This window comes from Mytilus galloprovincialis, chromosome 4 (assembly GCF_965363235.1).
Source record: "Mytilus galloprovincialis chromosome 4, xbMytGall1.hap1.1, whole genome shotgun sequence".
Classification (NCBI taxonomy): Eukaryota; Metazoa; Mollusca; class Bivalvia; order Mytilida; family Mytilidae; genus Mytilus; species Mytilus galloprovincialis.
This window is the reverse complement of record NC_134841.1, coordinates 76,546,146-76,618,234: the sequence shown is the minus strand read 5'-3', so window position 1 is coordinate 76,618,234 and position 72,089 is coordinate 76,546,146. Positions and strand designations below refer to the sequence as shown.

Genomic DNA, 72,089 nt, shown 5'->3' with positions numbered 1-72,089 from the left:
ATTGGTGAAAGGTCAGAAAATTAAAATTTGAACGAAATTGTGTTTTTTCCAGTATTTTGCTTTGTTTGAGACGTTAAAACATGCAGCTATAACATAACGCCAACGTACAAAATATCAATTGCCTTTAACTTGTTATGAGAATTCAATGTTACAATTCTACGTGTTTATTGATCTGATGTAAATTTTGACTGAAGATGGTTAGCAGTTTATTATAAAATCCGTTAATCGGTGACATTGTCTAATGTCTAAAAAGACAAAAGAGTTGAAAACTATATTGCTGTCAATTACAAAATATATAAAGTTTTAAAATAACTAATTCACGAAATATATATCTATTAAAGTTGATGGTCAGTGGGGTTCCTGGTCAACTGGACCATGTTCTGTCACATGTGGTCAAGGTTTTATAAATAGAAATAGAAGTTGTGACAGCCCATCACCTTTTAACAATGGAACAGATTGTATTGGATCCAGCACGGACTCATTAAGCTGTACCTTAGCAGGATGTCCAGGTACTTGATATATATGATAAGAAATGCTTTTCAAGATTGATTAGATTTAAAAATCGATTAACACATCTTTGGTTAAAAATATACATATATATGTATGTTCAAAGTAAATTTGGACTATAATCAATAACACACACTTTACGGCATGAAATTGTCATGATTCTTATATGAATTGTAATGGCAGGCTTTTAGCCGCCTTTTGAAAGAATCGGTTCGTTAATCTTCTTTGTATAACGTCTGAAAGGATAAAAGATTTGAAAACAAAATTGAAGTCAGTTTCCAAACTTGTATATAAACTTTAATCAGAAATTATTCAAGAAATTAATGTCTATTACAGTTGATGGTCAGTGGGGTTCCTGGTCAACTGGACCATGTTCTGTCACATGTGATCAAGGTTTAATAAATAGAAATAGAACTTGTGACAGCCCACCAGCTTCTAACAACGGAACAGCATGTATTGGATCTAGCACGGAGTCATTAAGCTGTACCTTAGCAGGATGTCCAGGTATATATAATTAATATATATGATAAGAAATGGTATCTATGATTGATGAGATTTAAATATCGATTAACATATCTTTGGCTCAAAATATTTGTTTATATCGCTGTATATAAACGTAACCACTTTTATAGCTTGATTGAACATATTAGTGTTTTGAATGTTGGTGATGAAGACTGTGCGATACATATGTCACAAATAAATTAGGACCGCAATCAATGACATACACTTTACAAAATGAAATTTGGCATGATTCTTATACAGTATTAAATTTGACGGGAAGTGTTTCACAGTTTAGCCGTTATTTGAAACACGCAGTTCGTAATCGAGCTTGTCTAATGTCTGTAAGGACATAAAATTTGAAAACAATATTGCTGTCAATAACCAAATATATATATATATAAACTTTCAAAAACTAATTCAAGTCATATATGTCCATTTAAGTTGATGGTCAGTGGGGTTCCTGGTCTATTGGACCATGTTCTGTCACATGTGGTCAAGGTTTGATAAATAGAAATAGAACTTGTGACAGCCCACCTGCTTCTAACAACGGAACAGAATGTATTGGATCTAGCACAGACTCTTTAAGCTGTACCTTAGCAGGATGTCCAGGTTATTCATATATATGATGAGAAATGCTTTTTATGATTAATGAAATTTAAATATCGATCAATATATCTTTTGCTCAAAATATTTGTTATATCGCTGGGTTTTGAATGTTGATGATGAAGACAGCGCGATACATATGTCACGAATAAATTAGGACCGCAATCAATGGCATGCACTTTACGGAATGTAGTTTGGCATGATTCTTATATTAATTTTGACGGGAGGTGTTTAACAGTTTAGCCGTTATTTGAAACACGCAGTTCGTTAATCGATTTTGTCTAATGTCTGAAAGGACATAAAATGTGAAAACAATATTTCTGTCAATAACCAAATATATATATATATATAAACTTTCAAAAACTAATTCAAGTCATATATGTCCATTTAAGTTGATGGTCAGTGGGGTTCCTGGTCTACTGGACACTGTTCTGTCACATGTGGTCATGGTATAAGATATAGAAATAGAAGTTGTGACAGCCCACCAGCTTCTAACAATGGAACAGATTGTATTGGATGTAGCATAGACTCTTTAAGCTGTACCTTAGCAGGATGTCCAAGTAAATGATATATATGATTAGAAATGCTTTTCATGATTGATGAGATTTAAAAATGGATATGTTTGGCTCAAAATATTAACTTTATCGCTGTGTATAAACCATTAGCCACTTTTGTAGCTTGTTTGAACATTCAAGTGTTTTGAATGTTCATCATAAAGACAGCGCGATACATACATGTATATCTAGGTACATTATTATATATCATGAGAAAGGCTTTTTATTAATTTTGAGATTGAATTATCCATTAACTTAAGTTTGGCTCAAATTTTTTTACAGTGGCATGATTAAAAATGCTGTAATACAATTTTGACTGCAGGTAATGAGTAAATTGTTGCCATTCAACGAAAAAAATAGTTCGGTTCTTGAGAATTGTCAATCTATTTTCCATCTATTTTTATTTAACAATATTTAAGAATAAGTAAATTGGTTATATTAACTTTTTCATGTAAAATAACCAGTATCTTTGTAGAAATTAAATGATATTTCTTTTTTCAGAACAACCAATTATTAATCCAATATTACTAAAAAGGACAATGGCGATTTTCTAGTAGTTTGGAGGGAAGGGGAGATGGGGGATACAATTAAATTACTTCTTTGACATCTAAAAGATTTTACTAGAGAGTTGTCTCTTTAATAGTTAAGATAGTTAAAATATAATCTGTTCCATTCTAACCCTCTGGTTAGTTTTAGTGGAAGTACAGGTTTTATTGAATGTTTGCGCACGTAAAACTGTTTAAGTCCATTCCATTTGGAGTATTGGTACTGGATAGCGATCTGCATCATGTTGTGCCGTTCGAACTTATATATCTTCACTAAGTAAAATAAAAAGACTTATACTGCATTCCTTCTATTTGAGCAGTCAAAATGTGTTGACTGTATATTTTCTTGTCATATACAGTCATTGACCCTATATAACATTTTCTCTTTTTTAAATAGAAGAGCCGGAACTATTTTTAAATATTCATGACGACCCGCTTGAAACTGTAGCTTAAAAGGACTCAAACTTATTTCTTTTACAATAGTTGGAAAACATATTTCACTTGTTAATAAAAACATTTAAAACCTATGAATCATTATGTTTTATGCAAATTGCTGACATTTTAGTCCATACTCAAACGATTTCACCATTGATTGATTTCAACAGGTTAATATACATTTCATTGTGTGGTATATTTCTCCGCTAGATGTGATGCCTTTTTAAAGGGGGATTTTCCCAAATATTCAAATCAAATGAATAACAATAACACTTTAACTAACAATTCAAAATGTTTCTTTTTCAAGGTTGCAGTATAAAAAAAAATAATAGTGTATCGACTTGACATATCGACGATATAAGGATTCGACACGAAGCGGTGAAAAAACTCGGCACAGCCTCGCATTTCCCCGTTTCTAATCCTCATCCTTATATCAATAATTTGTCAAGTCAGTACACTATTACTGTCCATAAATAACTGTCTACAATAGTTAATTTGTATCATGTAACTTTTTTATACTTATTAATGATTATATTGCTCATCACTGGCTTCAATTTTTATTATTGTATTTACAGAATCATATAGAAAATATGGAAGAGAAGCAGGTAAATTATAATTGATTTTTATAGGATTTATGGGTTAACGCATTCGCATCTTACCTTTTTTTCGTTAACCAAGCGCTATATCTTTATGCTCAGACTACGATTCTATGAGAACACTTTTTTATATCCGTTTTTGTTTTTTCATTCACCGATCGAATTGTTTTGCCATTGTCTACCATGAGGTTAAAATCTAATTGACCAAGGCATTTTTAGGAATATACATGTAGTCATTAAACCTTTAAATGATGAGTATGCTGTGAAATATTTTAAATCTCCGCTCTTTGATATTTTTCGCTGACACTTGTTTGTGTTTTTTTACCATGATTTGATTTCTCAACCGATATATGAAATTTGAAAATTGTTTTCTAATTTTGGTAAATAAATTGACATACTAGATTAGGTGAATACATTTGGATCATTAAAATGTGATATTCTCATGTTCTGATATATAAAGATACATAAACGCCCATTTTACTACATACATGTTTTACGAAGTATGTGAACGTGTTGGTTTGTGCGACTTTCATATTTCATTTACGCAACACAGTATTAAAGGGGCACTAGCTACGAGATATATAAAAAATCTTAAGTATGATTTGTTTTTCAATCATTAATTAAAGTGAAATAGTAAAATAATAATTTGCTTTTATCAGCTAAAATGGTTCAATTTTGTCAAATTAAGCTAATAAACATTGATAATGAATTATTCACTTGAAAGTGAATTATTCGACCTCATTAAATCCGTATTCATGTGAACTCCTGTTTAACCCTGTAGAAAGAGATATAATAACGCATGCATTGTCCGTGTATGGTTGTTTAAAGGAAAACAATGTCAACATTGTAAGTGAAACAAGGTAAATAATTTGATTGACTGATTCGATCCACAAAAAAACATTCTTATAAAAGTAAAAACGACGATAAACATAAATTTTTAATCTATAATACAAAATTTAACAGACCTATAAAAATTCAATTGCACGAGTTGCTTAATCTATTTATATATCTATGTATGTTTATGTTTACATCGCTTATATGGTCATAGAAAGTCAACTCGATAGTTAATTAGATGGTGTCTTTGCTAAAATTCACACGAAACGAAGCTACATCTTATTGAGACCATGTCCTGTAAATTGTTTATTTTGTACTTTTGATGGTTTGCAAAAATGTTTTACATTGTTATGAATAAAATATGAGAATTTTGAGTCAAATCGGTGAACATGAATTTAACAGCTAGTGCCCCTTTAAATAAAAGTAAGTCTGACAATGGGATTTACATGTTTTTACTTTACCATTCTCTTATGATTCTTGCAAACCCTGTTAAAAATAATTAAATCAAATATAAACAAACCATATTCAAGTTGAAATTCTTATACAACTATTAAATTGTTCAATATCACAATTATGTAAATGAACTTAAACTCTATATGATCCATGTATTCAATGAATAGGCCAGGAATTGGCGACCTGTATGCTGTAGAACTGATAGCGCAGCAGTTTTCTTATTATGAATAACGGAATACATCTTCTTAAACTGGCATAGGATTTCACGTATATTTATCACTCACTTAAATAAATATTAAAAAAGAAATGAACCTGTTTTTCAACTGCTCTAACCAGTTTGAACATGTAAATAGTATAAGCATTACACAGAGGAATTCAATATCCTAACGAAAAGAAAGATAACAATTTTGATGTTTCAAGAACTTATTTTACATAGTTCTATTTTGAACTGATTGATCTAACATTTCTTTTTACCTAATGATTGTTTGTTATAATATTTAAAATCCAAAGTGACATATAGTGACTTACAAAATATGTGGAAGTTACGTTTCTAATTATCTTATTTTATCGTGTAGGGTCATGGATTAGGAAAACAAGAAAATGGAAATGGATTACTAGTAGATACTACTGAATAAAAGAAGCACTGATACACAGAACAACTAATGTGTACTACAAGTTTGTCATGTAACTGAGGGAAGATGCAAGACAATGAAATTATTATTTCTTAAATAAACTAAGAGGGATTTAATCAATTATCTAATTAGGTTTCGTTTCTTGTTGTAAATTATGTGTTGTGGCTCATCTTTACTTTCTTCATTTCATCTTTATTTTTTGGTGTAGATCCACATCATACTGATTATTAATCGGCATACCATACACTGCTGTTCGAAATATGATTTAAATCTAAAGGTCTCGTGACTTCTCGTGAGATGTCGCTTACCATACACTACAGATCAAGAATTGACTATATAAGTCCTGAACCAAAATGTATGCTAATGTATTTTGGAAACATATCTATACTATTTTATGTGGTGTTTATTTGTTAATAAATATGGAGTTTATATTATTGTATTATTTATTTCATATATGGTCCAACATATCTTTGGCTTTGGTAAACATTCGAAAGGGTTTATACTGAATCGAACTCAAATGCATACGATTTCTATAGTGTTAGTTAGATTTTTCGAGCACCATGTCGGTATTTCCGTAGAATATCATCGGCTCAGTAATCGTAATTTATAACATACATCTCTTTAATTTATCCTTTGATTAGGCCACACCAATTTGATTCCCGCTTTTTTTTTTTTTTAGAAAAAAATCACTTTCGACATAAATTAAAAACTACGGTACCCACTTTCGAAAATTTGAGGTCCGATTTAATGTTCCTTGAAATCACTTTCCACTGCAATCAAACGCATATGTTATACATTGATACGTAATAAAAAGTAAAATTGGGTTGTCAAACATTCAGTTTATAATTGAATTCGGCTTGTAATAAATTAAGTATTCAGCCGAGAACAAGTTTAATTCACGAGTAGACATTTTTGAACACACGCTCAGATCAAAAAAGTTATAAAACCAAATAAGTACAAAGTTGAAAAGCATTGAGGACTAAAAATTCCAAAAAGTTATGCCGAATACGGCTAAGGTAGTATATGCCGGGGATAAGAAAAACCTTAGTATTTCGAAAAATGTCTAATTTTGTAAACAGAAAATGTACAAAAATGACCATATAATTGATATTTATGTCAACACAGAAGTACTGACTACTAGGCTAGTAATACCCTCGAAGACGAAACTTCCACAAGCAATGTCATCGACTCAAAGGTACTTTTGTTAGATTTCGTTAATATTTGCTAAGAACAATCGTCTTTATCGATCCTTGTTAGAATAGGTAATGTGTTTCTCTTGGTTGAAAGAAATTATTATCTCCCCGTAACTTATTAGTAAATGAGTATTTGATTTGGTGAACCATTATATCACCTGTTAGTCTTTTGGCATATTATCTGAAGTCTTTTGTTGGCGGGGAATTCACAGAGTACAAACGAGACGAAGGGATTGGTATTGTGATTGGTATGCTGTTTTACTGTTATGTATAGGTCTCTGTTGTCGGGAAAAAAGGATCATGTTCAGTATGTTGTTCTAATACGAGGCAGTATATATTCACATTATTTTGATCTTGAATATAGTCTACAAATTACACCCGACAGAATTAGCATCATATTTTTATGCTGACAATTTTTTGTCCATCAACGGGATTCGAACTCACACCTTTGATCCACTACAACACCAATCGCTTAGCCTCATGTCATCACTCTAGCCCACTCGACCACATCCGCTACATACATATATTCTTTCAAAAGACGAAGTGTTACCTTGTCATATAAGGTGCGTCTAGATATAGACAAAAGACATATAATTATATTAGTCTGAAATTACACCCAACAGTATATCATTAGATTGTTATGCTGACAAATTTTTGTCCATCAAAGGGATTCGAACTCTCACCTTTGATACATGATAGTACCAACCACTTAGCCTGATTTCCAGCGCTCTAGCCCACTCGACCACATCCGCTATATACATATATTCTTTCAATAGACGTAGTGTTACCTTGTCATATAAGGTGCGTCTAGATATAGACAAAAGACATATAATTATATTAGTCTGAAATTACACTAAACAGTATATCATTAGATTGTTATGCTGACAAATTTGTGTCCATCAAAGGGATTCGAACTCTCACCTTTGATACACTATACATGCTATAGTACCAACCACTTAGCCTGATTTCCAGCGCTCTAGACCACTCGACCACATCTGCTATATCAACATATTACTTCAATAGTCTTAGTGTTGCCTTATCATGTAAAGCGAATCTAGAGATATATATATATATGATAAATATATATATATATAGCGGAGTAGCTCCCACTGAACACTAAGCAGTACATAAACAATTGTTACTACTAGTATATAATGTGAACGACTTCTATCAAATATTTCATGGATACTGAATCGGTAACATACACATATTTTAACATTGTAAAGTGTCATTTACCAAATGTAAAATCACAAAAATAATGAAATCCGAGGGAAATTCAAAACGGAAAGTCCCTAAGCAAAATACAAATCAAATTCAATAGTTCCAAACACATAAAACTAATGGACAACAACTAGCAAAAATCCTCTTGTGAAACAAAAGAATGGCTTTAACTAAAAGTAAAAACTTTACACTTAAGAAGAGTACCATGAACAGATATACACGACAAAATGTTTTCTGATGAATTGAGAATGTGTCAATGGGGAAAAGATGATGTCCCCGCTTGCATATACATGTTATAAATTCAATTCAATTCAATTCAAAGTTTTAATGCCATATAAACTATACAGTTTGTGACATATAACAACAACAAAAACAAATAAAGACAATAACTAAGTAACTCAATATATATACACAAATTCAGGTAAATATTAAAGGGTCCCCTGTCCTCAGTTCCATTGACTTTTTTTATAAAGGATCCTAGTTTATTCACTTGTGTTGGTGTTGATGGGTTAAGTATATATATAACTTTGTCATTGTCAGTGAAATTAGCAAATGAATTACTTTCTCTGTTAATGCAATTAAAATATGTTAATCTAATATTTGAATTATGAGAACAATTTATTAAGAAATGTTTCTCATCATCTAGTACTTTGCAAAGTCTCTCTTCGCGAGGAATTTTAAAATGCCTTCCTTTTTCAATTAGTAATGAATGGTCACTGATTCTAAGTTTTGTAATTAATTTTAAAAATTCAAAGTTTGGGTTAGAGAGATCAATAGATTTGGCTCAAGTCCTTTATAAAAATTTAATTTACTTTTATCGTCAATAGATTTCAACTTATCCATCAACAGGTTGTTGTAATATGAGTTTATTTGGGGTTTAATATAGCTTTTAATATTTTTTAAGTGTTTTAAATTATTACAGGTTTTTAGTCTATCTATATCAATGTTAGATTCAGAAAGAATATCTTTTGCAAAAGTGAACCATGAATAGGAGCCACCAGAATCCAAAGTTTTAGTTAATTGAAAAGATTCATGTAATAAGGGATTCAAATTTGAGGTGAAAAGCCTTGCTAAATACATAATAGTTTAAGAGACATAATTAAAGACACTACTGAACATCGAACTTGATCAGTGTTTTGTAATAATAATCATTGTGTATAAGTTTTATAATATCAAATTGAGGTAAATCCTAATGCTCCGATAAGGTGGACGAGGGTATAAAAATGAAGTTGCAGCGGTAACTATGCCTCCTAAATATAAAATATTGATTTAAATGAAAATTCACGCATGATTCAAAGAAAATTACCAAGGTTTAACTAGTAGAATGTGTCCCAAAGCTTGAGCCGTATATGTTTATCTTTTACAGTTAATGGTATTTTTCCAACTTTACAGTATCGGGTTTTCTCATTGTTGAAGGGCGTATGGTAGACTATAACTGATAACGTCCACTTCATTTAAACATATATATGCTAAAAGAACATTACAACTGCTTAAACTTTGACTTTTCTTGAACTTCATTTATTCAGAATCTATTCATATTGTGAGTGAATACTTAGTGATAGGTTTCGACTGATAACTTTAAAGTTTTAAGCGCCAATGATGATACAAGTTTAAGCATAGTATTTTCATGACTTTTTAAAGGGAAATTATCATTTAAAGATTGATGGAGAGAATCAGAAATTGTTAAAATAAAACACTGTCGTTTATTTTTACAGTATAGGGAACTGTATTTTCACATTTTATTATATGGAGTAGGGTAATGTTTTGCAATCTTTGGAATATTTAATATTTGGTTTATAAACCTTACTATTGTGGGTCACCGAATAATGGAAAGGTTGGTGTTTTATGCAACTTTCAGCACTTTTGTGCAGTTTAGTGGCAGTCTTATTTGGTTAAAAAGAACCACAGGATTTCTTCAGGAAAAAATTACAATCCTATGTCAATTTAGAATGGAGTCGAGTGCGAGATTTGATGCCACAGCCTCAGTGATGTTGACAGCTAGTGATAAAATAGTCCGACAACTTATGGATTGCTGGTTGCTTAGCGTCCAGTGTCGTTGAAGTTTGTATCCGAACATGTAGGTGTCTTTAATAGTTACCTTGTTTGGTGGATGTCTATCTTTTATTTGACATTAGCAAGTCGAACATATAATACGTCACCGTTTTTTGTTATCTTCATCAGAAAACCTTAATCAGAAACAAAACAATACCAATGATGTATAAATATATGAACTGTTGATATACATGTATCCAAGACAGACCGTTATTTCTAACTGCTTCTTAATGTATTAAGGACAATTGAAAAATAGTGAGACACTGGCTACTAAGCTGATTATACAATTTGGAATGTATCGTTCACAAGTAGCTCTTAATTGAATTCTAGGTTATCATATTTAATCTTATTTCCCTTTTTTTTAATTCATCAAAGTAAAACAAAAAAACAAATGAACGAGATAGTCAATTCAATAAGTCGAAAACGAGCTCACAATGAATGCAATGGCAATAAACGAAAAACAAATAAAAGACAACTGTTTACAAAAGTAACAATAAAGAAAACTAACGACTGAGAAACACGAACCTTTTTTAAAACCACGGTCTTAACCATAGGTACTCCGAGAGGGTAAACAGATACGCATCCAAGTGAGGCACAAGTTGCCTGAAATTAAGAGAATATGTTGTAATCTTTGTTTCCAATGGGATTTGATGGATGTGTTCTTCATCATATTCACGCAAACCGTTAAAAACTCTGTTTTTTTCAGATATGTATCTCAGATGACATGCTCTAGTCCACTTGCATTTTTGTCCATCTGATGATTTAAGCCTTTATCAACTGATTTTTATAGATTGTTCTTCTGTTGTAATGTTATACCACTGTACCAGATTACGGGAGGGTTTGGATCCCGCTTACATGTTTAACCCCGCGACATTATTTATGTATGTGCCTGTCTCAAGCCAGGAGCAGGTAATTCAGTCGTTGTCGTTGGTTTATGAGTTACATATTTGTTTTTAGTTCATTTTTTTTATATAAATAAGGCCGTTAGTTTTCTCGTTAAAATGATTTACATTGTCATTTCGTGGCCTTTTATAGCTGACTATGCGGTATGGGCTTTGCTCATTGTTGATGGCCGTACGGTGGTGTATATCAATTAATTTCTGTGTCATTTAGTCCCTTGTGGAGAGTTTTTTCATTGACAATCATACCGCATCTTCTCCTTTATATTGATAACAAGACTTTATTAATGTCAACAATCCTTTCCGTCTACTACTTCACAAGCTTTGGAACGATTTATACATGGCTTTACTGGATATAAGGTCTACCGTTTCTTTTAACGTCTTGGGAACAGAGATGTCGAAAGAATCATATTATACATTATATTAACCTGATAAATTTTGATGATTTTAAAATGAAAGTTTTTGACTTTTTTTTAAATTTGATCTGAAACGTTACAACTTGTAAAGTATTTATTTTGAAGTGTTAATAAGCAAACTTAGATTTTTATTACAATTGCCATTAGATTTTTACACAAGATTTTTTTTTGTCTGTCCTTATACAATCCTGTTTGTAATCTTTTAATAGGAATAACACATTTGTCGTTTTAATGTTTTCGAAAAATTAATTGTAGCACATGATTTTGTCTAAAAAAAACCCGGAAGGTTAAATTGACATATTTCATAAAATATACAGTAATTTTGAGAAAAAACAGCAATTAGGATGAGACGGTATAGAAGCACATTAGAGGCTATAAAAACAATCTCATAACGACATAGATAAGAAGATTCGAAGATATTTTAATAAATGTTTCTTGAGCCGTTTAACATATACTAATGAGTAAAACAGATTTTGAAAGATAGTCTTTTACTTGAAATACAAATAAATTTGATCGAACTTATTTCGCGACTGCAGTTTAAAAAATGGCGAACGAATAACAAAGAGTAGGCAAACAATTAGTCAACCATGAGAAGAAAAGTTGCCTTTGCATAAGCCTGCATATTTATTGCAGGTAGAGTACTTTTGTTTTATAAATATGTATAATAACAATTCCTTCTTAAAAAATTTGAAGATGAGTTAAAGCCGTTTTGTACCAACATATAGTTACGAAAAGTTTGAAATTAGTGGATGTATATATAAATAAAGGCAACAGTAGTATACCGCTGTTCAAAACTTATAAATCCATGGACAAAAAACATAATCGGGGTAACAAACTAAAACCGAGGGAAACGCATTAAATATAAGAGGAGAACAACGACATAACACTAAAATGTAACACACATAGACAAAATCCCACGAGAATAACAAATATAACATATATATATATATAAAACATCTTTTGAGAGTTTCAAAATCTATTCGGAGAATATTTGACATTTGTTTTAGTTTGCTATTAATAAGTATTGAAATGTTCAGTGTTATTAAATGTAATATCAGTATTTAGTTCAAATATAATCTTAAAACAATCCTTATTCTATCTTATTCATTCAACTGTGACGTCATTTTTCATTTTTTGATGATCTGTTTTACAAATTCAAATGTGACGTAATTTTTTTGTCATTTTTTACTATTTCAAATATGACGTCACTTGGCGTTGAGGTTTAAACTTATTTGGATGTGCTGCATTTCGTCGGGTCACGTAGTGTATTTCGGTTGTTTCCTGTAATTAGTTAATACTTCAGTTTTATCATATATCTTTTATTTAGTCATTTTATAAAATTTACTGTTTGCAAAAGTATAAATTATTCTAAATAATAGGGATGTTCTGGTACCTAACAGAAAACCCTGGCCGATTTTTGCACAAATATTTTGAACTTTTGGTCCTAGGTGCTGTTCAACTTTGTATTTGTTTCGGCTTTCAAACTTTTGTATCTGGGCGTCACTAGTAAGTGTTGTGTGGACAAAATGCACTTCTGGCGTATTAAAATTTTAAACTTGTTGCCTTTTGTTAGCTATAATTCTTGTGTTTCTTTGTCAATTATGTTCTCCTATTTATTTATATTGTAGTCCTGTAATGTTGTGTTGTCATTTTAATGTTATATTTCACACGGCCATAAAATAGGGAGGTTTGGCATGCCACAAAACCAGGTTCAACCCACCATTTTTCCTTTAAAAATGTCCTGTACCAAGTCAGGAATATGGCCATTGTTATATTATAGTTCGTTTCTGTGTGTGTTACATTTTAACGTTGTGTTTCCGTTGTGTCGTTTGTTTTCTCTTATTTTTGAGTGTGAATTCACATTACTACGTGTCACGGTGCTTATCTATTCCAAATTCATGTATTTGGTTTTGATGTTATATTTGTTATTCTCATAGGATTTTGTCTAATGCTTAGTCCGTTTCTGTGTGTGTAACATTTTAATGTTGTGTCGTTGTTCTCCTCTTATATTAAATGCGTTTCCCTCAGTTTTAGTTTGTTACCCCGATTTTGTTTTTTGTCCATGGATTTATGAGTTTTGAACAGCGATATACTACTGTTGCCTTTATTTAGATTTTTCTTCGGGAAAACTAAGCAAAAATCGATTGATATTGGTTCTTATCAATTCATTAAAGTATACAGAGACTTTCGTTAAAGCAGACAATTGACCTTGGTGTCAACGTATAACTAAGGCTAAAATATTGGTAAATTTTCGTTGTTGCCAAATTTCATACTCCCCCCCCCCCCTTACAACATCATATAGTTCATGAATACAAGCTGTCCATATCATACTGGCGTATGCAATTTCATTGTGTGTGTAGTTGTATTTTATCAATTAGATTTAGACCTGTAGAAATGGGACAATTTTGAAAGTTTTGGCCTAGGTGACCATGTATAATCAAGGCTAAAATATTTGTACATTTTCGTTGTTGCCAAATTTCATACCCCCCCTTTTACAGCATCATATAGTTCATGAATACAAGCTGTCCATATAATAAAAACTTGCATATCAAATATCCTTGGCTGCGTAGTTGTAATATATCAATTAGATTTAGACAAGTGGGAAAATCTTTGAAAGTTTTGAAGTGCCCACAAGTCATATCTAAAAGAATGAAACCTGAACATAATAGATTAATAAATAAATGTAGTTTTCTTTTTTTCTTTATTGTTTTTTCACATGATCTTTGTTCTCTAAGTAAGAAGTGATTCTACTTATGTTTTTTTTTCTAAAATGTTTGATTAATTGTTCTTCATGGTAAAAAGTAAATTCTCAAAAATACTGAACTCCGAGGAAAAATAAAATCGGAAAATCCCTAATCACATGGCTAAATCAAATGAAAAAACACGTCAAAAATGAATGGACAACAACTGTTGTATTCCTGACTTGGTACAGGCATTTTCAAATGTAGAAAATGTCGGATTGAACCTGGTTTTATAGCTCTACACATCTCACTTGAACGACAGTCGCATCAAATTATATAATATTGATAATGATGCGTGAATAACACAAACAGACACACACAATTGGTAATAATGTAACAAATAATGTAACAAATAACAGTTTTTTTGGACATGGAGCGCTATAAATGTATTCAACTCATGAGAAAAAAATGCATTTTCATACAAATCTTGTAATTTTAGAATGAATAGGTTCAGAGTCTAACAAACTCTAGTAGTGTTATTGATGCAGAAATTGGTTTACCAATCCTGTAAAAAATGCAAATTAGTGTTGCAATTTGAGAGCAGTACAAATTGAAGCAGTTTAGTCTATGTAGTTATTTATATCATAGGTAAATTTTGTGAATTTTTATGAACTTTCTTTTTTTATTTGCCTTGGTGTTCGGTATTTGTTTAATGATGCTTCAATCAAAACATTATCTGCAGCTAGATATTTAGTAAATACTGTGCCCATTTGATTCGGGTTACATAGTACATTATCTAGTCCAAGCTGTGCGGTATGTATTGTAGTATTTACTGGTTACGCCAAATCTTATCAATAGGCTGCATCTTCTTCCATTGCAGTCGGTAAATGATTCAAAATCTAAATTTTCTTTGATAAAACTAGGTAAATATTGATATATCGTTCTCAAAATAAGGTCAATAAAATGGCTCAATACATGAGAAGGTTACTCAGGTCCAGAAATATTCGATTGAAATTTTTTTTTAATCGATCCGATACCCACATTTGATATCTCTAGTTAAAGCTTAGACTTGCTGTAAAGTGTTTTTAAATCTTTTTTTGAATTGGTAAACATGTTTCATTCCGATGACACTAAATACATTTTTCTGATTAACCGACATTAGAAAAAGTGGGAAAATGAATGATTTGCATGTTTTTTTGTCATTTGTTTTTAAGAGTTTTCATTCTTCAGAAAACCGAATCTGACGTTAGAGTACAGGTTATCGTTAATGCACAAATATTGTAAATTGAACGTTTGAAACACACTTTATAAACACAATTTAAGTACTGAATTATCCGGAAATACAAAAAAATCACATTTATTTATCAATATTTTTTAAATCTTATTCTATACTGCACAAACTTTTTGGAATGTAAACTTGTTCGAAATCGCCTTATTCTCCTCTTATGTAAAGATCATATTTGGTCCTCCTTCTAACCGAACGTAGTAAGAGTGCTATTTAAGCAAAGCCTTATAGACTGCATATTCATCTTAATGTGAACGAATTTGCATTTATTACTTGAATGTATTTTCCCAAAAAAAACCATTTATCATAAAGTATAAGCTATAAAAATTGTATTATTCGAATAAGCTGTACAGATTTCTAAAAAGAATATCTATTTCAACAAGTTTCTCGATATTTATTAAGTAACAAAGTTGTTAATTTTTGACACCTGTTTCTATCAATGGTTTAACATTGTTACATTGATAAAAATAAATGCTCAAATGTTTCAATATTATTATTTTTTTCATATAAATGACATTTTCCTTTAGACATTTGCATGTTTTGCAGTCTGTGTGCATTATGTATAATCCTGTGTGTATATTGCGATTGCAATTCTTTTACTTTTCTGTAAATATCTGATATTTAGCCATTTTTTTATAAATTTATCTACTTGCTATACAAATTTTCCCATTTTGTTAGACACTGGAGGGTCTCAGTTATGTTAGTTTAACTGACTATATTTTAATGTCAAATCTTTGATTTAAATGATTTTCTTATCTGTATTTTGAAATTAAAAGTTTTCATAAATATTGATTATATGACTTTATAAAGTGCTTTGACCATCGTTGGGTTTTTGTTTTAAATATGGAAGCATTTTGTGCAATGGAGTATTCCGAAATGCAATTCCGTTTATATTTGAGTTGTTCAATAATTTCATTGCATCATTTAAAATCTATTTTAAGGACAGCAACATTCAAGGCAATATCTTGTTTGCTACCAGAAATCGAATTGAATATTTTTGCAGACGATACACACTAATTTAATGAAAATGAAATGTCTATTAGAAATATTAGGATTATTAGACAAATATGAAAAGGCCTCGGGTTTTAAAATTAATTAAGAAAATACTGAGGGAATAACGATTAGCATTAAAAACGCAAATGGCCTACTTTTAAACAGAAACTGGACAACAGATACGATAATAACACTTGGTAATCACCATGGTTATAACATTGGTAATGCCAAATATGAAAATCAATTAAAGAGAAGGTACAAACTGTGTACCGCTTTAAAAGAGAGGAAAATGACATAATCTGAAAAAGTACTTATTGCTGAATTTTTAATTATTTCAGTGTCTGGTTTTAAATTAGAAAATAAAGGTTTACTTGAAAAATACAACAAAAAAAAAATTTTTAAAAAGATAACATGGGATTATATTTGAGATGGTAAAGTTAATTAAGTATACCGTGAGGTATGTTGTTTACATGTTAAAAAGGGACATGATACACCTTGATAGTTCTAATATCACGTAGTGTTGTGATTTGTTATCATTCCCATATCAGCTTGAGGTTAAGCTAGTCACGAAACCAAGTTCAACCCACCATTTTTACCAAAATGTCCTGTACCAAATCATGAATATGTCAGTTTGTATCAAATAGTCCGTGTCTAGGTGTTGGCGTTTGTTTTTGTTGCAGTTCAGTGTATCTGTTGCTCCATTGTTTTCCTATTGTAGTTTATATAGTTTCTTGCCAAAAGTCGAAGGGGACTTTAGGTTTGCACTCCGTCCGTCTGTCTATCTATTAGTCTGTCTGCCGTACCATCAGTCCTGCAAATCAGTTCTCAACACTTTTTATCGTCATGCATGAAGATATTGATTGAAAGAATGGTATATAATTTTATCAGGACAATTTACAGATAAAGCCCGGATTTTGTTCTGGTCTGATGAACTTGTGCAGAATAATGGTCCTTGTTCTTAGAATTTTCACTGAAATGATCAGTTTCCTCACTTCCTTTGTCATCTAAAGTTCATTCAGATTAACTTGATTTTTTAAATGTGGAGAGGTAGAAATCATCCCTTCCACATTTTACGTTTTGAAATATCTGTTTCACATAACCACAATCCTGTCGTCTTTTCTCCTAATATGAATTACCGAACTTGCCTTTATCACCGCATTTGCACTGTATGATCAACACGACAACTGCTACTAGTGGAGATGATATGCCTACCCAGCCGGAGCATCCCTGGGTTTTGTTGGAGTTGTGTTGCTCAGTTTTTTTTATCAATATTCAATGTCGTGTTTTGTATCCCATTGTATGTCGTTTGGTCTATTTTCGTTTTTGCCATCGCCTAGTCAGTTTATTTTTAACCTTTTTAGTTTGAATATCACTTTTCAATGTATCAACTTTGTTTATGCTATTTATGATATAATACGTTCAGCAACGTTTTAATTTCCATGGAAATCACGTTGTATGGGATATTCTTATCAAGTTTACTTTGATACCTACTTTAACTTTCTATTTGCAATTATTTACAATAATCACTTTCTGTTTCATATGATAGTAAAAATTATAAATACTTGTTTAAGTTAATTTATACAATAAAAAAAGATGCAATGTCTTGGCGTCGTATACAATTATCAAAGTTTATTATAAAATCAAGGTTTTCATTAGAGTTAAAACCATTAAAAGGGTTGTTCAGAAGATTACCATAATTAAAAAGTTGTTCTCTGAGTAAAAATCACAGTCTATTAAAAACTGGTGTTCTGTCTAAAACAATGCCATTGCGAGAAGACCAAGTCTATCCAATAATGGAGTGATCGGCTTGGTATAACGTCCGGTCTCTACCGCATCGAAATATTGATAAAATGCCACGATGGTCACGAAATTTGACTGTTTTAACAAATAAACCCTTTTTTGCAAAACAACCATGTTCCAGTTTCAAAACCCTTACTGTATAAAAGTGTATGAAGTTTTTAAATACCTTTGTTTTTTAACTTAAAAGTAAGGCCTCCAATCCCAATCCTTTAATTTTTTGTTTGGTTTCTAAAATTATGTCTCAAACTTTGAAACAAAAATATCAAGCTAGTAAATAGCTGTAGAAATTACTAAAAAATTAGTGATTACATGAACTTACTGAAACAATTACTATATAAAATCAGTAAATACATGTAATCACTAATTCAACTAGTAATTCCAAGTATTAACTGAATCGTTTAGTAATTACGTGTAATTCCTAATTTCACATATTTACTGTTACATATACAACACTTGACTGAGTTGATTCATTAGCTGAGGTTGGGGTTTTGACGTGTTTAACGCATGAATCAAATTCGTCTCATATGTGTTATGGGGTACAAATCTGGCGACTTTCAGTGACATGACAACATATGAATGTTGTTTGGAGTTGGGAAACCATGTTTATTTTTACTTTTAAAGGTGGATATTGTCTTGCAGAAAAGTTTGGGAACAGAAGAATTTTATTCTGCAAGACAAGGAAAAGTATCAGACAATAATTTGAGTAAAGAGCAAATATGGCTAAAAAATTGTTTCTTTATTCTAATGATATTTTTCCTTGTTAATTCTTAGTAAAAAGAACAACTAGGCGTCAGGCATGGAGTAGTTACATAAAGAATGTTGTGGGCTTAAACATGTTTGTGAGCGTTCAACCATTCCCTGACCGGGACAGTGGTAATCACAAAACATTATTCAACATAAGAACAAACTGTAAAAATCGGTTGGAAATGAAATCAAGTTGGAAATGAAATCAAGATTGATACGTAGCATACGAGAAATCAATACAATAGTTAGCAAAGGTACCAGGATTATAATTTAGTATGCCAGACGTGCGTTTCGTCTACATAAGACTCATCAGTGACGCTAATATCAAAATATTTATAAAGCCAAACAAGTACAAAGTTGAAGAGCATTGAGTATCCAAAATTCCAAAAAGTTGTGCCAAATACGGCTAAGGTAAAGAGACACAAAGAAATGACGTTTTTATTTTTAAATCTCCCATCTATATTTGTCACCTTCTGGCATTCTCTGTTTAAAGATTCAAGCACAAAATATATTTGACACAAATGCACAAACTTGCAGTTCAAATTTTTGCTTTTTTTTCCATTTGTATCCTAAGATGATATATACATTTTAGATGCTTACATAATTCTTTTTCTTTTATTGTTATTCAAACAACATATACTTACCCTGCAATTAGTTTTTAAAGTTATCAAATATGAAATGCAATTTCGGCACATTTAATATCTACACTTTTAAAATGAACATAAAGCATGACATGAATGAATTATTCCTTAATTGCTTTATTGAAATCAGTTTTTAAAAAATTAAAAAATTCATAAGGGGACAAATATATCTTGTTTCATTTTCACTTATAAAAATCATCAACATATAAGACTTTCAGCTTGATATGCCAAACACACCTTTTACTTAGGTTGTCTATGTCTTCGGTAAAACTAATAACTTTACTATTTTGAAAAATAGGAAGTTTTATGAGCAGTAAGTTTACTAAAAAAGATTTATCAATTATATTTCATGTAAGTACATGATAACTCACTGCATGGCTAGTGATATGTCATTGATCTACGGATAAAAACTTAAGATGCGACTTTCTTTTTCCCACAAGCATCATATATAAAATCTTTGTTGTATTAATATGCAGATCAAAATCCTATTTATACGATAAAAGTACTATGAAATTGCTTACAGTTGCATGCGGAAGTTTTTTTCAATTCCTTTCATCAAACTAGAAAAAATAAATGTTTTAACGAATGTTTTATCATTTAAGAATAAAAGAAATCACACACGGCGACACATAAAAATCAAGAAGTAAATGATGTGAACTTATTTTAATAAGATTGTTACTTTGAAAGCAAAAATTTTAGTTTGACAAATAATTTATGTACTTTTATTTTTAAAAGCAATATTACATTTGGTAAACCTGGGACAGAGTTGTAACAGTACTTCATAACAACAAACTATAAAATTCAGTTGAAAAAAAGCTTATTTAACTCATCAGATGAATACAAATAGAAATACATCTAACAAAAACATAATGGACGTTGCCGGATACTTGTATATCCCAACAAAAAAAGTCACTAAATACAGATCGGAGAGTACTTGCAGTTACTGACAGCTAGTTCAAAGTCACTAACAACTAATAACAAAAATCATACATCTAACTTCTAAGACTTAGCGCATATTTTTTTACACTTAGAACTGTAGATTATATTTAAGGTGGTACCAAACACCACAGGGAGATAACTCTGTAAAGTCAGCTAAACGTTTTAATTACTTTGTGTTGTAAATGGAATATTAAGCTTCTCAATGATCAAAATAGGTGTTTGTCAAACTGCTATATAACCAGTGTAATTTTTCTAACAAAACGTTGGTTAAAATTTTTTGAAATTTTTATATTTTTATTAAAGGGTAAAAGTAAATACTTTGACAAAATTTTATGAAAATTAAACGGGCCAAATTAATTTTAGTGAAAGTGTTGGGTACCACCTTAATCATATTTTTTTCCTTCTGTTTAAAAGAGATCAAATAACAGACGCAATGTTCAACATATTTGTTTTAAGACGGCAAATTTGTGTTGTATAATCTTTTATAATTATATACAAACTAAAGAGACAGAAAGACATTAATTTTGCCTCAAACGGCAAGCGAGAATAGACCAAGAAACAATTTCCCAATGTCCTTTTTTTTCACGGAGTTAATGCAACTTCAAAATTCCCATTGTTTTTATAAAGTAGAAAGAAGCAATAAATAATCGATAATAGTGTGGTGCTTGAATATAAAGAAAAGAGAATAACAGGCAACATTTATAATAAATAGTGAAAAATGGTGTAGAATATTACAGAATACAGAAATGAAGAAACCACATCCAGAACCTTTTATAAGTCGCACATTTTAATTGTTTTTGCCTTCTAAATCTTTCTAGTTGGACAGGTCTTGTCTAGGTTTTCTTACTGCAAACGAAACTGCGTGTGAAATTTATATGAAGAGATCATGTACATACACGTTTTAGATATATATTTATTTTATTGGTCAATGATTGAATTATGCTGGTTCAAAGCTCCATAGAGCTCTGTGGGGGTAGCACCATGATTCCGATGCCCCGTTAGTTCGACACCACATTTGTCCGATTACCCAATAGCTCGACTCCCTATTAGTCCGACCACACATTGGAACGACACACGAATAAACCGACACATAATTAATGGGCAATATTTTGTATAAAAAATCTTTATTTTAAGAGGATTATCCCAATAGTTAAAGATAATCCTACTGAGATTCTTAAAAAAAAAATAACATATTCATAAAGTACATGTATTAAAAATATGCTTAATGTCCAGTGGCACATATTACATGCATGTTCAAAACAATTGTTTAATATGAACAATAGGTAAGTCCTGTAATGGATGTCATCTGGGGTGAAAGAAGGTCAAAGAAACTTTGACTGCCACTGGACAATGAAAGTATATTCAATAGGGATGCATGTTCAGACAAAAGGCCACCGACGGCCCCTCACGGCCCCTCAAAGAGTTGTTGCAATAGTTCTTAACCTGCAGAGCTCATGGCACTCTCTTTCTATATGAGGCTTCCGATCAAACGTGACCAATCTCATTGTCACATTTGTTGAAAATTATACATCCCGCACAATTTTACTATCGATGTTTTTTACTGTTTTTACTGTATCACATAAACATTATCCTTTATGATGACAGACTTGCACTACTGGTGACATTTCCTTAGTAGAATGCGTTCACATATGGAACAAATCTTGTCCTTATGACCCACGTATGTGTCAATTACTCCTGAACCACTTGACAGCATTTTTTCTGTATATTAATGGAACGCCATAGCTGTCTTATGTGTCTTTTTATTATTATAAGGTGGGTTTTTATTATACGAAGGTGCTTTTCTATTATACGAAGGTGCTTTTCTATTATACGAAGGTGGTTTTTTATTATACGAAGGTGGTTTTCTGTTATACGAAGGTGGTTTTCTATTATACGATAGTGGTTTTCTATTATACGATGGTGGTTTTCTATTATACGAAGGTGGTTTCTATTATACAAATCATGTGACACGCCACATTTCCGGTTAATCACGGGAACCACATCCACATAATAGAAAAGCTCATCCACATAATAGAAAAGCACCTTCGTATAATAGAAAAGCACCTTCGTATAATAGAAAACCACCATCGTATAATAGAAAACCACCATCGTATAATAGAAAGCCACCTTCGTATAATAGAAAACCAATAATATTGGTACTTGAAATAGTTGATTCTGGTCTTTCATTGAGTGCAGTGTTATTTTCTTCTACATTTATGTATGATTCAGGATTAGATTCAGGATTAGGTGTTGTGGCTGCTTTCTCACTTTTTGTTACTTTACTTTTTGAATCCAAATTTACTGACTTACTTTTGTCCGCTATTTCACACATCTTTTTTTGTGTTTTTATACTATTTTTAGCATAATTGTTGATACTTTCTAAACTCTTGTGTCCTGTGTGCTGTTGAACAGCAGTAACTGGCATTCCTTGGTCTTATAATCTTGTGATAGATAGCCGTTTTTCTACCTGAATGGTTTGTGAATTTATTGCTAGTGCAGACATTTGATTTCTTTACCGAATCTTTCATTAGGTTTTGCAAATTTTTTTTTCCAAGTGGTTGACATTTATACCAATATTTGGCCGTCACAGATCTGTTAACTCCTAAGTAAAACGGGGATTCAGGAGAACACATGTCAGGTGGTCGATGGGATTTGTACTGAAAAGGAGTAAATATTGTTGGAATAAAATCAGCTGTCAAAGATAATGAATGGATTGCCTAATATTTTCGTTGATACAGCTAGTATGGAATACTCGAAAATATTAGGCAGTAAGATCAAAGGGAAAATATACAAATCGCCGATAAAATGAATGGATTGATACCTATTTAAGGTAGATCACAAGTATATATTTTTTGAGACAGAATTTTTTTATAATTTGCCAAAATGAAGATTTTACTATGCTCTTTTTAAAAATTTAATAAAAAGAATGGGTCACCGTGCTATTTTTCAAGCTATGAGGCGTTGAAAATTGCCAAACTTTGGTTAGTTTGTTCATGAAAAAACACATTAGTGTGCATAAAAAAAATTCTATGAGATAGAATTTTGAAATAAATTGTGAGAAGAAAGGTTTCATAATATGTTTTAAGAAAATAAAAAGAAAACATGGTGTCACCGAACTTGTTTTCTTGCTACAAGTAAAAATAAAAAAATTCCCTATTAGCCCAGTATAAATTTTGTACTAAAAGAGTTATCTCCCCATAAATGGCACATTTGAAAAAAAAGATTTTAAAACCAAAAGAAATTATATTTGTTAAAATATTTTGAATAATACGATTAATTAACAAGTTTTCTCTAAATAGAAAAAATAGTCTAACCATTGAATTGCAAATCTGTCTCCAAATTTGCAGATTTAGGCAAATAACTAGACCGATTTTGTACTGTGATTGTACAATCCAAGATGGCGGTATAACATGAATCTACCTTAACATTGAATGATGTATTGTACATGTATCATTGAAGAATATTCTTTTTTTGTATATTTGTGGTAATGTCTAGTTAAATTACACATCAAAAGTTCAATGTAGGATAAAAAACTTAATTCATATAGTTTTTATCCTACATTGATTTTTTTATGGCGTCATTTATGTGCTACAGGAAATCGTCAATTGTTTTTGTGTTTGTTTTTTGAAAGATTATTTATTATTTTCCTGTTGATTCTATTGCTCGCGAGTATAGTACAGGGCTTTGGTGGATCCAGGGGAGGCCCTTTTCATTGAAAAATTTGGTTGCTTATATAGGGAATCACTGAAGCATGACTGGAGCCCCCACCCCCATATGAAAAGTTTCTGATCCCCCACTTTTACAGGGTAATACTTATTAAATCAAGAAAGGACCTGACATATAAAATAATGGCATGTTTTTTATACTGACATCATGATAAAAAGCAAGAATATGATGCAAACTCCCATCATAATCTTATTTTCTTAATGTAATCAATTAGTTTCATTAACTGAAAAATATGTTTGTCAAAATTGCTGATAAAAACAATAGTATATAACTATTTTATTATTTTCAAACTGACTCCTTCAACTTAAATCGGTTCCCTGTAGCAGGCTCACAAACATGTATATTCTTTTTCAATTAAGAAATGAATACTTCTTTTTGTAACTTCATTGGGGTGTAAAAGCGTTGACCGAAGTACATTTTGTATGAAGCGCGAATTCAATACTTATAATTACATTTTTTAGCTAGGATAATGAAAACACGATTTTTACCAATTTTTTATTTAATTCACCTGTGCACTTTATTGTCGGACCTCGTTTTATCATGAATGATAAGTTTTATTGTGTAATGCAATTGCTTAAGGAATAACATGTGATGTGCAGTTGGCCAATCAAAATAACATATTATAATGAAACATACATCTAATGTAATTATTTCAAAATCAAAAATGCCAATGTTCTAAATATGATGTTATCATAATATTTAATTTTAGGACAATTGAATTGCTATTAAAAATAAAAGTACATAAATCATTCGTTAAACTGAAATAGTTGCTTTCAAAGTAACAATCTTATCAAAATAAGTTCACATCACTTGCTCCTCAATTTTTTATATGTTGCCGTGTGTGATGTCTTTTATTCTTAAATTATACAACAATCGTTAACTCTAATTTTTTTCTAGTTTGATGAAAGGAATTGAAAATAACTTCGGCATGCAACTGTACATAATTTCATAGTACTTTTATCGTATGAATATGCTTTTGAATTGCATATTAATACAACATAGATTTTATATACATATCAGTTCACATCACTTGCTTCTACATTGTTCATATGTCGCCGTGTGTTATTTCTTTTATTCTTTAATAATTATACAACAATCGTTAAATTTTTTTTATTTTTCTAGTTTGATGAAAGGAATTGAAAATACTTCGGCATGCAACTGTAAATAATTGCATAGTACTTTTATCGTATGAATATGCTTTTGATCGGCATATTAATAAAACAAAGATTTCATATATATCAGTTCACATCACTTGGTCATAAATTGGTTATATGTCGCCGTGTGTTATTTCTTTTATTCTTTAATAATTATACAACAATCGTTAAAACAATTTTATTTTTCTAGTTTGATGAAAGGAATTGAAAATAACTTCCGCATGCAACTTTAAATAATTTCATAGTACTTTTATCGTATGAATATGCGTTTGATCTGCATATTAATAAATCAAAGATTTTATATATAATGAAGAAAGTCGCATCTTAAGTTTTTATCAGTAGATCGATCATCGATGACATATCATCAGCCATGCAGTAATTTCTCTTGAACTTACAGGAAATATAATTGATAAATCATTTTGTAGTAAACTTACTGTTCATAAAACTTTGTTTTTTCGAAATATTAAAGTTATTTGTTTTACCGTAGACATAGACGACTCAACTAAAAGGTGTGTTTGGAATATTAAACTAAAAGTCTTATATGTTGATGATTTTTATAAGAGAAAAAAAAAAAAGATACATTTGTCCCCTTATGATTTTTTAATTGTTTTAAACTGACTTCAATAGAGAAATTAAGGAATAATTAATTCATTTCATGCTTTATGTTCATTGTAAAAGTGTAGGTATAATATATGTCTATATTGCATTTCATATTAGATAACTTTAAAAATCTATTGCAGGGTAAATATATGTTGTTTGAATAACAATAAAAGAAAAAAAATATGTAAGCAGCTAAAATGTATATATCATATTAGGATACAAATGGAAAAAAGCAAGAATTTAAACTGCAAGTTTGTACACTTGTGACAAATATATTTTGTACTTAAATCGTTACACAGAGAATGCCAGAAAGTGACAAATATAGATGGGAGATGAAAAAATAAAAACGTCATTACTTTGTGTCTCTTTTGTATTGAATTCTTTTTTTATGCTACGTACCAATCTTGATTAGTTTTATTTCCAGCCGATTTTTACAGTTTGTTCTTATGTTGAAAAATGTTGTGTGATTACCACTGTCCCGGTTAGGGAATTGTTGAACGCTCACAAATATGTTTTAGCCCACAACATTATTTATGTACCTTCTCCATGCCTGACTCCTAGTTATTAATTTTGTTTCTAAGAATTAATAAGGAAACATATCCTTGATGAATATCAATTCATTAATCCACATCTATCTGACTTCAATTTCTCTGTTTATCTCAATAGCTATCCATAACAACCTCTCCATGGTACATCCTTGCTCTATAACAAATTATCCGTCCATTTGAATCCTTATATTAGTAGAACCTATACATAGTCCTATTTTACATCACGTAAACAACATTTGGATATCTCATGTAATCCACACATTAGGAATATTTCAAATGTCCCATTTAATCCACAATATAACAATCTTTTGTCAATTCTTCACAAGTCAAATATCATCATCCAACATGATACTCTGTATAAAAATGCAAGCAATGATTATGCAAACTATGATTATTTCGATTATTTCCGTAATTATTTTAAGCATGGTAAACTCCTACATTATGTACATGGTCCTACAATCTCTTTATACTGTTAAAATAACAAACCTAAAAATAAATAAAAAAATGAAATTATTATACATGATATAAAAAAATATCTGTTTTTTTATTATATATTTATTGTATCAAATTATGGCAAAAAAAGCAATAGTAAAATCTAATGTATGGGAACAGATAAATGAAACCAAACATTTAATGACGTACTTTCTGAATATGCGGTAAAAACAAATATGTCTCCTTCTAAATGTAGTTTTGATATCAACTACACATTTAAACTTTAAAACTCAACAATGGGTGAAAATCTTCATATGATATCACTAAACTGTCAAGGATTAGGCCAAAAAGGCAAAAGAGAAAGATTACTATTATGGACAAAAAATCAACCAGGTGCTCCGCAGGGCGCAGCTTTATACGACCGCAGAGGTCGAACCCTGAACAGTTGGGGCAAGTATGGACAAAACATTCAAGCGTGATACAGCTCTGAATTTGGATTGTGATCAAATTTTTGACATTACATGGGTTTTTTTACACAAAACAAATGTCAAGATTTTACAAATCAATTAAAGATTTCTTCTTATTTAAATCTAAAATTAAATAGTTGACACAGCATAGGTTTCTGACACAGAATGAATGTGGTCTAATGAACTTAAAAGGTTTTTTTTGCCTTTGAGCAATTCACTATGCTGTTGAATATTAATCCTCTCAAAAAAATGTTTGAAGAAATTTTCTTTTTATTTATGAAATCTGAAATGAGAAAAATTTAACCCCCCCCCCCTTTTTTCACATCCCCGTTTCCCTTTTTCCAAAACTGATATCAATTCAAATTTCTAATGGAGTTTGCAACAATAACTACTCTTTTAAATACATCATAAAATATTAAAATGTAAAATAAAGTGCTTGTTATCACTGAATGGTAAAGATTGGTTGGTAGTAAAAGTGAATATACATTGTTTATTGTATAAAACAATAAAAAAAACTTCATCAGCAACATTTTATATTGGCAAATTTCCAATGAAGTTATTTACATAAAGTTATTGGCAAATAAAAATAGAAAATGACATCATAATCATGTCTGGCAAATTTCCAACATACATTATCTAAAACATTTTAGATAAGATAAGGAAAAAAAGCTTCATCAGCAACATTTTATATTGGCAAATTTCCAATGAAGTTATTTACATAAAGTTATTGGCAAATAAAAATAGAAAATGACATCATAGTCATGTCTGGCAAATTTCCAACATATATTATCAACTACTATTCTATACAATGAAAGATAACTCCAATTGAAAATTAATTGCTATTGCACAATATTGTGCAATTAGATATTTCTTGCTATTGTGCAATACTGTGCAATTGAAAATTTCTTGCTATTGCACAATACTTGATATGGAATCCTGATTTGGACCAACTTGAAAACTGGGCCCATAATCAAAAATCAAAGTACATATTTAGATAAAGCATATCAAATAAGCCCAAGAATTTAATTTTTGTTAAAATCAAACTTAGTTTAATTTGGACCCTTTGGACCTTAATGTAGACCAATTTGAAAACTGGACCAAAAATTAAGAATCTACATACACAGTTAGATTTGGCATATCAAAGAACCCATTTATTCAATTTTTGAAGAAATCAAACAAAGTTTAATTTTGGACCCCCATTTGGACCAACTTGAAAACTAGGCCAATAATTAAAAATCTAAGTACATTTTTAAATTCAGCATATCAAAGAACCCCAAGGATTCAATTTTTGTTAAAATCAAACTAAGTTTAATTTTGGACCCTTTGGACCTTAATGTAGACCAATTTGAAAACGGGACCAAAAATTAAGAATCTACATACATAGTTAGATTCGGCATATCAAAGAACCCCAATTATTCAATTTTTGATGAAATCACACAAAGTTCAATTTTGGACCCTTTGGGCCCCTTATTCCTAAACTGTTAGGACCAAAACTCCCAAAATCAAACCCAACCTTCCTTTTATGGTTATAAACCTTGTGTTTAAATTTCATAGATTTCTATTTACTTATACTAAAGTTATGGTGTAAAAACCAAAAATAATGCTTAATAGGGCCCCTTTTTGGCCCCTAATTCATAAACTGTTGTGACCTCAACTCCAAAAATCAATCCCAACCTTCCTTTTGTGGTCATAAACCTTGTGCTAAAATTTCATTGATTTCTATTTACTTATACTAAAGTTATTGTGCGAAAACCAAGAATAATGCTTATTTGGGCCCTTTTTTGGCCCTTAATTCCTAAACTGTTGGAACCAAAACCCCCAAAAACAATCCCAACCTTCCTTTTGTGGTCATAAACCTTGTGTCAAAATTTCATAGATTTCTATTCACTTAAACTAAAGTTATAGTGCGAAAACCAAGAAAATGCTTATTTGGGCCCTTTTTGGCCCCTAATTCCTAAAATATTGAGACCAAAACTCCCAAAATCAATACCAACCTTCCTTTTGTGGTCATAAACCTTGTGTTAAAATTTCATAGATTTCCATTCACTTTTACTAAAGTTAGAGTGCGAAAACTAAAAGTATTCGGACGCTGGACGACGACGACGACGACGACGACGACGACGACGACGACGACGACGACGACGCCGACGCCAACGTGATAGCAATATACGACGAAAAATTTTTCAAATTTTGCGGTCGTATAAAAATGTAACATTCTTTTCATTCAAGAGTCACATTTTATAGAAAATATTGAACAAACAATAAATAATGAGTTTGATGGCAAAACGTTTCATAGGTATGGTAACACACAATCAAGAGGTGTTTCAATCTTTGTCAAACATAATTTAAAACGTAAAACAATAAACGAGATAAAGGATAATGAAGGTAGAATAATTTTGATTAACATAGAAATAAATGGCAATATGTTTACTCTAATAAATGTATATGCTCCAAATCAACACAAAAACAGAAACAAATTTTTTAAAAAGGTTCAAAATATAATTGAAAACAATCGTTTGGGTATTCTTATATTAGGAGGTGACATGAACGAAACTCTCTCAATTAGTGATAGAAGAACTAATATCCTCCCTAGAAACTACAAACCAGTAAATAGTTTAAAAAAAATAATAAAGAAAAATAATTTAACAGATATACGGAGAGAACTTAATCCAAAAACTAGTCAGTTCACATGGAGAAGGAAAAAGGATACAAATATAGCAAGCAGAATTGACTTCTTTTTGATTATTCCTGATATAAGACCGCATGTTATGAAAGCAGATATTCGACCCGCTATGATCTCATACACTGATCACCAGAAGTTAGACAAAATTCAGAAGAAAGAGGCAGGAGCTTCTTTAAAATAAACAATAGTATACTTAAACATGTTAAAGAGCAAAAATATATTGACCTCATAAATAACTGAATCAAAAACTATAAAAAAAACCAAATACTTACCAAAAATTTAAAAACACTCTGGGATATATTTAAATCAGAAATAGAACTGCAACACTTTCTTACTGCAAACAAGGATCATCTGAAAATAAAAATGATATCCAAAATTTAAAAATAAAATGAAGAAAGCTAAATGATAAAACAAATGCAAGCCAAATTATCAAAAAAGAAATTAAAATCATTGAAAATAAGATCTAGAGTACAATGGATAGAAGAAGGAGAGAAAAATACAAAATATTTCCTATGCCTCGAAAAATCTAGACAAACAAAAAAAAAGCATTACAGCGCTCAAAAATAAACAAGGGAAAATAGTAACAGACTACGCAGAAATCCTAAACATAGAAAGATCAAACTATGAAAATTTATATAAAAGCACTTCTCCAAATTTAAATGATATAAAAAATTATATAAATGAAACCAACATTGATCACAAACTATCAGAAAAAGAAAGTGATTCCTTGGGGGTCCCCTTAACAATAGAAGAATGCACTAAAGCAATGTTCAACATGAAATTAAATAAATTTCCAGGAATAGATGGGCTAAGCGTAGAATTTTATCGCTCTTTTTGGAGTAATTTAAAAGAATTTACAGTTGAAGTTTTTAATAAATGCTATGAAGAAGGAAAACTAACATCCGTACAAAAGATATGTATAATCTCTTTAATTTACAAAAAAAAGACCCTTTGTCACTGATGAGTCTTTTGTAGACGAAACGCGCGTCTGGCGTTTACTAAATTTAGTTCTGGTATCTATGATGAGTTAATTCACTGGATAACTTTAGACCAACTACGCTATCAAATGTAGATACTAAACTCATTGCATATGCAAAAGCCCAGCGCTTAAAACCAATACTGCTGAAAATAATTAATAGAGATCAAAATGGATATATCAAAAATAAATATATTGGTTTTAATATACGCCAAATCCAAGACATTATAGACTATGCTGAAACTTTTAACATAGATGGTGCATTACTCTTTATTGACTTTTCAAAAGTTTTTGATTCATTAGAATCGAACTTTATGTATGAAGCCCTTATACAATTTGGTCTACCAAACTCATTTATTAAATGGATAAAACATTATATAAGAATATTAAAGGCTGCATGCTAAATAATGGGTGGATTTTAGAAATTTATAATGTATCTACATCAACACACTGTGATGATTTTGTATCTAAGTTTAAATTGTTTACATTGGTTACAGTTCGGCAGAAGCCTTATTTTATATATTTATATGATACTTTAATAAACATAGTAAAGATTTGGATGTTTCGCGGGTAAACTTTGGGTCAGGTCAAATGTAAAGGGGTATTCCTTAGGAAACTCAGATACTAGTGATGAGACACTTTGTCAGAACACCCCTCCTTCAAGAATGGTACAGCTCCCATCGGGGTATATAAGCAGGAGAGAATCCTAGCTCAGGGTCGATTGTCATAAGTCTTCGGAGACATAAGACCAAGGTACGGTACGTTTATATTCGAGATCGCTGTCTCTTATATATACATGATATATTAGATATTGTGTTAATATTACTAAGTGTAATAAAGAACAGGTTGGTGCCTGTTAGAAATACGGACTTGTACGTTTACAAGTTGAACCGTATTGTACCGTATAGGACAAGTGTGAGTCTGTGTGACCACCTTGTAAAGTACATAATTGTACCAGAGGAACAAAGACAAGTGTGTAAACTTGTAGGGTGCATTATTGTACCAGGAGGACAAGTTTGTTCCTGACCCAGGACAAATTGGTAATAGTACAAATTTGTACCAGTGTATATATTTTGAGTAGAATATGTATAGATAGTTTATTAAAGATTGCAAAGAGCAGTTGTACATATTTTGGTTCATTGACGTAAATATTTGAACAAAGATTGTTTGTTATATATTTTGTAAATAGAACAATTTTGGATCCAGTATCAAACTGGTAACGAACACATTCTAGATAGAAATAGACACGCTTACCCTGTGTACACGTTACAACACTTTGCAAACTGGAAAGTCATTCCCCTCTTTTTTTTAATAGACTTGGAGAGAACTTTTCTTTTCTAACCATGAATCCAGGTAACATAAAAGCAATCCCAAAACTCAGTAAAAAAAAAGTTAAATGAATCACGCTATGTAAAGATTACTTGGAAGGAGGCCTGAAAATGATCAATATTGATGATTTTCTATCAGCTATACAAGTATCCTGGGTTAAACGTTTAACATCAACACACTTTGCAAACTGGAAAGTCATTCCCCTCTTTTTTTTAATAGACTTGGAGAAAACTTTTCTTTATTTAACATGAATCCGGGTAACATAAAAGCAATCCCAAAACTCAGTACAACAATCCCTCTTTTCTTTTTAGAAATAGTCAAAAGTTGGTTTAGGATAACAAAAAATATCTCTGAAATCAAAACCAACAGTTCAAATTTTATTAATCTAAGACAACAATACATTTGGGGCAATAAACATATAAAATTTCAAAACAAATGTTTAATATTTTCACATTGGATAACAAATGGAATACTATTTATTAATGATATACTAGACGAAGCAGGAAATATATCAAAAAAGGCAGTATTAGATAATTTGACCCTCAAATCTAACTGGATATCAGAACTATCTAGAATAAAAGCTGGAATACCAAAAAAATGATGAATGATATTGAAATCAGATAAACCATTCTTTACTAAAGTTAAAACAGATAAAAAGTTATACTTAAAAAAACAAAATAATACAAAATTGAGCAGCATTGAAAACCTTCCATCAAATGAAACTTATAAAAGCATTAACTCATGTTATATAGAGGAAAAAACACCAATTGGCTTTCTAAAGTGGAAAACACAATTTAATAATAGATTCATCAAGCTATTTATATAAAATGCTTAACTTTATATTTAATAGTTTACAAGTAAACAAACTAAAAATATTCAGGTGGAAGTTACTTCATTATATACTTCCTTGTAAAAAAAAACTATTGTACATCTGGCAACTGAAAAGTGATGACCAGTGCCACATCTGCAACCAATCAGAAAACTATGAACACTTTCTCATTACATGCAAATACTTTAAAAACAATTGGGGAAAAAGTCAAAATAGTCCTTGATAAAATAAAAATGGGAACACAGATAATCACCTTCAAAAATCTAATACTAGGCTACACAATATATGATAAAAACTATTATGACATTAATCTATTTCTCACTGTTTTAATATTTTCTATTCATAAAGCTACATATGCATCAGAGAATAAACCAAAAAATGTTGATGTCTATAGAATATTTAAATTGGAATTTAAACAACATTATGAAAATATGAAACTTCTTGATAAAACAACAAGTAGATTTTTGAATGATATTTATAAAAAAATATAATAACCATATTGATTATTGCGCATGATCATTCTTCTGAATTATTATATATATCATGTAGAAAAACTCAAATGTAAACAAAGGTTTCATTTTAAGATGTTTAAATGTGACGTATGGTCAATGTTTACCTGTAGAACATGCTTTTTGACCCTGTACTGTCTACTGTCTAATTACTGGATAATATCTAATATTTCAGGATAAAAAAGATTCCTTCTTGATCAATCTATCATAATTCAATGGAAATATAACAAAACTCACCATTAGAAATACTCAGTTGAGATCCTTTGCTGTTGAAATCATTTCACGTGCTATCCTTCATTCATTTGATCATCTCAATTTTCACGGGAATATTTTGATTAAGATTAAGGTCAATGATTAAATTATAACTAACATCGGACAATAGATAGTACAAAGTCCGTATTTACGTTACATAATAATGACCTCCACAAAACTAAGTTGACAAATTGTTAAAATCAATGTATTGTATTTATAATAACTAATCATAATTCATATATATACAAATATAAATTAACTGTATAATCTCCCTGGTTAAACAGTAACTAATTTACAGGGATACCCGGCTGAATGCTGTGAGTCGAGTAATTTGTTAAACAGCAGAGAAATGTGCAATAAAAAAATTTATCGTTAAAAAAAAAGGATTTTGTCTTATGCTTAGTCCGTTTCTGTGTGTTACATTTTGATGTTGTGTCGTTGTTCTCCTCTTTAATTTAATGCGTTTCCCTCAGTTTTAGTTTGTTACCCGATTTTGTTTTTTGTCCATGGATTTATGAGTTTTGAACAGCGGTATACTACAGTTGCCTTTATTTATAATCATATATTTATATACTACAATGAAATATGGAACACAATGGTTGAGTCAAAATAGTAACGTATACTCAAACTTATTTTAGACTATTGCACCATAATCAGGATTAAACAATACAAAGAAGTACGGAAGTACAAACAGAAAGTGATTATTGTAAATAATTGCAAATAGAAAGTGAAATTAGGTATTAAAGTAAACTTGATAAAACTATCCCATACAACGTGATTTCCATTGAAATTAAAAGGTTGCTGAAAGTTTTATATCATAAAGATCATAAACAAAGTTGATACATTGCAAAGTGATATTCAAACTAAAAAGGTTAAAAATAAACTGACTAGGCGATGGCAAAAAAAAAACGAAAATAGACCAAACGACATTCAATGGTATACAAAACACGACATTGAATATTGATCAAAAGACTGAGCAACACAACACCAATAATTTCGGGGAAGCTCCGGCTGGGTAGGCATTTCATGTCCACTAGTAGCAGTTGTCGTGTTGATCATGCAGTGCAAATGTGGTGATACAGGCGAGTTCGGTGATTCATATTAGGGGAAAAGACGACAGGATTGTGGTTATGTGAAACAGATATTTCAAAGGAAGGGATGATTTCTACCTCTCCACATTTAAAAAAACCTAGTTAATTTGAATGATCCTTCAATGACAAAAGAAGTGAGGAAACTGATCATTTCAGTGAAAATTTTAAGAACAAGTACCATTATTCTGCACAAGTTCATCAGACCAGAACGAAATCCGGGCTTGGTCTGTCACTTGTCATGATAAAGATATATACCATTCATCAAATCAATATCTTCATGCATGACGAAAAAAAGTGTGGAAAACTGATTGTTTGAGTTAATTTTCTAAGCCGAGGACCATAACTCTGCACAAAAAGCATAAGACCGAAAAAAAAATGCAAATTTGATCTGAAACTTGTCATGATAAAACTGTATTCCAAATATCTAACCAATATCTTCAAGCAGGAAGATAAAAGCGGGAAAACTGATTTGCAGAACTGATGGTACTCATACAGACTAACAGATATACAGACGGACAGAGTGCAAACCTAAAATCCCCTTCGACTTGATCGGTAAGAGACTAAAAGCTATAATAGGAAAACAATGAAGCAACATATACACTGAACTATAACAAAAACAAGCACCAACACATAGAAACGGACTATTTGATAACAACTGACATATTTATGACTTGGTAAAGGACATTTTGTTAAAAATGGTTGGTTGAACCTGGTTTCATTGCCAGCTAAATTTTCAGTTGATATGACAAGGATAACAACTGCGTGATATCAGTACAGTAAATACAAACGCAAGAATACTCAACACAGAAAAATACATAAAATTTTAATATAATAGTACATAATAACAAGTAAACCGCAGAAAAACAACGGATGAATGGACGAGAGGAACATGCAATCACGAACTCAGCGTCACAGGGAGGGATCAACACAACAAAAAGAGATGTATATATCACAGGTTATCTTGAAGTTCATACAATTATATGGAACGATAGCAACCTACTCGAACACACAAGCTGTTGTAATGCTTTTTACCACTTTTAAAAAATAAAGATTTGCCTAAAATTAAAATATGTTGTTTTTTTAATAATCGCTGTTTCTTTACATCTATTTCGTTAAACACACCCTATGGCTTGTGTATTATCGAATATAACGATTTGATATAATCACTTTTTATCCAAGTTAACCATTTCCATGATCCCATTTTAACTTGTAAACTTTGCCATCCCAAATAAAATCCAACGTTATCTTATCCAAATCTTCTTTTTTTTGTATTTTGCAGGTATACCTTTATTTTTTAGTTCATAACCAGACACTGAAATAGTTAAATATTCAACAATAAGTACTTTTCCAGAGTAAGTTATTTCTTCTCTTCTAGAGTGGTACACAGTTTTGTACCTTCTCTTATATTGATTTCCAAATTTTGTCATTACCAACGTTATAACCATGGGGATTACCAAGTGCTATTATCTTATCTGTTGTCCAGTTTATCTTTTTAAAAGTAGGCCGTTTGCATTTTTTTGCGACAATCTGTATTCCCTCTATCTTTTCTTAATAAATTTTAGAACCCGAGGCTTTTTCATATTTGTCTAATAATTCTACAGTTTTTAATAGAAATTTCATTTTCATTAAATCAGTGTGTATCGTCTACAAACATATTTATTAATAATTTGGTTTCTGGTAGCTAACAAAATATTACCTTGTATGTTGCTGCCCTTAAAATAGATTTTTAATAATGTAATGAAAAATATTAACAACTAAAAGATTAACGGAATTGCATTTCGGAATACCCACGAATTAAAAGTACCATTGCACAAAAACGCTTGTATATTAAAAAAAAAGATGTTCAAAGCACTTTAAAAAGTCATATAATCAATATTTATGAAAACTTTTAATTTCAAAATACAAATAAGAAATTCATTTAGCTCAAAGATTTGACATTAAAATATATTCCGTTAGACATAAACATAACTGAGACCCTCAAGTGTCTAACAAAATGGGAAAATTTGTATAACGAGTATATAAATTGATAAAAAAAAATGGCTAAATCTCAAATATTAAAAGAAAAGTAAAAGAATTTAAATGGCAATGTGTATACAGGAATATATATATAATGCACACAGATTGCAAATAATGCAAATGTCAAACGATATATGTTACTTATGTGATAAAAATAATAATATTGAATCATTTGAGCATTCATTTTTATGCCCCACCTACGATAGTAGAGGGGCATTATGTTTTCTGGTCTGTGCCTCTGTCCGACCGTCTGTGCGTCCGTTCGTCCGTCTGTGCTTCCAATCGCTTCAGGTTAAAGTTTTTGGTCAAGGTAGTTTTTGATGAAGTTGAAGTCCAATGAACTTGAAACTTAGTACACATGTTCCTTATGGTATGATCTGTCTAATTTTAATGCCAAATTATAGTTTTGACCCCAATTTCATGGTCCACTGAACATAGAAAATGATAGATAGTGCGAAGTTCAGGTTAAAGTTTTTGGTCAAGGTAGTTTTTGATGAAGTTAAAGTTACATCAACTTGAAACTTAGTACACATGTTCCCTATGAGATGATCTTTCTAATTTTAATCAAATTAAAGTTTTGACCCCTATTGCACGGTCCACTGAACATAGAAAATGATAGTGCGAGTGGGGCATCCGTGTACTATGGACACATTCTTGTTATCAATGTAACAATGTTAAACCATTGATAGAAACAGTTGTCAGAAATTTGCAACAGTTTGTAACTTAATAAATATCGAGATACTTGTTGAAATAGATATTTTTTAGAAACCTGTACAGACAATTCGAATAATACAATTTTATCGCAATTATACCTTATATCTTAAATGGTGTTTTTTGGAAAACACATTTACGTAATAAATGCAAATTCGATTACATTAAAATGAATATGCAGTCTATACAGGCTTTGCTGAAAGTGCACTCTTACTACGTTCGGATAGAAGGAGGACCAAACATGAACTCTACATAAGAGGAGAATAATGAGATTTCGAACAATTTTACATTCCAAAAGAATGTGCTTCTAAAAGTTTGTGCAGTATATAAAAAGATCTAAGATATATTGATACATCCATGATTTTTTTTGTATTTTCTGATAATTCATTACTTAAATTGTGTTTATAAAGTGTGTTTCAAACGACTAATTTACAATATTTGTGAAATAACGACAAACCTGCACTATGACGTCAGATTCGGTTTTGTAAAGAATGAGAAAAAACATAAAAATTATCCATTATCGCAACTATTTTGAAGTTCGGTTGCATATGCTTGTTTGGCCTTTATTTTAAGTGCAGAAAGCAGTTTTTTTCCTTAATTTTCTCTAAAAAAAACACTGGAAGATAATTTTCGATACTCGAAACAAAATTTCATTGTTGCGTTTGATTTTTAGCGGGTTTAAAAAAAATAATACTTTTTAGGATCAAAAGACCAATAATCTTGAGTTCTTGAATCTTTAAATAAATTTGGTCTTTAATCAGAAAAAAGTATTTAGTGCAATCGGAATGAAACATGTTTACCAATTTTATAACAGATTTAAAAACATTGAACAAGCTGTTATTAGAGATATCAGATGTTGGTATCTGATCGCCAAAAAAATAAAAAATTCTGTCGAATGTTTCTGGACCTAAGTAACCTACTCATGTACTGAGCCATTTCGTTGACTTAATTTTGAAAACATTATTTCAATATGAAACTAGGTTTTGAAAATCTAGATTTTTGAATCATTTTAGGAATTCTGGTCCTTAATGCTCTTCAACTTCGTACTTTTTTGGCCTTTTAACTCTTTTGGATTCGAGCGTCACTGATGAGTCTTTTGTAGACGAAACGCGCGTCTGGCATATATACAAAATTTACTCCTGGTATCTATGATGAGTTTATTTACCGGCTGCAATGGAAGAAGATGCAGCAAATTGATAAGATTTGACGTAACCAGTAAATACTACAATACATACCGCACAGCTGGGACTAGTCACTGTACTAGGTTATCTCGAATCATATGGGTACAATATTTATCAAAGATCTACAGGTAAAGTTTTGATTGAAGCATCTGTAATATCTGCGATTATTCCGGGAACGTCACGCACAAACCTTCGGGACAATTACTTGTTACGTAACGTCGCTACAGCGATACCAATTGTATATTTGTCAGCCATTATTAAATTACTATCTGAACAATCAAGTCTTACTCCGATCTTTCAATGGCGACGAGGATAAAAAAACAAAGAAGAAAGCAGTGTTTAGCAGCGTAAATAAAGAGAAAATTTACCGGAACACAGAATTTAAAGAAGATACTGATAAAATAGAGATTATGGACCGAGGAGAGCCCCAGCAGATAACGGTAATAACGGAAACTAGAAATTTACGATCACAACTGTTTATACAGTCGGATGATAAGATATCCACAGGAAAACATTGGGAAGAATGGATGGAAAGTATAGAGAGGGAATTTAGATATTTCAGGATAACTGAACCTGCAGATAAAAAGGATGCACTAATTATTTATGGAGGAAAAGACATATCAAGATTGGAAAGAAGCCTAAGAGATGAAGAAGGAGAAGATGAGTATAAAGTATTAAAGAACAAATTAAATAAATATTACTTGCCAAAGAAAAACAAACATCATGCCAGGTATTTATTTTTAAGAGACTGAGAGAAAAGGCACATGCGTGTGAGTTTGAAGCTACATGCGACGAAAGAATATTGGAACATTGTATTCAAACCATAACCAATTAGGATTTGATCAAGAGGGCTATAAGCAAAGGATGGAATTTAGATAAATTTGTAGAAGAAGCAGGACAGATGGAAGACACATGTTTACAAATGAAGGATATGAAAGGAGATCACAGAGACATAGGTACAAGTTCCATAAATAAAATACAAAGCAACAGGTCAAGCTATAATAGGTCACAGGATTATATAACCAAGTCTAATTGTGGTTATTGTGGATTTGAACATTGTGAGGGAAACAAATGTCCTGCATATGGTAAACAATGTAGAAACTGTGAGAAATATAATCATTTTGCATCAGTATGCAGAGCGGAAAAGAAAAAACAACAGTACAGAGCTGGCAATTTTAGACGAGAAGGAAGAAGTGTAAAGAAAACAACGGAGGACACGATTGATACAGATTCGAATACAGATATATCAGATTATGATGAAGATGAAGATTATTTTGGAGGAACGACTAAACATATAATGAAAATACGAAAGGTAAAGACCATACAAGGCAGTAGAGACATTGACAAAACAGTGACAATAAGAATAGACGACGTAGATGTGAAGGTGGAACCTGATAGTGGAGCTGATGTAAATGTAATGGATGAAAATCAATTTGTAAAATTTCAGAGCAAAACATACGGCAATCCAGTATTAGAAAAGAGTAAAATCAAGTTGAGAACACTGCAAAATTCATTACCAATCAAGGGAGAATTTGAAACTATCATAAGAAACAAAACATGTGGCACAGAGACAAAATTCATTGTGGTAAAAGGAAAAATCAATTCTCCACCCTTACTAAGCAAATCCACTCTGATTGAGCTAGGGATGATACAGATTAGAACTGATGGTTTTTTTGTAAAGAAAAACCAGTTGAGAATACCAGACAATAGACCACCTTTCTACTCTAAGAAACTTGCTATTGATAAGGGATTTAAACACTACCAAGTCACACCAGGACGCCAAATAGCAAATAAAGAAATGAACTTATTTAGAAAACCCATCAACAAAACACAGCAAATAACAAAGTTAAAAAAGAAAAACACTAAAACAGCTAAGCAGGAGATTAATAGAAGATATCACTCAAACTTATATGAGGAGATATATGAAAGAGACAGACAATGCAAGGAGAAAATCAAAGGGTATGCTGAAAACAGAAACAAGAAGATGAAGAAAATGGGCCCTCCGCAAAACATGCGCGGGAGGAGGCAGTGGACATACAAAATCATGCCCCCCCCCCGCAAGACAGGCGCGGGAGGGGGCGGATAAAGAGAACTTTGGAAAACAGAGACAAACGTCAGGAAACCAGGACTGAAACATAAAGCGGAAGAACCAGGAGACCGATACAATTTAGTGAACATTAAAGAGACTATTATAATTTATACAAATTGAGAAAGTGAACATCTATATTTCATTGATTACAAAAACATTAGTGAACAATACAGAGACTGTGATAATTTGATTGATGTAAACAAACTTTATTTTACATATTTTAAATTACATTTTCTAATTCAAAGATAAGTAGGAATGTAATATCTGCGATTATTCCGGGAACGTCACGCACAAACCTTCGGGACAATTACTTGTTATGCAACGTCGCTACAGCAGTACCAATTGTATATTTGTCAGCCATTATTAAATTACTATCTGAACAATCAAGTCTTACTCCGATCTTTCAGCATCCTTAAACAAATACCGAACACCAAGGCAAATAAAAAAAGAATAAAAAAAGAAAGTTCATAAAAATTGACAAAATTTACCTATGACATAAATGACAACATAAACTAAACTACTTCAATTTGTGATGCTCTCAAATTGCAACAATCATTTTAAATATTTTTTACAGGATTGGTACACCTGGATTTACCTTCATCAGGAACGCTCAAAGCCAAACATTTGAAATCCGAAGATGGATAAGTACCGAAAATCGTTGAAGAGCTATATGTCAAAAGTACCTAAAATGAATAGCCAAATTCATCTAAAGCCAACTTTGCCTGAGGGAGATTAAACCTTAGTTTTATAATAATGCAAAGTGTCAGTTTTATATATGATTGAAAAAACTCCGAAGAAAATTCGAACCGAAAAGTCCCTAAGCAAATGGCAAAATCAAAAGCTCAAACACATGAAACGGATGGATTACATCCGTCATATTCCTGACTTAGTACAGGCATTTCCTTTTGTTTAAAAATAATTGATTTAACATGTTTTTTATAGCTAGCTAAACCTCTCACTTGTATGATAATCGAATGACATTCCATTATATAGATGTGTGAATAAAACCAACAGACAAAATATATGAGAATCGTCCTAGTCCAGATTACACGTACTCGTCCGTGGATTTATAACTCTTGCACAAACAATCAGAAACGACTAATTATATACTCACACTTAGGAATGGTTTACATTATTGGTTGAGGTAACTTTATCTGAGTATTTTGAAGACGACCTTGTTCTTGTTTGAATTGAGTGGAAACTTAAGAAAAAAAAGCTAGTAAATTGAACATCGAGACAACTTAATTATCTACCGTTACTGGTTTTCTTTGTCTTCTTCATAATGTTAAGAATAACACATTTATGATCTCATAGAATCTCACTTTTCATCAAATTAATGTTTTCTCAAACTTCCTGTGAAGTACCAGTTATTTTGAAAAGGAAAGGCAAGCATAGTATGAATAAAACGAAAATAAAAACATTTTTTCTACGGACATCCAAAACAAACTCATCAATATCACTTTTTTGTTCCAATTAGTCCATGATTTATTAAGTCTTTAGTTGCATGTGGTTGAGTTACTTTAAAAGCAGCAATTTTAGTTTGACGAACGATTTGTGTCCTCTATTTTTAATAGCAATAGTGCATTTGTAATTTAATGCTAAAATATTGTTGTTAATTTTTAACATGTGTTACATTATCGTTCGTACTTGAAAAGTTACGAAGCAAACCAATGGAAATAAATTGACTAACGCTTCCTTCTTGCTCATGCGTAATCATTACCAAACATATGTTACTATTTAGGTATATAAGCATAGCCTTATGACCAGCTTGATGTAGTGGATATTACAAGACATCTTTGTATAAGCTGCTTTTGGGAACATAGCTGAATGTAAGTGAATGGGAGCATATAGTTGTAACCTCGCTTTACTCTGGGTTGGGAACCCCCCTTTTTAAAATGGCTGGATCCGCCACTGAACTGGCTTCTCAAATGCACCAAGTCCGTATATATATGTTGAAAGCATATACTTTATGGTAAATAATTTTGTTAAATTTTACTTGCGTCAACTGATATTTCCTAAAAAGCATGACACACTTCAAGTAAATTGTGGTTGTTCAGAACATCATTCAGCTGATGCACATTATACAACATGTTTTTTTCTGATTTGTCCGAACAGTATACATTATCGTCATGATTTATACCAAACTTTTCTTAATCTATTTGTTGATAAATTGACTAATTAAAAAGAAACTATATCTCGTTATGATAGTTATCTATAATATTGAGGGAAAACTCTATTTGGATTTTTTTTTTCTTACAAAGTAACATTCGACAGAGGATCGACATGATAATTGGAACTAAGTGTTTTAACACGATAGTGGTCTTGACCCTCGGCTTTTCGAAAGTTGTTTATGCTCAAGGATGCACCGAACCCACAATGTTCATGTGCGATTGTAGTGAGCCAACACTGACTCTCTGTAGGAACAGAAACTTTACACAAATACCAAATCTTCCGGCAGATTCAATACAATTGTAAGTATTGGTGTAAAGTATGTATTTCTATTTATTTACTTACAGTGATATTAGGTTTAAACCGCCTGATGTTCATTCTTCAACGTTTTTTTTATCATTAATCATTATCATGCTTATCACAGATACGTTTATCTTAAACTTGATATCGTTTAAATAATAAAGTGTACATGTTGTGTAATTTGTAATTAATCTTATTAAAAGTCTTTTTGGAATTCAATCAAATTTTACAAAACATTTTCAAAAAAAGGAGTGGAAGGGTATGAAAATATATATTAATTTCAATTAGGAATATGACTGGTTAAAAGCAAACACATAGAGACCGTGTATATTCTTTTATTTGGTAGTAGGGTTCCATTATAGGTTTGTAGTCTGGGATTATTTCAAGACACGGTTAGTAGTGGTGTTACGTAAAAACAAAACGGTGTTGAGGACAATCTGAAAGTTTTCAACAAACGAATAAACTGATGATGAAAAAATGAATTAATTCATAAAACACATTTAAAGCTAACAAGTTGTTTTTGTTGTGATATGTTTTTGTGTAGACGAATGGAAAATAGGTTCCTAATACTAACAGTATTGAAGACCTAATTATTTTATTAGGCCAATAGTATAAATACCACTTGTTAGACTGTCCCTCTGGTATTTTTCGCCCCTCTTTTAAAATAGTTGATAAGATAAATTTTGCTGAGTGTACTATAGACCAAATACGATATATATGGGGTCAGTAAATTCGATTAGGAATTGTATCTAAAAATTGACTATGAGGGTTGGTTGAAAACAAAACTTTACGACAAAAGAGATTTTACGGACGCCATCACGAGTTAGTTGACCGTTGTGGAATATAGTGCGGTGACAGAAGTGTAAAAAGTCGTCTAGATCGCGAGTTTAATCTCCCCAAATAACACATGGCTAAAAATGGTCTTAACTTAAAGACAAATACGTCTTCTTTAGTTTTTGCCCTGTCGTCAGAATTTCGTACGGTCAATTTTTTCTAAAAAGTCGTTTTAATGACTGGTAGTATATTGGAGAGTTTCAACCCCCTTTTTCAAATGAAAAAAATGTGTATGTTTGCTTACATTAAATTGAAATATTTTTTCCTGGAGCTATTTTTATATGTCAATATTCTATTCAGTATTTTATTTTCTTCTAATCTATAAAATTTGCGAAGTTTAGACTATTTAAAATTGAGGTAACTTTAATTGCAAATTCAGACACAAACTTTTAGTTTCTTCTTCATAGAAGTAATAAAAATTATCCCATGATATTTTAAGCATATAGTATTTAATAAAACTAATAAGTGATAAAAATTTCGGAACCAAAATATGAAAAAAAAACCTTAAGAAATCAATGGAAAAAGAATGGAGTAAATATCTTCAATTTCAATACGGAACTCAATCACTTGCCTTCCGTCCCATTTTGTGTATTAGTCAATAATTTGCTCTCAAATGATATATGAAATCACTACCTTTTTCGCTATTATATACACATATTTTCAATTAAAGTGAACTGATACATGTATATGCCACATACTTTGTTTGCATATGTTTATATTCTATGTTTTTGTTAAAAAAACATCAAATATACTTTGTCAGAAAAGTCTTAATATTGTAAAATCATAATAATTGACGGATAGTTTCAGTAAATGTTCCGTGATATTCCAAGTCCTGCAACTTGGTCCATTAAGTCCAAAGAAAAAGTCAAAGGTCGTTAAATTTTATGCAGTGCATAATATGCCAAAAAAACCAAAACTCGATTGAAATTTTGAGTCAATTTACCAGTTTAGGGGAGTCGATTTGTGTATCTGCATTGCATAAAAGATTGGATGAGGTGAACATCAAGATGTTTCATGCGATAGCTGTTAATTTGAAGAACTCCGTGCAGGCAGTGTATCATCGTTCATGCTACAAAACTTACACAATCAAATTGAAAATGGAAATGGGGAATGTGTCAAAGAGACAACAACTCGACCATAGAGCAGACAACAGCAGAAGGTCACCAACAGGTCTTCAATGCAACGAGGAATTCTCGCACCCGGAGGCGTCCTTCAAATGGCCCCTAAACAAATATATACTAGTTCAGTGATAATGAACACAATACTAAACTCCAAATTGTACACAAGAAACTAAAAATTAAAATAATACAAGACTAACAAAGGCCAGAGGCTCCTGACTTGGGACAGGCGCAAAACTGCGGCGGGGTTAAACATGTTTGTGAGATCTCAACCCTCCCCCTATACCTCTACCCAATGCAGAAAAGTAAACGCATAACAATACGCACATTAAAATTCAGTTCAAGAGAAACATATTTGTTCCCCCTTTTAGAGCGAGGAAGCTTCTAGTCTAATATTTAATGACAACATACAATTATCTGACTGTTGTCCCTCAGTTTCGGGTATTTGTACACGTTCTAGAATGCAGTCGTTCAACCGGAGCGCTTGTATATTTTGTTGCAACAAAACATTTTAGAAAGATACTGTTTTTACTAATTTCATTTTGGCTATTGACAACGATTTAATGGTCATTCCTCATGACACCGTAAATTGATAAATATAGATAATTTCTTCCGGCTGATTCTAATTTAAAATATTCTACATGCAAAATACAGTCTATACTCATTTATTTCTATAGAAATTCAGTTGTCAAACAACTTCAACAAGTTCAAGGCAAATATAACATAATATTTAGTAGCAAAATAACTATTTGAGATGCCATATCAGCTGCTAGTCAATTGAAAACTGACCTCAAAATCTCAATGTCAACTGTAATAGAAACAAATAACGAACAGATATTTCATTCCGCTGCAAGTTTTCTTAGAAAAGACATCGAAACTATACAGAACACTACCCAACTTCGGATGAATTGTCTCTTCCTTCTTCAATTCAGTCAATGCCTTCGTATTATTGCAATTCATTCTATGGTTACTCAATGAAACTGCATACAGCCAAGACTATTCTCAGTAAATGGCACCAGAGAAATTGCGGAAATGCTAAGCAATTGTTGAGGCAATCGTTTTTGTTTTACTCCTTTTCATTTTACAAATGTACCATGAGTTTGGTTCAAAACACCTTGTTGAAACATTGAATGCCAAGGGAGTTTATGCTTCTTAAATTAAAGTGCGACGCTATCTAATGGGTTGCCAACCATGAAATTGAGCGATTTCAAGATAGTGTGTACGTCTCGTATAATGTTTCCCCAGCATTGATTTGGTATAAAGCTTGTTGCACTGGTACACACGGTTCCAGCCCCGAAGTTAGACCAGTGTTGGCGTGCCCTTAAAAAAGTTTAACCCCGCCACAATCTATATGCGTCTGTTTCAAGTCACGAGACGGTAATGCAGTGTTTGTCGTTTGTTTCTATAAACTATATTTGTTTCTTTCTTATTTATTTTGTACATTGTTTTACATTATTCATTTCGGGAATTTGCAGTATGAATTTTACTAATTGTTGAAGCCCGTACGGGACCTATAAGTGTTTTATGTCTCATTTGGTCTCATTTGGAGAGTTGTCTCATTTGCAATCATATCTCATCTTTTTTATATGGAATACTTTTGAAGTTTGTGGTACGTTGCAAAGGAAAAAGGGGGGATATAGTTACAAAACCTATAATGTAATAGATATTAACCAGAGTTAAATACACAACAAAAGATAATACTATGGTAGCAGTAATAATTGTGAAATTAAACCAAAACTTGGCCACAATCATCATTGGGGTATCTAGTTTAAAAAATGTGTCCGGTGACCCGGCCAACCAACCAAGATGGACGCCCGAAGGGCCAAGTGAGCTTTTCCCATCACTTTGCTTCCGTCGTCGTCCGTCGTCCGTCGTCGTCCGTCGTCGTTAACTTTTACAAAAATCTCCTCTGAAACTACTAGGCCAAATTAAACCAAAACTTGGCCACAATCATCATTTGGGTATCTAGTTTAAAAAATGTGTCCGGTGACCCGGCCAACCAACCAAGATGGCCGCCATGGCTAAAAATAGAACATAGGCGTAAAATGCAGTTTTTTGGCTTATAACTCAAAAACCAAAACATTTAGAGCAAATCTGAGTAAAATTGTTTATCAGGTCAAAATCTATCTGCCCTGAAATTTTCAGATGAATCGGACAACCCGTTGTTAGGTTGCTGCCCCTGAATTGGTAATTTTAAGGAAATTTTGCTGTTTTTGGTTTTTATCTTGAATATTATTATAGATAGAGATAAACTGTAAACACTAATAATGTTCAGCAAAGTAAGATTTACAAATAAGTCAACATGACCGAAATGGTCAATTGACCCCCTAAGGAGTAATTGTCCTTTATAGTCAATTTTTATACGCCCGTCAAAATTTTGACGGGACGTATTATGGTATACAAATTTCCGGTGTCCGTCCGTCTGTCTGTCCGTCTGTCCGTCTGTCTGCCCGGCGTAAACATGTCGCACCGTAAGTTGAGAACGACTTATCCAAATTTCATGAAACTTAATATAGTTGTTTCTTATGATGGTCAAATGATCTGTATACTTTTTGGTGAAAATAAGATTAATACTTTTTGATTTACGGCACTTTGTAACTAAAACGGGGTGTTTTTTCACATGTCGCACCGTGTTCCAAAAACGATTCTTGATTATGGCTTAAAACTTTAAACACTTCTTAGTTATATCAATTCTAATATCTGTATACTTTTTGGTGATGATTCAAAGCTTCATTTGTGAGTTATTGAGTATTTTTTTAAAAAGGGCGAGGGATTTTTTACATGTCGCGCCATATCTCAAAAACGATTTATGATTATTGATTAAAACTTTACACATGTCTTTGTTATATTAATCTAAAGATCTGTATACTTTTTGGTGATGATTCAAAATTTAAGGGGAGGGTTTTTTTTACATGTCGCGCCATATCTCAAAAACGATTTATGATTATTGCTAAAAACTTTACAAATGTCTTTGTTATATTAATCTAAAGATTTGTATACTTTTTGGTGATGATTCAAAATTTCATTTTTGAGTTATTGAGTATTTTGTAAAAAAGAGGGAGGTTTTTTTTTACATGTTGTGCAGTATCTCAAAAACAATTTATAATTATTGCTTAAAACTTTACACACTTCTTTGTTATATTAATCCTAAGATCTGTATACTTTTTGGTTTTGATTCAAAATTTTATTTTAGTGATATTTAGGTTTTTGTAAAAAGAAAACAGGGTGGGGGTTTCACATGTCCCGCTGTGTCTCAAAAAAAATATATGGTTATTGCTTAAAACTTTCTCAGAAACTATTTATGATTATTGCATAAAACATCCACACACGATGTCGGACGTATCATGCGCTCATGGCGCAGCTGTTTATTAACATTTTTCATAAAATTTTTAAATTTTTATTAACATTTTCCACTTAAACTACTGGGCCAAGTTCATTATAGATAGAGATAATTGTAAGCAGCAAGACTGTTTAGTAAGTAAGATGTACAAACACATCACCATCACCAAAACACAATTTTGTCATGAATCCATCTGTTTCCTTTGTTTAATATTCACATAGACCAAGGTGAGCGACACAGGCTCTTTAGAGCCTCTAGTTGAGTTCATACCACAGTTTGTGTTTTTTATATTGATTTATATCTTCTGTATGTATTAATAACATTTGGTAAACCGCTGCTTCCTCCTTATTTCTTATAATCACAAATAAATTACGATACAAGACACGAACAATCAAGTTTTTAAAGGATTTTTTCTACAAATATCAGTTCTATTATTTTCATTCGGTATTATTTTGAATTGTTAACTACTAGTTCGCCATCATAACTACGGAACGTACGTTAACATGAACTACCGTATTGCACGTAGAAGCACAATACACTGACTATATGCACTTTTGAATAATCATATTATTATACTTTGTAGAATATTTTCCCAGAATAAAATTTCAAGTATAAAAGATGCTGATTTTTCTGGTCTTTTGAAGTTAAATATATTGTAAGTATTTTATTACACTCAAGGCAAACTACGGATATTCAAAGTGCTGACTTATTCGATCAACAAAATAGATTGAGCATTCCAAATAGTTAAAATTGTACGTCCAGGATAGGTTAATTGACTTTGAACAATTGTCAATCAAAATGTTACAAACAAAAATTAATTTGATTAAAAAAAGATCTGTTAACTTGTTCCTATAGTTTTATTTGGACGGGCGGATTTAGGCGGGGGCGTGGCGGGCGTGCGCCCCCCCCCCCCCCCTAAAATTTCCAAAGCATGGGTTGACTTCAACATATTTAAGTATCAGAAGAGACCATTCAATTTTTTTTAACATTCAAAGTATATAAAACAGTCAGTTTAACAGAATTAACTTGATTAATAATCAACTGACCTATTCTATAAATAATATATTATATTTTATAAAATTCTATAAATAATTTCAAAGGAAGTCGTGTAATTGATACATGGATAATTACTGTAGTTAACTGCTTGCTCACATTTGATGTGTCGGATATTATATAAAACTGTTAAAGGAATCCAAAAAAATCTAACGTTCTTTTTTAAATATTGCCCTGAGACAATTAAATGTGTGCAACGCGTGGATGCGTCAACATTATAACTCTGATTTTGTTTGAATATAAGGACATAATATAAAACTGTCATATGGGAGGTAATAAAGTTGCTTACGTAAAATGTTATCTTTTCCGACTCCAAACTCTGAGAGATTGGACAACGTTGCATATTTGACTGATTTTAGTCATTAATTTAGAAACGAGTACACATGGACCCCATTTTAGAATAACATTTAGCTTGATTATATACAAAGATTATTTGTACTAATTTTATGAACAAATTACCGATTTATTTATCTAAAATTAGATATACATACACTGAAAAAATCCTTTTTTTCCCTAAAGTTATAAAAATGAAATATTTTCAAAGAACTGTTACACATGTCAAAGAATCGGAAATTGTGAGGAAATGTCTGAAATTTTGACTCCAGTTATCTCTAAAGTAGCACATTATAAGTTATATGGTTTGGTACTGACCCCCTACGGATTCATAGAGGGTATGGATTTTTTTCACCCTCTATGGTTTGTAGGGGGTCAGTAGTTAACCGTATACCGAATTTATCGCACGATATACCTTTTCTGTTGCGTTTTGTTGACAACAAACAAAGAATCACAACAACATAAATAGATGACTTCACCATTAACGCACCATGAACCCCCTATGAAATTTACTAACCTCCTACGGTCTCATAGGGGGTCACCAGGTGACGGCGCTAAACCGATCACAACGTGATATTTTATCAGCGCTGCGGTGCGATAAGAAGGTATATTTTTTATTGCATATTTAAATTGATTAGCTTAAAAATAGCATGTAAGCAAATATTCGTTTAAAATTAACCATGGGACAAACAAAACTATTGTATACCCTTAACATCATTGACATTTTGTCCTTAGGGAAAATAGTTATCTTTAAGAATTTATAATTGTGACAGACATTTAATCAGTTTTCGTTTATAAGTACTGTTGCAAGTAGAAGGCAAAAGCAATGACTGCATACACTGCTGATATCAAGATTTTTTTGCAGAGATTTAAACAACAACGAAATTACTAGGATAGAAAATGGTGCGTTTTCTGATATTCATACATTAGGTACACTGTAAGTATTTTACCACAATATACAAATATGGATACAAAGATAATCCAAATGCTTACTTTTTTCTTTCGACAAAATAGATTAAAAAGAGAAATTTATCATACCAAATAATAGAAATTGTACTTCTACATGTTCTATGATATAGGCTTTTTTTGTAGATTGAAATGGTATTAAAAATATTACAAACAAATAGCAATCTGATCAAAAGCAAATATTTCACCTTGCTCCTTTAGATTTATTTGTCCTCGTGTAATTTTTGAAAATCCCAAATTAGAGGCGATATTCGGATAAATTTTTATACAAATTTAAATCAGCCAATCATTTTAGATAACACGCTGATATATTAATTATGCATACCACTCAGCATACACAGTTTTGATTGAAATACAAAGAATGAATAAAACCGTAGCTACAAAAATGTGCATGAATATAAAAAAGAAGATGTGGTATGATTGTCAATGAGACAACTCTTCAAAAGAGACCCAATGACACAGAAATAACAACTATAGGTCACTGTACGGCCTTCAACAATGAACAAAGTCCATACAACTTAGTCATCTGTTAAAGTCCACGAAATGACAAATGTAAAACAATTCAAACGAGAAAAGTTGCAGCCTAATTTATGTACAAATTAATGAAGGCAAAACAAATGTGTAGCACAGCAACAAACGACAACCACTGAATTACAGGATCCTGACTTGTGACAGGCACATACCGAATGTGGTGAGGTTAAACATGTAAAAGAGGGACGAAAGATACCAAAGGGACAGTCAAACTCATAAATCTAAAACAAACTGACAACGCCATGGCTAAAAAAAAAGACAAACAAACAACAGCACACACGAAACAACATAGAAAACTAAAGAATAAACAACACGAACCCCACCAAAAAACTAGGGGTGATCTCAGGTGCTCCGGAAGGGTAAGTAGATCCTGCTCCACATGCGGCACCCGTCGTGTTGCTTATGTGATAACAAATCCAGTAAATAGTCTAATTCGGTAGGTCACGTGTAACAGTACAACATAAGAAAAAAACTATGAAAATCAGTTGAAAAAGACATCAGATGGTTATTAATAGAAATACATCTAACCAAAAAAAGTGGACGTGTACGGGTATTTGTACATCTTAACAACAAATAGATACTAAGTACAGATCTGAGAGTTCAAAACCAATAACAACTATTAAAAAGATCATTCATCGAAGACTTAAGTTTACAATCAGGTCGGTGTATAAAATCGAAAAAAAACTTAAGGAAATTACATAGTTAGTAGTTTTAAAAGATTCGTCGCCGATGCCATAACTGTGACTGCTTCATCTGCGATTGTATTCCCAGTCAGGTAGAAAGCTTGTTTGCCGCCATTAAATCATTTATCTGGTCAAAATACATTAATACTATTCTCAGTATGTTCTTTCCGTCAAAATCAATTTTACGCATCCAATTTCTCCCTCCTCTGTGCATAGATAGACCTTGCCATATATAGCTAAACTTAAAAGAGTTTTTTTTTTATTTTAAATACTTTTACATTTTGTTTTCGATTTGACCTACCTAATCTTCTGATCCGGGGTTCGTATTAAGGCGCCATTTTGAAATGTACATCTACTGCAGAAAAAATGTATCGTTTTTGTTATTAGAAGACTCAATTACACAAAATGCGGGTCTTGTGTACTTAATATAAAGCTTGTAATGCTTTAAGAGTTTTATATTCATTGGTTTGAGACAACTGACGATAGATATTTTTTACTAAAGGGATAACATATTAATTAAATCGCCATGAAGCAGGCATAAATTGTTTTTTTTTTCTGGAAGCTTCAAGCATATACACTCAGGAGCGAACAATGAAAATCCAATTCGTTCTCTATCGCCAGGGTCGCAATTTAATTTTATAGAATTTATTAAATCAAACAAGTCAAAGTTTATTCGTTAATCTTTTCTATTATAGAAACAAATCTGAATTAAATTAATCAACAGAAAATAACTAAATTGAAATAAAAATATCAACACGGTACCGATTATATATCACATGTTGTGCATTTCGAATATTAAATTCTCTTCAATGATGATCGTAGCTAAAACATTTGAAAAATCAACACCTAAAAGCTTGATACTAATGGTTGAAGAACTAATGAAACCAACAACCTAAACAGATGTAAAACGAGAAGTAAAATCTGTACAAGGAAGCACAACTTTGCATGAATGTGATATATTTCTTAATTCTTATTGAATTCGAAAATTTCATATCAGCCAATAACAGTTAGGACATGAAACATGAATGAAAAAAAATATTGTTATTTGATGAATGGTCTCAATTGAGATAAGTTAATCTTATATTTTACATTTATTAGCTTGCTTTTTCAGAAAACTACAGCATAACAAAATTTCTAGTATAGAACCCGATTCTTTCACTGGTCTTCCGAATTTGACAGGATTGTAAGTATTTATTTACATGACAACATGCCAACAATACATAGTACATGTATTGATTCATACATAATTCAATTATACGTTAAAAGTTGAATAACAAAAATACCGAACTCAGAGGAAAATTCTAAACGAAAAGTCCTTTAACAAATGGCAAAATCAACAGCTCAATCACAACAGACGAATGAAAAACAACTGTGACATTCATGACTTGGTACAGGCATTTCCTTATGAAGAAAACCGTGGATAGGTAGCAGGCACTAATGAATGTATGGCATATGCCATGTTAGATAAATTAAAAGATTCATTTGATTCTCTTCTTTACAAAAATTCTATTTTATCGCTTGACTTTTAAAAGTTGCCGAAAACTATAACAATGATTGCTATACATCCAATGAGGGGCATAAAAAAATGTACAATATTTACCAAATAACTATTCTGTCATTTCTAAGGATAAACAATTTTAAAGGTTAATCAGTCACTTATATAAAAAGACAATTATCAATCAAACGAAGGAAACGAAAACCAGAATATCTGTGCAACAAATTTATATACTGTAATGTTTCTACTGAAATACTGATTTTTCTTATATCGTTCATTATAAGCAGCATATATTGTGATGATAAACTTTAGGAGGTTCGCTACTCTATTTCATAATAACAAAGGTTTTAAACAACTGTTATAAAAAGAAGAAAAAATGAAGGGTCTGTAATATCAGCCATTAAAAATTTAGCGGGAAATTGTTCTTTCTAGATTTTTTCATGCATTTAACATTGGCACCTTTTTATTTCAAAAACAATGAAAACATTGCAAAGATTTGCAAATATGGCTTTTTAAAACTATATGTAATATAATTATAAAAAGAAAAGGAGGGGTTAGTGGGCACATATTTTAGTGGCACTATATGGATAAAACCAGAGGATACCGAATTTCTGGCAAAATTTCAAAAACAAGAGAAGCGAACATCCTTAAAAGACAGTTTTATCTAAAATAGTCAGCTTATTACTAGTTTTTGAAAACCGCATCTGATCAAAAGGGACTTGTATACAATATGTTTTTCGTTGTTTTTTCTGCATTTTTAATATTGACAATATTGGCATTTAAGGGATTTGTCCTTCAACAACTTGACCACGGTTAAAGCGAATATGTTTGACAGAGTAGCCCGTTTATTGTTATTGTGAGTATAAACCGCTATTTGCATTATTTAAGATAGAATCATATTCAAAACAGTGTGGCTGTGGCTGTGGCCATTGATTGACGACCTAAATTATCCCATTGACTGGGACAGATTAGGTGAACGTGTGTCTGTAACGACCACTGCTCACTATTTACTTGTTGTAGAATTTAAACTATGGGGTAACCAAAGGTTCTTAACGGCAAACGCCTTCAATAATAAAATGATTCGAAAAATTAATCAGGAATAATATTCATGTTTTGATTTATATTATTGATATAAATCATAACATCGTGTTTTTCCTGATTAATTTTTCGAATAACTTCATTTAGGTGTTGAGAACTTTTGGTGACCCCACAGTTTAAGTGTCTTTATAACATGTACATAGTGAGTAGTGGTCGTTACAGACAAACGTTCACATAATCTGTCCCAGTCAATGGGATAATTTAGGTCGTCAATCAATGGCCACAGCCACACTGTTTTGAATATGATTCTAATACGTACAACTCAAGATACAATTTTGCCTCATTGGATAAAAAAAGTACCGGCATACTAGTCAGTCTTTAGTGGAAACGTTTTATTTTTTGGAAGTCCACTTGCCTGTCAAATTTTTCCTGATATTTGTTTAAATAAGTTTTTATCTAAAATCGATTTTAGTAATTTTCTATCCAACCATTTGTGATAAAGTATCGATTTTACTGTCCTTTTGCTTTTAATTCTGTAAAACAATGATTTGCTTTGTTTTACACGTTGTATTTTATAACGATTTCAATGAATAGCTGCAAGTTACTAAAGAGAGTATATGTAAAGTTGAAGACCGAAAACATATTTTTTTATAAAATTACGTTTAAATAACACGTTTTTTTGTAGACTTTTAAACAACAACCCATTATCATGCTGTACCATGGGTGACTTCTTTGAATGGAAATCTAATCAGACACATCTTAAAGTTTTTCGTGGCACTTGTCATGATTTTAACACAACTACTGATATCCTAAGCTTTGATTTATCAAATTGTCCAGGTTAGTATTCAGTTTTTTATTGAAAGCGTAAACCAATTTATAGGTAACTTATCTTGGGAACTCATTATACAAATATTATGAAAATACCTCATGAAACCTAAGCTGCTGTATTGTTTTCTCCTCAAAGTTGTCATAGCATTTTTTGACTTTCAGATACTTTGGTCTCCAGCATCACTGAATAATCATTACGTGTTGAAATTGCCAGATGGTCAGTGAAGTTATCTACTTACTGTGTTAGCTATCCAACATTAAAAAGCAATCACCCTTGAAACGCTAACGATTTTGACAAATTTTGACTTCTTTGTAGGTCAAGTTTGCTATTTAGATTGTCTACCTTTTGGCTTAAGTTTTTAAGAAAAAAAGGCAAAAACTTCGTTGTCAAATTGATCTTTTCTCATCACTTGGTGTCCGTCGTCCGTCGTCGTAATTAACTTTATATCAAATTAAGTATTTTAATATTCTTTTTGAGAATCTATGAACAGAAATTTACCAAACTTTACAGAAAAGGGTCATCTTCGTCCAATTTTAATTGATCATTTATGAAAGATGTCAAAATTTACATTATTTATTTTAAGGTTATTGTTTTTTTAGTGGGTTATCTCATTATGTTTATAGTTCAGTATTTGATTGATTGATTGATTGTTGGTTGCTTCGCGTCACATTAGCACAAACAGGCTAGAGCCAATTCGAATATTTTTACAACTTAAAGTTCAGTAATTGAAGTGAAATCAAAAATTAGATAAAATGGAATGGACAAATTTAGTAGTAGTATTTTTATAATTTATATTTACCATTTGACCATTTTGTCAAAATACACGTTTAAGTAAAACATATCATAAAATATTATTCACTTCATTTGTGTTGCTGAGATATAAGAGTTTTTACATCTTTTTCCATCGGAAAATCAATAGCCGAAACTCTAAAGGATATGATTGGGAATTGTTGATAAATTTGCTTATTTGAGTTTCTGTCTATCTATGAAAGTTGTTTTCTCCCAGAAATTAAACAAATATGAAAAAAATCAAAATACTGAAGTACTGAATATCGGATGACTGCAATTTCTTGTGGATGGTCACAAGCACTTGCCTAAAAAAAATCATATATCTATACCAGAAAGTTGGGGTGAGATACATAGATATATTTTTTCTGAGACAAGTTCCTGTATGGATGATAAATAGCTGACAGAAAATTCAACCTCATTGTAATAATTATTATATTGAAGTTATATAGGGATTCGTTATCAGTATACTCTGGTTTGTTGTTATATATTATATTATACAATTATTGCCAGCTGAGGAGGTGAATATCCCAAATTGTCAATCCGAGTAAGATTTATTCATCGAGGGCTTAAGACGGAGGGGAATAATCCTTACTCATGTTGACAATTTTTGAGATTCAACGACTCAATGGACCTTAACTGTTCTAGTATCCCGAACAAACAATTGAAAGTAAAATATTTTATCAGATTGTCTGAACACTTACGTTATAAACTAGTTTGTGCCTATATTGTTCGTATGTACAACAAAGGTAGACGCTTACTGTAAAATTTAGATGGCCCTGTAATTCACCAGAGATATATGCAAAGAACTTGAAGGGGTAGAAAAGCGTTGATATTTATGATCAAATCTCTTTTGAAAATAAACAAAAGCATCATTTAATTCTCTAACCACTTCAGTAGATAAAAAGCTTCTTGATAATAGGATATTTTCTGGAAAATTTGGTTTGTGACGTTCTGTTGACGACCCAAATTATATGGAATGCTTGTTGTGGTAAATTCAGCCAATTTCAGCTGTTTCAAATCATACATTGAACCACTACTGCTATGTTGTATATATATTGGAAGAACAGGTCAGCCCAGAAAGAACTCTTTGAATATACCAGCTGGTTTATAAGTTAGTATACAAAACGCGCGTTACGTCAACGTCTAAGTAAAACCATCATTTTCAAAAAGTTTGACTAAAGCTATATTTGACTGTTGATAGAATAACTTAATTCTATGAAGTATTTAAATATCTTTTGCAATTCTTAACCGTATTAAAGATATTTTAAATCACCATTTACTGATGGTTTTTTTTCCAAATAGTTACAAACAATATATGTTTTACTGTATTACAGTACAAACAGCGTGTGTGGTACTGTATTATTTCGGTAAAACAAACTTTGCGATACCAACAAATAACACTTGGCATCATGTGACACATTTTTTCTTTGTCATTTTATAGAGATTAAGATTATATATTGGATCAATGATTCAAACAATGAAATTATGTCTGAAACTTGATGATATTTAAGTCCAGACATAATAGCAGTGTAAAAGGAACTTTAATCGAAAAGCATGCACAACATTGCTCTCGTCTATTAAACCTTTGAAACTTTTTTCCCAATTGTGAACTTTCCATTTCTTTGTAGCAACATTCCAGCAGCGCCTGCATCCGGAGTATATATCTCCCAATTGATACGATATTCCCAGGCATGCATTTTCTATCACGATTTCCTTGATAGAGGGTTGCTGCTCACAAGAAAACTATTAACCCAATAGATCCAAATGGTGTAGTTGAAATCATCCCGTCGTAAATTGCACAGACGCCATCCAGGCGCGGATCCAGAGGGGGGGGGGGTTCCGGGGGTTGGAACTCCCCTTTTTTTGGACGATCAATGCATTTGAATGGGGACATGTAATTGGAACACCCCTTTGTCCTGGGTTAGGAACCCCCCTTTTTTAAAATGGCTGGATCCGCCCCTGCCATCACGAGTTGGTTGACCGTTATGGAATACGGAGTGTCTATTCGTCCGGCTAGTTTAAAATCTCTATTCGTCCGGCCATCAATAAAAGTGTCATGTGACGCGGAAAGTGTCCCGGATGAGGTGTCGAATAACACACGCGCGTATGCAATGGACGTTTTGAGAATTGGAGATCGTGATTTATATTTAGAGGTACCATAAAGAAAACCTGAGAGAATGTGACTGCTTTAAACAAATGTATATATGAGTGATTCCAGAACAATAGCGTGTACATGTTAACTGTGAGGAATAAGCATGAAATCAAAGTGAAATTGATGATTTAACCCCAGTTCCCTTATCATGCTTATAGAGACAAAACGCATTCGGAAAAAATACTATATCAAACTTGCTTGAAAGCATTATTTTCAAGTTGTACTACAACGAAGATATACGAACATACTGATATGCCTTGACTGGGAATAAGACACCAGGGTTGAGGTACCCCCTTTTTTTCTAATACAATCTTATCGAAAGCACAATCCTACTTTTGGGGACAGGTTACACGTGCCTGTCATTTTCTCTAATTTCCTCTGAATTAAAATTCGCCGAACAATTTAAATGAATAATCGTGCATAATCATATGGGGACCTAGCTTACCTTAACCAAACTTAACAGAAACAATAAATTCAGAATCTTTTGGAATCATAGATAAAGCCAATAATGATTGGCCCGACTATTTACCTTACATGCGATTCATAGGCAGAAATACAAAAGAGAGAATCATTTCCCCCTACCCAAATTCCTTTAGAATATTAGAATAAAAAAAATCTGAATCAAATGTACAGTTTTTTTTTTTTTTTTTTTTTTTTTTTTTTATTATTAGAATGAGTTCTTTTTCATAAAACGATGTTAGACAATATCATTATTCTAAAACAACTCGTGTTTTATTTAAAACCTTCAAAACACGATCCTATATCTTCATCATTATATTTTTGGCCGGACAAATAGCGAAAAACCATAAAAATGCTATTTGTCCAGCTTGCCGGATGAATAGACATTTTTGGCTAGCCGGACGAATAACCACTGCCTATGGAATAATCGTTTCACAGATGATATCGGATATGTTCCTTATGTCGTCACTACAATCCCTTTCCCTTTTCCCGAATGTGACCTACCGAATTAGACTATTTATCGGGTTTGTAATAACCTGAGCCACATGACGGATACCACATGTAGAGTAGGATCTGCTTACTCTTCGGGAGCACCTTAGATCACCCCCAGTTTTTGACTGGGTTCGTGATGCTTAGTTTTTAGTTCTCTATGTTGTGTCTTTTGTACTTTTATTTGTCTGTTTGTCTTTTTCTTTTTTAGCAATGGTGTGTCAGTTTATTTTCGATCTATGTCCCTCTGGTATCTTTCGCCCCTCTTTTTTTTTTATCAGTGTTATCGATACGACTCCGACGTAAAATACAAATTTCAAATACTTGTTTATTCTATGTGAACTTCAGAACGAATACTTAGTAAGTTGAAGTTTGATATAAATCATAATTTGAGATGAGGAATCTGAAAATTGCTTAATGATTTAAGAAATCGGATGCCAATAAACTTCTAAAATTCGAAATGGCGATCTTACTTTTTAATGGGTTGCTAAACTGCAGAATTTACCCCGTCAGGATATCTGATGATGTCAAATTAAAATCGTGATTATACGATATCAATGATCTAAAGAAGCAAGTTTCTGGACTAAAATACCAAACAAATCAAAAAGTAAAATCACAAAAATACTCCGAGGAAAATTCAAAACGGAAAGTCAATAATCAAATGGCAAAATCAAAAGCTCAAACACATCAAACGTTTTGATTTACGTTTCTGGATTGTAGTCTGTTTGCACCAATTCTACATTGAAAATAGTCAGCACACTAGTCAATATGAAGACATAAGAACATTACAGGGTTACAGAGTTTGTTTTATGAATGACATACAAGTACACAAATGTATATGAGTAAAGGAAATATCTGAACATTGATTTTGGTGCTATTTATTATCATTGGACGACAGTCGTGCTACGACCAATTCGTGTACTTGGCGAGGAGTAATATGTTTTGTGCTGTCTGGGTGAACTTGGTTAATGTGAGTTTGTTTGTGTCATTCTATGAAAAAAGACACATTATTAATGACTTTTAAGTGTTTGGCTAACTATACTGACTAGCACTGATCATGAGGAAATTTACACGAAATGGATGTTACTGTTAACTACAGGTTTTTACTTCAGAAAAGTATAAAACAAATGCGTACAAAATATCAATTATCTTTTACTTGTTATCATTATTCAATGTTTGTTTTACTCTGATACGTTTTTATTGCTCTGATATAAATGTTGACTGCAGGTGTTTAGCAGTTTAGTATTCCGTTAGTTTAGATCAGAGTTTTGAAGAAAAAAATTGATGTCATTTGCCAAATATGTATATAAACTTTTAAAAAAACTAATTCAACAAATATATTTCCATTCAAGTTGATGGTCAGTGGGGTTCCTGGTCAACTGGACCATGTTCTGTCACATGTGGTCAGGGTATTAGATATAGAAATAGACGTTGTGACAGCCCACCAGCTTCTAACAATGGACAATATTGTATTGGATCAAGCACGGACTCTTTAAGCTGTACCTTAGCAGGATGTCGAAGTACATTAATATATATGATAAGAAAGTTATTCATGATTTACGAGACATAAAAATCGATTAACATATTTTGGCTCTAAATATTTGTTATTTTCCCTGTATATAAACCATTAGCTGCTTTTGTAGCTTGCTTGAACATTTTAGTGTTTTGAATGTTCATGACAAAGACAGCAAAATAAATAAGTCCAGGTACATTAATATATGATAACAGTGGTATCGTTTGGCTTAAATTACTGGAGAATACAGGCTTTTTTCCCTGGAGAAAAATCCCAATTTGGAAAAAAATGGCTTTAAATTATTTCCAAAAAGACAATTTTTTTCCCAACCAGTGCAGTCTTGGTAGTAATTGTGCATAAATACAAACTGAAAAACACTCATTTAAATATTTTTCATGCTTAAAATGACTATATGTGCAGATTTGATGGTCTATTTATGTATATTCACTGACAACAAGGGGTCTTATTTCAAATAAGCGTTTACTTTTTAAAGGGGGTCTGCAAGTTGAAGTTCCTGTCAAATTCATAGTAATATAGATTTCCCAATTTGATAAAAATGACGCATATTTTTCCAATAAAAAAGGGTAGAGGTAGTTTTGAAAAAAACCAACAATATCACTGGATAAGAAACACTTTTCATGATTTATGATAAACATCAGCTAACTTATGTTTGGCTCAAAAAAGTTGTTATATCCATGTATATGAGAGAACGTTGTTTAATATACAATGACATGGTTAAAAATATCCTAATGTAATTTTACTGCAGGTGTCTAGCAATTTGTTGCCATTCGACGAAATAAATTAGTTCGTTTCTTTAGAACTCTTAATTCTATTTGCCATCTTTTCCATTTTAAAATATTAAAGAATAAATTAATTGGTTTAACTTTTTTATGTAAAAAAAACAGCTTCCTAGTAGAAATTAAATGATATTTCACAGTGATAAAGTCATTTTTAAGAGCAAACAGTTGTTTATCCAATATTACTCAGGACAAGGCAATTTTCTAGTTATTTTTTTTTGGGAGGGGGAGGGGGGGGGAAGAAAACTCCAATTACTTCTTTGATATCTTAAAACAGGTTCCGTTAAATTAGTTGCATGAATTTTAGACTTATTAAATTCATCAATTCAACAAATATTTAGGTTATTTAGCTTTTGATAGATAGGCTTTTGAGAGATTGGGGAAACACGATAGATTAATGTAATATTTTTAAATTTTGGATTTTGAATAATGAATTATGAATTTTGAATGATCCTTCTCTTCTTTCGTAAATGTTTATTATTGTATTTACAGAATCATGTAAGAAATCAAGAAAGAAAGCAGGTAAATTATAATTCAGTTTTATATGATTTATTTTTGACGCACGCGCATCTAACCGTTTCTTATCCGTTAAAAAAGCGCTATATCTTTATGCTAAGATTACGATTTTATAAGAAAACTTGTTTATCCCTTTTTTTTACATCCACCAATTGATTCGTCATTTCATTGTCCACAATAAGTTTAAATTTGAATGACTAAGGTATTTTTCAGAAATGTGTATTCATATTACAATAAAACATTGCTCAAATGTTCAGTATAAAGTGAAATATTTTAAATCACCGCTCTTTTGGAATTTTTCGCTGACCGTTGTTAGTGTTTATTACCATCATTTGAATTCTCAATCGATTTATGAAATTTGATAATTGTTGTCTTATTTTAGTAAATAACTAAACATGCATGTACTAGATTAGTGATATACATTTGGATGATTTATATGTTTAGTAATATAAAGATAAAAATAACACCTATTTTATTACAGATATTATTTTTATAAAGTATGTGAACGTGTTGGTTTTCATTAAACCGACACAATATTAAAAAAAGTAATTTTATAATGGAAGTTAACATGCTTAAGTTTTTCCTTCGCCATTCTCTTGTTATTCTTGCAAACCCTGTTTAATAATATTTAAATCAAATATGGAAAATAACCATATTCAAAGTGACATGAAGTGACTTACAACACATATGAAAGTAATGTTTCTAATTATCTTATTTTATAGTGTAAATTCAAAGATTAAGAAAGCAAGACAATGGAAAAGGATTACCAGTATATACAACTGAATAAAAGAAGCACTGATACACAGAACAACTAATGTGTACTATAAGTTTTTCATGTCACTGAGGGAACTTCAAGATGCAAGACAATGAAATTATTATTTCTTAAATAAACTAAGAGGGATTTAATTTATTATCTAATTAGGTTTCGTTTCTTGTTGCAAATTATTTGTTGTGGTTCATCTTTCCTTTCTTCATTTTATCTTTTTTTTTGGTGTAGGTCCACCTCATACTGATTTATTAATTGGCATACCTTACACTTCAGCTCGAAATATGATTTAAATCTAAAGGTCTCGTGACTTCTCGTGAGATGTCGCTTAGGATATAGTTACAGATCGATAATTGACTATATCAATCCTGAACCAATCTGTACGCTAATGTATTTTGGAAACATACCTGTACTATTCTATGTGGTGTTTATTTGTTAATAAATATGGAGTTTATATATTATTGTATCATTTATTTCATATATGGTCCAACATATCTTTGGCTTTAATTGGTAAACATGCGAAAGGGTTTATACTGAATCGAACTCAAATGCATACGATTTCTATAGTGTTACTTAAATTTTTCGAGCACCATGTCGGTATTTCCGTAGAATATCATCGGCTCAGTAATCGTAATTTATAACACACATTTCTTTAATTTATCCTTTGATTAGGCCACACGAATATGATTCCCGCTTTTTTTTTTTTTTTTTTTTTTAAATCACTTTTCAACATAAAACACTACGGTACCCACTTTCGAAAATTTGAGGTCCGATTTAATGTTCCTTGAAATCACTTTCCACTGCAATCAAACGCACATGTGATACATTGATATGTTAAAAAAAAGAGTAAAATTTAGTTGTCAACATTCAGTTTATAATTGAATTCGGCTTGTGATAAATTAAGTATTCAGCCGAGAACAAGTTAAGTAGACATTATTGAACACATGCTCAGATCAAAATAGTTATAAAGCCATAGAAGTACAAAGTTGAAAAGCATTGAGCAATTTCCAAGAAGGTAATATATGCTGGCGATAAGAAACTCCTTAGTATTTCAAAAAATGTATAATTTTGTAAACAGGAAATATACAAAAATGACCATATAATTGATATTTATGTAAACACAGAAGTGCTGACTACTATGCTGGTAATACCCTCGAGGACGAAACGTCCACCAGCAGCAAATATATATATATATATAAGTACGTCTGAGTCAGTGACAACTCTACAACAGATGTATCCATCGGATCGCCATCAATGATGGTGATACATGACTGTGTACATTATGTATACACAACTCGTCTAAACATCAACCCAATATATATATATAGCGGAGTAGCTCCCACTGGACACTAAGTAGTACATAAACAATTGTTACTAGCAGTACATAATGTGAACGACTTCTATCAAATATTTCATGGATACTGAATCGGTAACATACACATATTTTAACGTTTTAAAGTGTCATTTACCAAAGTAAAATCACAAAAATAATGAAATCCGAGGGAAATTCAAAACGGAAAGTCCCTAAGCAAAATGCAAATCAATAGTTCCAAACACATCAAACTAATGGACAACAACGAGCAAAAATCCTCTTGTGAAACAAAAGAATGGCTTTAACTAAAAGTAAAAACTTTACACTTAAGAAGAGTACCATGAACAAGATATACACGACAAAATGTTTTCTGATGAATTGAGAATGTGTCAATGGCGAAAAGATGATGTCCCCGCTTGCATATAAATCTTATAAAGAGACAACTGAAGACATTACTCAACATCGAACTTGATCTGTGTTTTGTAGTAATAATCATTGTGTATAAGTTTTATAACATTAAATTGAGGCAAACCCTAATGCTCCGATATGGTGACGAGGGTATAAAAAAGAAGCGATAACTTTGCCTCCTAAACATAAAATATTGATTTAAATGAAAATTCACGTACGACTCCAAGAAAATTACCAAGGTTTAACTAGTAGAATGTGTCCAAAGGCTTGAGCCGTTGTAGGGTTGTGGGCCCAAATATACCATCAGTAATTAGTTACGAATCAGTTCACATGTTCTTTATTAATTCAATTCTCTTAATACACATGAAAGGATTAACTGAAATACAAAAAATACACTGAATCGAATGAGTCTTTCCCATACTCCACAAAAATTAGATGCTACTGAAGAATTAAATTTCCAGTCGATGCCCTTTTGAAGCATAAAATTGTCAATCTGATTCAGATTCCATTTAACAATTTCATCTTTAAGTTCTCTTTGCGCACCTACGAGATTAGTTCCATTGTCCGATCGAATAATTTTTGGTACTCCTCTGCGTGCAATGAATCGCCGGATTGCATTAATGCAAGAACTGGTGTCTAGGGAATCGGCTACTTCCAAATGTACTGCTCTTATTTTGAGACATGTAAATATCACACCGTAACGTTTAACAGTACACCTTCTCTGTTTAATTGCAAAAGGTCCAAAGTAATCCATACCAACGATTGTAAACGGTGCAGTATCTTGAGTCACCCTTTCGCTGGGCGGTAAATTCGCCATTTTCTGTTGCATGATGGGTGCTTGATATTTTCTACATATGACACATTTAGAGACAATATTCTTGATTATACCGTTAGCACCTATGATCCAATACTTTTGTCTGAGTTCGGTCAAAATAGCATTTTTCCCTAAATGTCCGATCGATGAATTTCTTGTATTATAATTAAATATGAAAGTGTAGATTGTTTTGGCAGTATGATTGGATGCTTCGATGTTTCGGTTAGATTTGATCTTGCTAATCTCCCACCAACTCGTAATATTCCTTTTTCATCAATATATGAGTCAAGTTTAAACAGTCTTGATGTTCGCTTAACATTCAACTAGCTTTTAATCGCTGTAGTTCATCATCGAAATGTTGGTTTTGAACAAAACGAATAATAGTCATTTCTGCGTTGTGTATATCCTGTACTTTTAGATTTAGAGTTTTGACTAGTTCCTTCGATTCATTTAGTCACTTGGATTTTGCTTGTGTAGGTAACTTATCTTCATTCTCATTTGCTAAGTCGTTTTTTCTTCGGGTGGTTTGCTTAAAGTTATTTACGGCCTTCAACAACCAAGCTACAATTCTTTTCAACTTGTCAAAGTCAGAACATCGAGAAATCAAGGTTTCAAAACTGTTAAATTCATCATAATCATCGTCCACAATTGATGCATTAACCACTGATTTTCTTTTGACTTCCGAGTCATTATCTGGAAATGTCAAGTCCATACATGCTTGTGGCCATTCACATTCTGGTAACCACAAATAATCTGGTCCCCTGATCCATTGAGGATTTTGTTGAAATTTCGAAATGGTCATTCCACGAGAAGCAAAGTCAGCTGGATTTTGCTTCGTATTTACATAATTCCACTGTGCATTGTCGGTAGCTTCATGTATTAAAGCAAGACGATTTGCAACAAACGTATGATATCTTGAATTTCTGTTGAAAATGTATCGCAGCACTGTCATACTATCTGTCCAAAAGAACACTTTATCGATGTTGTAATTCAACTCTTGCAAAATAACTTTGCTCAATCGAACTGCTCTTGCTGCAGCAGTTAATTCCATTCTAGGCACGGTAATTGTTTTCAGAGGCGCAACTCGTGATTTCCCAAGAACAAATGAGCAATGAATCCTCCCAGTTTTATCAATTAAACGAAGATAGAACACCACGCCATAACCGATATCACTGGCATCCGAGAAACAATGAATCTGTGTTGACATTACATTTTCAAAATTTGGCGGCTTGGGTGATGGCGGTGAAAAGTAAAAAGTTAATATACTCAAAAAAGAACATACCGCCCACTTTATGAAGCAAAATATTCGGTCAATAAATGTTTTCTTCAATATATGGACATGAATAGTATTTTGGACAATGCTGAAAGTAAAGAAAGGATGATACTGACGTGAACATTTCAATAAAAATAAGACAGGAAATAAGTAAATAAAAATCAAATCTAATATCAAAAGATAAAATCCCTATCAACTCACCAATGCACGATTGATCCTATAAACAAAAAGTGATCATGTAATATACGTCCAAATAAGCAGCAAATCTAGAAGAAAATCATTCAACTTATGTCATCAATTTTGGGCGGTAAGCTGCGATTGGATCATATAGTAACACGTGTTTAATCCCGATCAACACTTGCAGATCTAGAGACGAGCATGAATTAAAAAAAATCAAAGTATATTCCTGAATATATATAATATTAAGACAAAATCCATTTTTTTCATAAATATTTCATTTACTAATGAAGTAAGAAATTCATTCTTTTGATACTTTTATATTGTTATCGAATTTATATCAGTGGCGGATCCATTTCTAAATTCAGAACAAAACAGGGGGCGGGGTCCAACTTCATGTCCCCATTTAAATGCATTGATCTTCAAAAAAGGGTTGTTCCAACCCCCGGGACCCCCCCCCCCCCACTGCATATTAAATTCATGTATTTGGCAACCAACGCGCGCTTTTTGCGATGGGGGGGGGGGGGATTGAATGGCTCACCCTGCATTTTTTCATCAAAAATAAAGATCACAGCCTGTGTATTTTAAAATGAAATTGCTTTATGGCTATCCAAGTTTCGCAAATGTTTAGTCTTGCTTAAAGTATTATTACTTGAATCGTCGTACAAGTCAGATAAAAAAAAAGTAACAAAAGAAACAGGCCGGTTACAACCAGCCGAATAGTTTTTCTGCACTTGTAGTCAGGTCAAGGTGACCTGACTACTCGTGCAGAAAAACTATCCGGCAACGGTTGTTACCGGCCTGTTTCTTTGTTAACTTTGTATTTTATCTAATACATGTTGTGTTTTGTATCACATTGTTTATCGTTTGGTCTATTTTCGTTTTTGCAATCGCCTAGTCAGTTTGTTTTCGACCTTTTAGTTTGAATATCCCTTTGCAATGTTTTGGGACTTTTTTTATCAACTTGGTTTATAACTGTAAGAAAAAATACTTTCAGCAACGTTTTAATTGCCATGGTAATCACCTTGTATTTGATACTTTTATCAAGTTTACTTGAATACCTACTTTCACTTTCTATCTACAATTATTTACAATAATCAAATCCTGTTTGTACTTCCGCACTTCTTTGTATTGTTTTATCCTCATTATAGTGCCCTAGACACTGAAACGAGTCGAGCTCGTTAAATGCATGCTGCCATTCCTAAAACAAGAGTTTTAAAAAAAATATTCATTGCGTATTACTTTTTATGGTTATACAAATAATACTAAGCTATTTGCTATTGTTTTAGATAGTGCTTATAACTCTTTAGTCATATAGCTCTTCAATTTATTCAATCCTTATAAATCTTAGGCTTTCACATATTTGCCTTTCAGCATTCCTGATGAAGATAAATCCTGAAAAGCATGACATTTATAACGTGTTGTTTTAATTTATATTACAACTCTAGGTCGATATCTCTGCATGTGGATATCAGTCCCCGAGGCTTTAAGCAACTCAAAAGTCAGACTGTTGCCTTGGTACTGACATGGTTTATAACAAACTGTCTAAAAAATGTCTGTTTTTAAATTCTCAAAAAATTAAAAAAAAATTAAGTTGACCTTTGATGGATTTTGCCATTTAATTGTATGAACTCCAGCTCTTCAAATGTTTCGGACTTATAAATCCTCGGCTAACATATTTTTGGGGGTTGAACGTAATTGATGAAGGTAAATTCAGAAAAGCGCTTCGGACACGTACATTTGAGATTTTACCCAAGGGAGATAAGTCAATGGAAGAGCATAAAAGATGGACTCCCTGGTTTCAGACAATTTATTGATTTTTGTACTTGCAGTACAAAAACGTCTTATTAAATTTTTTAGAAAAAATTATTTTACTTTTTCAAATGATTTTATGAGCCATTATATTACAATTGTATTTAGAATTTAAATAAAATCAAAATCAAACTGTGTCAATTTGGGACTAAAATCACCATTCTTCAAAGGCATAAATTAACATGTAATAGTCATTTGCCAAGCTTAATATTTTGTTCTAATATAAAAAAAAATACACCATAATTAAAACCAATATAAGTTGCAAACATATCCGGAATGGGTCTTGCAAGTTAGTAGCAAGTTAAAATTATGTTAATTCATGTATGCAAAATCAAGCATTTGTGTCCGTGCTCCTGGCAATGTGCCAAATTGTTTAAATTTTCATTTGTATTGATCATAACATAGTAAAATGAATGGGTTCCAGCTGACATTACTCCAAAAACTCAACTACCCCATTTAATATGCTTCTGGGTATTTCTTAAAAGGCATAAAAAGTTGTATTTTTCCTTGGTTCTATTATGAATTTACAGAATTATGCAAATGAGGCTGTTACTAAAAATAGACACGATTCTGGGGGAAATTAAGTGGCCAAATTGTTTTATTTTATGTCAAGGATTAAGATGATGTATAAAAATTTGTCAAGTTGTGATTGTCGATTTAGACGATTTTCTGATTATTGCATGGTTTTCTGGCGGATTGGCTCTTAAGATGGTTTAAAACTACTGGAAATGAAACACCAGTTTTTCATTTAACCAAATCAATGCAAATAGTCTTCTTTTTGTTTTACAAAAAACTAGTACTTTTGTTTTTTATTTTCAGTCTTTCAGTGATACTGTATTGTTTGTTAAGAAACTTAATCTGATCTTGGGAATTTGATTTTTTAATCTTTTACCGAAAAAAACGGAAACGACGTGTATGCATTAAATTCACAAGATAGATAATATGTGGAAGAAAAAAGTGAAAAACAGGTTTAAGGACTGAAAATATAGTGATACAACATAGAAAGAAATATTGTATTTGCCTTGCAGCTGAATTTGAATGATAATATTTATTCAAAGGTTTCTAGCAATTACTTTTACCTGAGGTTTTGTTGATATGGGATTTCTTTGAAATTATAACTATGCAACATAGTTTTAAACTAAATGTTTAGCGTTTCCACTTTTAATAAAGACATTCTGTAAATGTATTTGTTGAATTGCTTTTATACGAACAAATGTATTCTTTGTGATGTTTCATTGGGATGTCAGAGATTACCCAGGACCATGTATGATTGAAATACCTAGACATCAGTTAATGACGCTAGCATCACTCTCATTCCAAGTCGACCTTAAATGGATGCGGCTATTCTTTTTTATGTCCTTGATAGAACTCATACATGGCTGGCACCTTGTTGGCTAGTATGTTAAACACTTGTTCAATTCTGACGGTCAAGTCAAAGTAGTGCTGTACTCTTTTCATATCAGTGTACCGTTATCCAGAATGACTGTATTTATCTGAATTTGTGTATAATTCCACAAAATATACATAAGACCTTAACAGATGGCACAGGTGTTCAAGAACTATTTACCAAAACTGAAATAGAGAATGCAAGGTATCACTCAAATAATTCTTGATGAGTTTGGACTCACAACAGAACATTAAGAAATACATAGAATCTGTAACACCAGCATTGAAAGAAATGTTTAAAATCATCTTACTCCATAGCTTAATCGTGAAGTAATTGTTATGTCAGGTGAACTACCCTTCTTTCGAGGTAGCCTAGTCCAATAGACAGATAGATTGGTTATCTGCTGGACTAGTCTACTCTTATGGTTGTTTACCTGACCTAACAATGACTACACGGTTCAGCTAACAAGCAAGCTAATCAAATATATTACCTTTGGCTTCACGCTCAATGAAATCGGCTATAACTGGTTTGTACTAACTTGAGCAACACGAGCAGTTTTCTAGTGGGGTTCGTGTTGCTTAGCTTCTCGATTTTGTATGTTGTGTTTTTGTACTGTTGTTTGTCCGTTTGTCTTTTTCTTTTTTAGCCATGGCATTGTTAGTTTATTTTCGATTTACGAGTTCCTCTGTTATCTTTTACTTTTCTTTTGAATGATGAAATGAGTAGTTTCCCAATAACTATGAAGCAAGGCTTTGATTGCTGATACAATTAGTGTTACTTACTTTCAAATAGGTTTCTTTGCGAACTTAGAAGACCCAGCAATATTGTTTCTATTACTGGCAAAATCAAAAGCTAAAATACATAATAAAAAAATGGATAACAACTGTTATTATCCTTCATGGGGTATATGTGGATCTCCAAAGATTTGTGAATCCTTTATTCATTCATCAAGCAATGTATATAATGTGTTAATTATTAAAAGTTTTAAAGTTAGTGATGACGTTGAGGCATGAGTTTCAACAAAAATTACTTTTCCTTTTAAACCCGTCTTCATTAAAAAGAAATCGGCATTTAAACATATATATAAAAGCTTAAATGCAAAAAGATAGAAACATTTATTTGAAAACAATCCAGTACAATAAATGGTCGTATTCTGAACTTTCAAATTGTCTGTTTCTTGCCGTCATATTACCAAATATTACAAACAACTTGTTAGAAAAAAAAGACATTTTTTACAGTTAGAACGAGTAGATATACACGTCATTTTCCGATTTTCTATATCAAGGCATAGTACCAAATTTGCATTTAACCAATGAGCGACTTTGTAGGTGATGTAAATGGTAATGCTGATGTCATTTTGTTGTTATTATTCTAATTTATGTTTTTGTTGTGGGGTTGATGAGTGGTATTCTCTTCGATAATTTGTTACTGCTTAATTCTCCGGTATTTCATAAAGCATACAGTGTTATAATTCATATGATGTCAAGGGATCATGAATGCAACTCCCACAAACACATGGATAGTTGATAAAACATCAAGCTCTATGGATTACGCTCGATGAGCTTTATCGGTGCGCCAGTGACAAATCCAAAATTCGGACAAGAAATAGTTTTATATCG

The 72,089-nt window shown here is 31.6% G+C and overlaps 1 protein-coding gene and 2 long non-coding RNA genes across 3 annotated transcripts in view; 2 read left to right on the top strand and 1 right to left on the bottom strand.

The window, feature by feature from the left end:
• Positions 1-6,089, top strand: part of LOC143070764 (uncharacterized) — a 22,406-nt gene extending 16,317 nt beyond the window's left edge. The window contains exons 8-13 of the mRNA XM_076244922.1: positions 342-509; positions 844-1,011; positions 1,450-1,617; positions 2,004-2,171; positions 3,721-3,750; positions 5,604-6,089. Of these exons, the coding sequence (XP_076101037.1) occupies positions 342-509; positions 844-1,011; positions 1,450-1,617; positions 2,004-2,171; positions 3,721-3,750; positions 5,604-5,659 (758 nt within the window). The 3' untranslated portion in view covers positions 5,660-6,089. The remainder of the gene's footprint in view (positions 1-341; positions 510-843; positions 1,012-1,449; positions 1,618-2,003; positions 2,172-3,720; positions 3,751-5,603) is intronic.
• A 20,518-nt stretch (positions 6,090-26,607) lies between these two features.
• LOC143070763 (uncharacterized) lies at positions 26,608-34,118 on the bottom strand. The gene is made up of 3 exons (XR_012976686.1): positions 34,015-34,118; positions 30,407-30,485; positions 26,608-27,038 (listed from the first exon to the last, which is right to left on the bottom strand). It is a non-coding gene; the product is annotated as an uncharacterized LOC143070763 (long non-coding RNA).
• Positions 34,119-61,047: 26,929 nt separating this feature from the next.
• Positions 61,048-63,716, top strand: LOC143070762 (uncharacterized). The gene is made up of 3 exons (XR_012976685.1): positions 61,048-61,215; positions 62,498-62,527; positions 63,244-63,716. It is a non-coding gene; the product is annotated as an uncharacterized LOC143070762 (long non-coding RNA).
• Positions 63,717-72,089: the final 8,373 nt, after the last annotated feature.